The 65,428-nt window shown below is 38.8% G+C and overlaps 1 protein-coding gene and 1 long non-coding RNA gene across 2 annotated transcripts; both read right to left on the bottom strand.

The window, feature by feature from the left end:
• Positions 1 to 12,161: 12,161 nt before the first annotated feature.
• LOC148844526 (protein neprosin-like) lies at positions 12,162 to 15,306 on the bottom strand. Its single transcript, XM_088952843.1, has 7 exons — positions 14,694 to 15,306; positions 14,254 to 14,340; positions 13,871 to 14,128; positions 13,589 to 13,753; positions 13,405 to 13,458; positions 13,154 to 13,300; positions 12,162 to 12,897 (listed from the first exon to the last, which is right to left on the bottom strand). The coding sequence occupies exons 1-7, from the start codon at positions 14,871 to 14,873 to the stop codon at positions 12,520 to 12,522; spliced, it is 1,269 nt and encodes a 422-aa protein (XP_088808969.1). The 5' UTR covers positions 14,874 to 15,306; the 3' UTR covers positions 12,162 to 12,519.
• Positions 15,307 to 24,171: 8,865 nt separating this feature from the next.
• On the bottom strand, positions 24,172 to 64,322 carry LOC148844525 (uncharacterized). Its single transcript, XR_016102466.1, has 2 exons — positions 61,870 to 64,322; positions 24,172 to 24,471 (listed from the first exon to the last, which is right to left on the bottom strand). It is a non-coding gene; the product is annotated as an uncharacterized LOC148844525 (long non-coding RNA).
• Between the last annotated feature and the right edge of the window lie 1,106 nt (positions 64,323 to 65,428).

Here is a 65,428-nt window from a genome sequence, read left to right as displayed (position 1 = left end):
GAGATTTAAAATTGTAAGACCTAGGCTCATCACTTAACGCGCTCAGATGCATTTCAGACGTGGCTTGAAGTCAAAAATACCCCTACCCCACTCTCTCTCTCGTCTTCCCACCACCATGCCGTTCCAACTCTTAGCAGCGATGATTTTCTCTCTCTTAGCAGTGGTGATTCTCTCTCTTAGCAGCGACATTTGTTGTCAAGAGGGTGAGGGATCATTAATTAATAATAATTATTAATTATAACTTATTTTTACTAATTATTAATTATTTTTATTAATTAATAAATTGTAAAAAATATTGCAATTTTCATTTGTGTAAACTATTAATTATTAATTATTTTAATATTTTTATAGTCATTAATTATTTTATAATTTTAATCATTTCATTTATTAATTAGTAAGATGAAAGTTATTTTTTTATGAGATAATGCGAATTGAAATCAACATTTCCAAATAGTATGTTCTAGGGGTAAGATAGCAAAATCAATGAATTTCAGTTGGTAAAGGGTTGATCCAACACAAACAAATTTATGGATTCAGAGCCTCTAAAAAGTAGAAAAGCACGTATGCTTCTTTTCATATTCCACACACAAATAATATCTTTTTTAACTTTTCAGATTTCAAAATTTTCAAATGCCACCTAAGTCTTATTATTTTAGATCTGAAAATAATTTTTAAACCCAAATTCAGATAAATTTTCAAACACCTTTGAAAAGCAACATTTTCAAACTTCAAAGGTATGGAAAATATTATCAAATGCCACTTTAGTTTAATTTGCATATTTTGCATCTGAGAGGGTAAATGAGTTCTCCTCCCTACGTCAATACATGAAATAAATATTATTCACTTGGGCGATTATATATGCATCGTCTTTGATAGTACACAGATGACATGCTCCAAAGGGTGATTTCTCCCATTTTGCATTATAGATAGAGATATGTATTTTTTTTTCTTCTAACATTTCCAAATGAGCACTAGCTTGTCAAGTACCTAGTTGAGCATTAGAAATATGGCCTATTTATTACACGTAATTTCTACTACTTTCATTGATCGTGTATTAATAATTAGTCTTAATGCCTTATCACTATGTTAGAATCAATATTGGATCAGTATCATCCCATTTTAGCTTTCTTCCTTTTCATGGATCCAATAAAAGTATATTTAATAACTACTTGTAATCAATAATATATTTTGCAACATTGCTTGTGAATCCAAAAAAAAGTTGTACCTCTTGAATCGTTGATTTTAATTTTTACCCTTGAGTCATTGTTGTACACGATGTTTTACATTAGTTAGTAGTTAGTAATATTGTTTTACCTAAACATTATACGAATGGGCATACAACCATTATTTAAGGCTAGTCATGGTTGAAACAGGTATACTTTTTAAAATGCATGTATGGGAGTTTATTTGTTAAATCGTCAAATAAATGTTTCTTGCTGTGGGGGTGAAGTCTAATCATTTTAGTTGAAGTGATTTTATGTCACCAATTTGTATTGTCAACCCAAAACCTTCTAAGCATAAAGTATAAACAACAATGGTATCAAATACAACTAAAATGGCAAGGGTTATTTTACAATAAATGGGGTGGTATTAAAATAAATATTTTTACCTTATCATAAATTTATTATATCCTTGTATTGCATTAATAGTTTCCTAATCTTCCAGTCTATACAATGAATTATGGCCATCAAAATATAACCTCCAAATAACTAGGATCTTGGCAGTAAAATATCCTTAAATTTAATATTGTTTTTTAAAATATTTATAGTTTTTTTTCCAAATTCTTAAAATCTTAAGATCTCATAATTTTATTTTTAAAGTACCCCAAATTGTCATAATTCAATTTTTAAAATATTCCTAAATTCCCATAATCCTATTTGTAAAAATTAGGGGATTCCCTATCCACAATACGGGGCAGGACTGCCCTTCCCCATTGCCTTTCATGGTTAATAAGCGTTATTCTTTATAAAATGAGAAAATGAAAGAGACCAACGAAATGGAAGAGAGACTTAATGCCATCGCTTTTGCATGCTGTCATTGGCCTATATCATTCATTGAATACCAATAAGTGGTAAGTCTATAAGCCCTATTTTTATGTTGTCCTGAGTTGACAATTGGATGAGTTAAACTATCTTAAGTAGGTAAGTTGGAGGACCTATTCGCTTTTGGCGACATGCAAGCACAAGGATGGTTAGAGGCCCTGACATGGATTCCTGGGGAGAATTTCCGACGCGGAAGTCAATTACCACTAGGGGGGGTGGGTTAGACCGAGTTCTGGAAAGATGAGCTAGTTATGTGAGATGTGAGCTTATGAGTGCAGGAAGAGTTGAAGAACTAGAGAGCTTAAGAGGTGAGAGTGTCTCTAGGGAGTGTTACTTGGGGCGGTGTGCCCACTGTTGTACTTCTCGCTTGGAATGGGGTTGGAGCCGGGACCTCAATCCTCATTCCCGATCCATTGGGGTTGGGGGAAGTCGAGTCCTTGTGAGGGATGTGGAAAATTGTCATCTCTACTTCTCGCTCATGGGACATGTGTCATCATCTCAAGGAATCCCAAGGCTAAGCTGTTCATCAACATGGCCCACACCCCCCCCCCCCATTATGGATGCTATGGAGGGAATCTAAATCATTGCATGTGCAAATGAATTAGATCATGATTCGATCCAATTCTATTTGGTTGAATTCGAATCACCCTTGTTCGGATCTTTGAATCAGATTTGAATCACCACTATCCGATCTGAGAAGATCCAATATAATATGTAATATATATTTATAAATATAAATATATATAATACACATATATATATATATATTATTTATTTATTTATAAATATATATTTATATTTTATTTTTATAAATTTATTATATTATTTATATTTTTATAAAAAACATGTATATATATGATAAAAATAATTAAAAATTACTTCTATTTTAATTTTTAATTTATTTAAATAGTATATTTTAATTTTCTTTTAATAATTTATTATTAAAAAAAAAATCAAATCGGATCAGATTTGAAGACTCCACTGATTCGAATTCAAACCGAATCCTATTAGATTCGATCGCCGTTTGCATCCCTACTTCATCTCACGAGTCTCGTTGGTAGTGGGACACAAGTTTTCTCAACACTAGCTTGCCGGTCACGTACATAGCTCTAGGGGCGTACACATTGTTGTTCCTCAACTTGTCCAGGTGTCACTCTTTGGCTTATTTTCCTTGATCATTTTACTTCTACACCATGAATCTGAACTGGATGCAAACTTTGCACTTAATCCATATTTGTGTCTATTACACTTGCTTGCAATGTGAATTTTGGATCCAAAAAACTGATGCAAAATCGTTACCACTTTCCTCTTACCTTGGCTCTCTCGTATAAAGTGATTTTGCATCATTTTACTTCTAAGTTTTCTCCTCCCAAAAAAGATAACATTTCTCCTGCCCGTATTCGTTTTCATATATAGTGTGGACCACATCATTTTACTTCACACTTTATACCATAAGCTGTTTTTGATTGTGGTGCAAATCTAAATTAACCAGATACAAACTTTGCACCTGATCAGTTTTGAATCTATTTGTTTGCAACTATTCTATGATTTATGCTCATACCTGATGGAAAATTTATACTCTTTCTCATTTGCACTCACTATCAGTTTAATTTGGAATCTCAAAAAATTGATGCAAAATTTACACCACATTTCTTTATTTCAATTCTCTCTCTTGTAAAGTTTTTTCTTTGAGTAAAAGGATCCTCATGTAAAATGGGGACCACATTATCTTGCTTCCTACCTCACTTCCAAACAAATAACCCTCCTCTAACTCCATTCTCTTGCACATAAAGTGGGACCACACCATTTTACTTTTTACAAACAAACAAGACAAGGTAAAGTCTGAAGCAAAAGGAAATTACTGGAAATTTACACTTAACCTATTTGTGCATGCATTTACACCACTGCACTATAGCCAAAAGCATGCGTACAAACAAATAAGATAAAGTCAAACTTGAAGCAAAAGTAAACGAGAGTTTACACTCGGCCCATTTGTATTCCCATGCATTTACACCAATGGTGAAATTGAAGTTTGCACTTCAGACAAAGAGAGCCTAAAAGGTTTCAACACATTCACACTAGGACCTAGAGTGTAATACTCAATTGGATGTAGTAACATGTTCTTAGGCTCAATTTGTTTTTACCAACTAAGAGGTGATAAAATTTCAATAGCTACACACACATATATATATATGTCTGGATCTTTGTTTCTCATCCTTTTACATTGAAAGAAATGAAGACTCAGTTGAAAATTTGCCAGTCAAAACTCATGTTTATTAGGTGGACAGCCATCAAAAGGGTGTTTTTTTTTTCTTGAAGGTAAAGGCTAAGATCATTAATAAATTCAACTAAGTTAACTTATTTTTATTCCATTGATCTCTTAGAAAGTCAACTGAGAGGAATTAAGGCTGTGTTTGATTTGATAAAATAAGATAGAGCTGAGGGGAAGTTCTTAAGGGGTGCTCTTTTTTCTGATTTTAAGAGGGGGAAAGTTGGTCAATGGGATTTTGGTTCCCATTGACCAAGAATCACATGCTCTTTTTTCAGATTTATGTGAAGAGTAAAAAAAGTTTATTTTCGGTAAGTGATACCCACCTTTTAGGTGGGTAAATAACTTTCCCACCTAGGGGAAAAGTTGCCAACACTTTAATAGGACAAAAATGCCATTTTTAATGATGGATTTTTATGGCTAAAATGGCCATTGTCTTATTTACATGAGAAATAAAAGAGCATGAGTAAATGCACTTGCCCGGGTAAATGTTTCACAGGAAAAACTTCCCCAGGTAACTGCATTTACCTGAGTAACTTACAAAAAATCGAATGGGGCCTTAATGAAATGTAAAATCCCAAAATTCAACTTTCTGTTTCTCTCTTATTTTCTATCAAACCAAACACAACCTAATTAGTGAATCAAACAACAAATTATTGTTAGAAACACAGAGAAGTTTTTAGTTTACCATTTTGTACCTTCCCAAAGGAGAATTAACCCCTCCTGCAAATATACACAATGTTTTGCAGCAGTAGCTTGAATTGAAGTATACATATAGATATGCACTTTGCATGTTTCTCTTAGCATGACTTGTGAATCAAGCTGCAGATGCTAATCTTATTGCTTGTGTAAACTTAACAGCTGCAAAGCTACTCTCCCCACAGCTTCTCTTAATAAAAAGAGATATTACAATAAGATGAAAACATAATAAAGACCATTGATCCTTTCCTTTTTTCTGTTTCAACTTTTAAATTAACAATATAATTGATCAGGGAGACAGTTAACAGTGTATACGCAAAAAAAAATTATATTAATCATGCATACAACAAAACAACCTATTTAATCTGAAGCATAAATTAACAATGTGGCTAGTTACATACCAAGACCTTTTGTTTTGAATGCCCAAAGACTGAGGTTCCACTAATGATCATGAATATTTTCTGTGGGTGCATCTCTTTCTCAAGAACATGCTTGAGCAAGGAAATTCGCTACCAGTAACCACATGAAGGAGTACTCATATTGGTTTCTTTAGCTTTCTTTCCTAGACACTGAGTAGGTAGCGTGGTTACAAGAACGAGGTCCATACAGAACTAAAGTAATACATGAAGTGTTTTAGACAACTTCTGCATTCAACGATTAAATTCCTCCAATATAATTCGAAGTTTGGTAATATGGTTTGCATCATCTTGAATGTATCAGTAAATCCGAGGTCCAAAGCTTACAGAAAACCTTCTCTCAATGGCGAGGTCAAAACTTTTGAACGTCCAACTACAAATGCCACAGGATAATGTCGGTTGCAGTAAAGCGTGAGATTACTAGCAATCGCCCTAAGAAATCCTAGAGGATGCATTGTCTTCAAAGGTGGCTTCTCTGCGGAATGATTTTAAATATGGAAACCAGACAGTTTGGAAACCGAGGAACAAATTATTGATTTTCAATTCAAGAAAGAAGCTTTGGATCCTTAGAGAGGTCGCTATAAGATTATCAGCAACACCAAAGAAATTAAGTCTGGTGTGGCCTCACTCACTGTCCTCATCTATCACCCCACTTCTGCTAAGCCTTCTCACGCTTGCAAGTGGTGTCTCACTGTCTCCTACTCTTTGGCTGATCAAAATCACTACCGACTCAACAGTTCCAGAATTGGGTTTATGATGAGGCCTGATTTGGGTGTTCATCATCATCATCATCATAGATATTATGATCGATGTGGGTTGAACTTGACTGCATGCAGCTGGTAAAGCCTGTCACAGGCATGCGTGGTGTCCAGGAGCCAAGAGCAGAAGCTAGCAATCCGACTATGCTGCCTTCGAGTTCAAGCTATCTCGATCGGGAGGTTCTGGGGAAGTCTGTGTTAGAAGTACTGATCGATGCTGAGTATTCGTCAATGCTATCAACAAATAACAAGTAGGTTGAGTTTCTGGTTGCTCCCCGAGCGATTATTGAAGATGTTGGGAAACTTTTGGAGGTTTCATTATTCTCTATCTGATCTCTGTTTAATTTCTCTCTTTCATTTAAGAGAGGATTGTAATTCTTGTGTTCATTCAGTTGTAAGTAAATTAAAGCCTCTGTTGCAGGATGAGGTCTGCTGGACCTACTCCGTGTCCTTATCCATGACAAGGGTTGTCGTTTAGTAGTTTCTATCTTCTTGTTTATATTAAGCGAATCTGATCAGAATTCATATTTCATATTGGATTGGCTAAAGGTTTTGTTTTTTCGTGCAGGTCCCAACCAGCTGACACCCCACTTTACATGGACTTGGACAGAAGCTAATGCTGCCGTTTGGAAAATCTCAGGAATCCTGCATGTTTTTGAAACCAGGAATTCAACAAAGATTTCTGTTTCACCTCTGGAAATAAGATAGAAACACTAAACTCGGTCCAGTGGTTTGACAAGCTTCAATTGATCCCCTTCTGCTGCAAATGAAGCATCTTCCTGTATGTTGATCATTTTAGCTAGGGCTGCAGTTATGTGAAATTAGTGAGCAACCATGAATATAAAAGCCTCTCGAAAAGAATTCCAACCAATTAACAAAAAAGTTGATATTTGGTAAGCAATACCTCTCTCAAAACAATACCATTTTCTCTTAATGGGCGCAATGATCCATTATAATTAATTAAGCAGGTTTCAACAGTAGTGAATCCTGATCCTCCGTGTTCAGCAATTGGAGCCTAATTAATGAACATGATAAGTCCTGTAGTCTCAGAAAGTAGTTGATTGTGAAAGAACCCGAGGGAGACTAAATAAAAATCACTCTAGGTCAATGTTTTAAAAACTGACCCAAAACTGGAACTGCTTTGGCCACTGGTTTCCGGGTCAGTAGTTCAACCGTCTGATTTGAATGGATAGTTTGTTTTTATTTTAAAAATAAAAAAAAAATTAAAAAAATGGTTAAAAATCATTGTTTGGGTTGAATGGATTGACAATTCAATCGCCTAGGTCAACAAGTCATTGACCAAGTCAACATTTTTTGTTAAAGAATGGATTAGAGGTAAAACAAAACCGGCTGTATAAATAATTCTTGGGTCAAATGGTCTGACCATCCGGATCGACATGCAGTAATCAAATGGATTAAGTCCTTACTAAATGGCAAATCCCGACGGCAGGGACCTTATACATGACAAAATGCCACCTATCTATAAGCAACACTAGAGTTCAAATAAGGTACATTCAGTAATATTAACTCAACCTTAAATTCAGATCTCAGCCAATCAAAATTAAAATTTGCATATATTTCATTAATTTACACCTCACAAAATTAAATGTAATATTAGCATTTAACAAGATGTAGTTATCATCAGATCAACCAAATTATTGCACGGAGTAATAGATGCACCATAAATTTTGCCACAATATAAATATTCAAATTCAAGCAAATAAGGTTTTAAATATCATGCAATATAATATACATGACATATTATCTACCAAAAGATATAATATTTCTTAATATACATAACATATGTTATATATATCAGATAATATAAAATAGTTAAAGTCATAGGCCTGGCCTAGCCCAGTCAGGCCCGGCCCATGATTTTCCCTGCTTATAACCTCCTATCTTCTTCAGATGAAGACCCATAATAGAAAATGCTTAAAGATAGAAGTGCCCTGAATTCTAGTTGGCCAAGAGATTAATACTGAAAATGCCTTTTCCAATTGAGCTGACAGCCTGACACAACATAATTTAGATTGCCAAAGAATTAGCATGGTGTTTGCAAGCATGGAAGTTTTTTGGGACCAATTTTCAAGAAAAATGCCTATGTTTCTAAGACCTGTTTTTCACAAAAAAAAAAAAAAAAAAAAAATGCTTCTGCCACGTAGGCAATGAGCAACACTATGCTGTTTGGTAAGGTGATTTTCATCACCGTTTTTCATATATGTAATGACAGGTAAGCACCACATAGGATTCACATCAATCAATCGTTAGGGGAAACAATTCACCAATGCATGAAATGCCAAATTTTTTGAAAAACGGTTCACCAATTTGGCGTTTCATGCATCGGTGAAGTCCTGATTTTTTAGGCATGCCTGATTTTTTAATAATTGGCTAAACCAAACAATGAGATACATGGGCGTTTGTTGAAACACCTATGTGGATCTGGCGTGACACCGTTTTTTTTTGAAAAATGGCCATGGTTCCAAACATCCCCTAGGTTACGAAAAACTATTAATTCACTACCCCACCCTAAGCAAGGGTAAGTTAAATATAATATATGAAACACAACATCTACTTTATCTGGAAGCAGAGAAACCCCAAAAGAGAATGGGTAGGAAACTGACTGATTCAAATTGGTCCTTCTAACTCTAAACTTCTTAGTGTTTGTTTTAGGAATTGAGTTACGGTTCTGGCTTGAATCTTTTTCTTGTTCGTTTATTTTCGACAAAACTAATAAACACTGCCATTTGGGTGGATTTGGGGGTCTTAGTGGAATCTCTCGACATGTCCATTAGTCAAGGGTAGTACCGCTAATTTAGCTGTACCATGCACCTGCTAGCTTAGCAGATCCAACTTCCAAGCTTAAGCCAAAGGATCAAATGTAGGGCCTAGAACTAGTTGTAAGATTCGGACAGTAAACTTGAATGCTCAAGGGGTCACGGTTTTACTGGTTAATCGGATAGTTGGTCTATTCATCGTCTAAGTCTTGTCCCAACTAAATGGGTTCAGTTACATGAATCTTCTTTCTCATTCTTTTCTATTTAATGCCATATCAATTGTTTGCTTAGTAATTTCTTATTGCTTCCACGAAAGTCATTTAGGACATTGTTTAGCCAAGACCCAGAGGAATCACTGGCCACCAGGCCAGTTGAATCATCCGATCTGGTCCAAGACTTACAAAACTGTTCAAACGAGACCCAGGTAACAACCAAATATGTACAGTGCAAATACAAGATTTTGAAGACATGTTTATATGTTTGTGGTTCTACTCCTCCCAAACTAAGCCTTAACCAAAACCTAAGCATATGCAATGTTCCATCCTTTGCTTCAAAACATAAAGTACTAACACTTCTACTTATCAGTCCATGCTACTTATTCTCACTTGAAGATTTAGAGAGCGACAGGGTCTGTCTACAGTCTACCCATATTATTATTATTATTATCAGATTATCAACATCAGTGGTCTATACTGACGAGGTGTGTAAAATTAAACAAAATCCTGTGATCTGTGTGAGGCCAAACAAAAGGAATATGTAGGAGAATCTGGTATAGAAACTTGTCAAAAACAATCTTCAGAGTTCAGAGTGATGCATATTTCTTCAGTACTTCCCCCATCCACTTATTTATAATTTTTAAGCTTGGGAGTTGACTAATCTATCTATGGTTTTTAAGTTGAGATCACTGAAGCCAGCAAAAGTTGGGCCGAACTCGGCAGGTCCACACCTTTTTTTAATTTTATAGAGAGAATAATCCCATTCCCATCAACCTGCCAGAATAAGTTCAGCACTTACAGCTTTTTAGGTTCTCCCACCAGAATCTGTTTAACTTTCTAGATTACCCCGCCAGAATCTGTTTAGCTTAGCATTTATTTTTCCAAAAGCCACCTCCAACTCCAACTGGGTTCAATCTTCAGACTCGAGAATGCTAACCGGACCAGAGCTTTGTCTCCACCACCATCTCAGAATATACTTTCTTCAGTACATTACTGTGTTTATTTTCAAGGTACTGTGTCTGTGTGTAATTATTTATACCCAGTCCCATCCCCATAACCATGAAAGCGCTACTTTTCATGATAATCAATACTGATCAACCATCACACCATTGACTACTTCCTCAATCTGCTCACTGTGTGTTTGTAATTTTGTATTCTCCATTTTGACATTAATTAAAATCTTAGCTTTAAAACAGAAAACCATCTAATTTTAGACCAACTGTTGATCTCATCCTCAAACCATTCCCAGTCTCATTGACATCATATTTAGAAATTAGAACCTATATTTTCACCGCTAGACATCAGTTATAGAGAATATCTAATACAATGTTGGATGTTGGTCTACACCAAATCATGATACAATGACTTCTAACCTCAACTGTTTTGGTTTTTATTGCATGGTAAGGTTTTTAGAGCCTTGAGAGCTTCATCCCCAGAGAGCAATAATACAGAGAGTGTTTTTTCTGCCCATGGTATTTCGAAGGAGGGGAGCGTTGTTGGCATCTCTACCCAGTACCCACATCACATAGAGACATTGATGGACACCAGACAGCTTCTAAGGCACTGAATTCATATGCAATTGCTGTCATGGAGGTACAATTTTGACTTACTCTCAGTTCTAAATTTCTAATTACCTCATAAGCCAACAGATATTGCACACTGGCGAAGTGAACTGACATTGCAGATTCCTACTGTTTAGCCAATTGGGGGGACCCCCCAAAAATTTGCCATGTTTGTAATGGCTCTGTACGTGCCTTTCATGCTTTGATTCCATTTGGTGCTCATGAGAGAGAGGTAAATTTCTGTGGTGAATGGAATCAAAATGAAAGAAGAAAATAAATAATATTCTGGTGAGAATTATCATTTTATGATTTTAGGTTGTTGTAAAATGATTCCATTTGTTTCTCATTTTCCATAGAATATTCTCCTCTTGCAACACTTTCAAATTAAATGAAACGTCTGAAAATTTAGTAAGGATGGAATTTATGAGCCATTGTCCATTATACAATTGAGAGTTGGGCTAAAACTGATGGAAGAGGGTGACCGATCATCGCCATCATCGAGACCTTATCTCAAACCAAATGGGGTCAGTCATCCTTGGTCACCAGAGTTAGGCAAAAGTTTTAAATGCAGGCTATCAACCTGATGTAACCCTCCATTTTTATCTGGGCTTGGGACCAGTAGCATAAGATGAGTTCACATTGACAGTGTAAGATAAACTTATTATATGTATGGGAGAGGGCAACTGAAATGGAAAAACAAATTAAGGAAGCAACAAGATGCCAAGTGCAACCGGACAAAGGAAATGAGTGAGAATGCTGCTATCTTGGAGAATTACATTTTTCATACTTCTCCCAAACTTTTATAGTACATTTTCTAGTAAATTTTTCAAGCCCGAATATAAGTAAAAACTCTGCTCACAGATCATCCAACCACACAATAGGAATATCTCTTGTACAATCATGCTAAATTCATGGGGAGACGTTCCCATTGTACCAGTACATTCCCATGCTTTCAGAATGTGTGCAGTGTTCAAGCATTTCTAGTCACTTATGTGTTTTCCATTTCAGATTAAATGGGTTTTCTAAATTCTATCGTTACAACCATTTCGTTATCCAGAGAGAGAGAGAAAGAAGAATAATCGGAAGTTAGTTGATAAGGCAAATTCAATCTTGATAATCCTTTTTTATAAAGAAGAATCTGAGCATGAAACTACAAACTCTTGCAAATAATTGAATGGCCCATCAAAGTCTCGCAGGTCCACATGAGTCATCCCTTCACGTGTTCATGCTCTCCATGGTCCATACACATCTTATCAAACAGTTCATATTCTCCCACCATATACTTAAAAAATTCAAGATTTGGTGGACAGCTTAGTCTTTGAGAAAATAAATGGTAGACAGCTTGTAAAAGGCAGGAACCTTTCCAAATTCCAACCAATTGCACAAAGTTTTTTGTATTGTCTCATTTTTGCTCCAAAACTACTTGCTAGAAGACCCAACCATCAAAATCTCATTCATCCATTAACAAACCACTCCAAAGACAGGAGCAAACAAATACATATAAAAGGAGTGACAAGGGTCTGTTCCTTTTGGGCTTAAGAAACTTGACCCTCTCTCCAACTTCTTATGTGGAGAGTTTTAAGTGAAAAATACAGGGGTCAAAACTTCACAATACAGAGAATAAGAAACAAGATGCAAATGTTACTAACTCTAAACTCTAAACCTGAGTAAAAACAAAAAAAAAGGTTGTATAATAATAAACAAAAAAAAGAGGGGCATTAGCTTACATTGAATGTTACATAGAGGTAGTAGAAAGGGAAATTAGAAGAAAATTTTTTCCCTTATGGGCAATTAGGGTTCTTGCCAGGGCCACCATAGTAGAAGTAGTTGCCCCAATCACCATTATTGCCATTTTGGATATCATAGCAGTTGGATTGCTCAGTGAAGGTGCCTATTCCCTTAGGGGCCCTTAGATTGTTGGACCCATCAACAATCTGAACATTTCTGAAGTAACTTGCCTTGCCAAAACCCTCTTCAGGAAAATGACCACTACCCATAGCAGTTGAGGTGTGCTCACCATCCGGTTCTGAATTTACAACCTCTCCACCCCACTCAATCATGGATGCACTATCAGCTAAGTATGAGAATAGGAACGAAGGCCAGTACCCCAACACAAAGTCATTTCCAAATTGCATCCACCAGTTCCCCTCCTTCGGGTCCTACAAAAATGCCGCAATTAACCAAACACGATTAGTCAACAAGTCAAATTTTAATTAAACAAATTAATACAGGAAAAAATAATGCATGGACAGGTGTAAAACATGTCAGAGATTCTCTGCCTCTTCAGTCTTCTCTGTATTTTTTTTTTGTTTTACACTTTTTAATGTGTGAGAACAATTGCTTTTGATATAATTTTTTAATCATACGTATTTTCTTATGGGTTTTGCTGGGGCAGTTTGGTCGTTTGGATTTTACCTTCCAGACAAGTATACTGATATCATATTGGGAACCACGATAGCCAGATACAGGGAAGATGCTAGCACCCATTGCTATTTCACTGTTGATTTGAATGAAGCCCGAGCATAGAAGGTTGTAGCAACCTGTGGCTTGATATGCATCACTCTGCATTTTTTTTGAGAGATAAAAAGGAACCCATTAGATGACAAAGAGATAACAGTAGAAAGCAAAGAAGAACTCAAGAAAAGATGGAAAGTATGGTTACTTACAGTCCAGTAGGTGAAGAGTCTCGTGTTATTGTCTCCATAGAGATCTGGGCTAACCTGTATTTTCTTGCTGGGTTAATATTAAATAGAGAAGAAGATGAAGGAACAAAAAACAAATGGAAATGCGTTTTCTTTCTAGTATATGCTTTCCTTTTTCAATATTTATGTGGTTATTGAGTAATTATACCTGCCAACCAGCTTCAATGCTGTTGAGATCTTCGCCAAAAGAACCTCCTAAGATCCAGAGCTGGGACAGGCTGAACTCATTAGGCTGTTGGATTTTGGGTTCCCAAACGTTAATGGTTGCTTTTGCTCCATAGTACTTATCTCCTTGTACATAGGCTATTGCATGCTAATCACTCCAAAAATAATAAAAAAAGAGATGTTAAGAAAGGAGATAACAAAGCAGCAGAAAGTAAATGAAAAAAGTCCTTTTTTTTTTCTTTCATGTTTCTTCTTTTTTCCTTACCTGATGACCACTTTCATTAATCAGGTCAGGATCCGCAGAGGTTGGTTTTGGGATGGTTCTGTGTTTCTTCTTGCCGAATCTTTTGACTGAGCTAGCTCTTAGGATATCTTCTTTCTTTGTTCTACGAATGGGTATGGTTCCTTCTGGGCACCTACCATTCAAGTGCCATAGCTGAGTGATGGTCCTGGGTCTGTCTTTAGGCCTTGTAGACACCTTGCTTTCATCGTAGAGCCCTTCTGGATGAAAATTAGGCCTCAGCTGAAAAAAAAAAAAGCATAACAAAACACCATCAGAATCATGAAAAATAAAAAAAGGGGGGGGGGGGGGGGGGGGGGAGAGAGAGAGAGAGAGAGAGAGAGAGGAGAATGAGAATGAGATCAGACCTGAATTGTGTGATTTTTGAGGAAAGGATGGTCGAAAGCGGGTTGATGAGCCATATGGACACAGTCAATAATATCTCCATCTGGGCTCTGTTGTTCCGGCAAAATCATGAGAGGGATCATCAGAACACACATTATTAGCAATACCAACAAAATTATTCCTAACAAAAAAGCAATGAAAAAACATTGTATGAAAAAAAAAAGAAAACTATAAAACAAGAAAAGTAAAAAAAAAAAAAGAGTAATTGTGTTGAAATGGAGAAAGCCCAGAATAAAATACAGAAAAACCATTATAACAAGAATATAAGAATATAAGAAAATCCATACAGGAAAAGAAAAGGCAGAAGGAAGGAGGAGATGACAAAAACAAAGAACGCTTGACCAAGAAACTGGGATTACTCAGAAATCTAAAAGAGCCAGAATAGAAATGCTTAGAGAACAACCTTGATGCTTTGCACGGCCTGTTTGTTCAAACGCTTCAAGTGCTTCTGAACCTCCAACTTCTGCCTTGAAATGCGCATCCCAGATGCGGCCGACGATAACGGGATCAAAGTCATGAAGCAGAGGAGGAGCACCAACACTGTCCTCCTCCTCCTCCTCCCGCTGCTAAGCTGCGGCCCCATCGTGAAAACCAACTGAGAGCAGCAACTCTGACGAGCCGAGCCCAACCCAGATAAAAAACTTCAGACACAAAAACCAACTGAGTTTTGTTGTGGCTAACGAGCGTCTACCATGGGCATGAGGCGCTATTTTAACCCTCTCTTTCTCTCCCACAAAACAACACCACCAATGTCTGCTTATCCTACGCACCCCTCCATGGTGTTTTAAGGCAGGGTTTTATTCCCACAAGAATCCAACAAAACCGCCGACGCTCTGTTATTCCTTCTCTTTTTTAATTTTTTTTAAACTATACTGCACTCCATCTCAAAGTTCTAAATTTCAAATACCCCCCACCTATAATATCAATATCCGCCGGCATCTTCTGCCCACGTCTATCGCAGCCATACGGTGGAGTTCACGGAGGGTAATGTATTGTGGATAGAGTTGTCGTAAGCCGGAGATTCAGAGTTACTAGATTGCTTTCATAATGTCCTACAATACATTTCCTCCGTATATTAAAAATATCTCTGCATGATGACATCGTATTTCTGATATTATCATCATAGTGGGAGGTTATTTGAATTCTATCTATCATTATATTGGCGTCAATTCCAAATCAGTCTCCCAATTATACGGTGGAGATTGCACAATACATCCTGCCGTGTATTTTTGATGATAATTTAAAAAATGATAATATCATCAATGACAGATATTCTCAATACACAACGGGATGTATTGTGGGACGTTGTGGGGGCTGATTTGATCCCTATACGGTGGAATTAAGATTTATTGTGATGGACTGAACCATAAAATCTACGGAGAGAGTGGGTAATAAAAGGAAAAGAAATAAAAAAAAAAAGGGGAGGTGGAGAAATGTGTCGATTTGTGTAACACAGCGCAGAGTTTCTTGTCGTTTTGGGAAGACTGTTGTTTGGGTACCAAATCGATCCATTTTTTCCATTTCAAAATAATAGGCGTAATGAATTTACCTAAACGCCCCTGCCATGCTGCCGCCCAAAGGTCCCTAACCTTTACAAAAGGCGAGAGTTAAAAGGAGAAAATTTTGAATGATCAACTCCCCAACGGTAACATTCACAACCAGATGTCATGTAGATAGGTGAGGTACGGAGATGGGGCCAAGATTCTTGTTTCAAACCATTAAACCAGATTAATGGTTAGGGTTAATTGTGTATGGATGTAGGAAAACTTGAAAACTGGAGAGAGAAAGAAATGCAACCTTAATTAAATTTAGGGAGAGGATAGGTTGATTTAGGGTTTTGTTAAAAAATCAAGGTGAGTGTGATGGTGGTGCTAGGGCTAGGCTCGAAGCACTTAGACTTGGTTCACTGAATTTGTTCCTCTAATCAGTGTTGTTAATGGGTCCGGGTCAATCCCTCATAATCTGAACCTATCATCTACAATATATACCTACTTTTATTAAAATATCTTTGTACAGGAGATGAATAAGATATGTTGAGAAGAAAGATAACAAAGTTCTTACTTCTTACGTTCATTGATTATAATTAAAACCAGTCTTTATTTGGTATGAGATTGATCTTTTAGGGTTTGGCACTTTGACCTGGAATTGGGTCAAAATGTTTTCTTATGCTGTGTTTGGTATCGATGCTGTTTTTAATTTATATGAAGAGATTTGGTTTTTTCTTTCTTGTTTTTGATACAAAGGGTTTTGGCCTCTATTTGAGACTGTTTTTTAATTGATATAAAACATCAAATTGAAATTTCTTGCTTGATGAAAGTAAAGTATTGAAGTCTAATCATTCTAGCTAAAGTGACTGATAATATGTAATATGATAACTCACCAATTATGATCAACCTAGAAACAACAGTAATGCCAAATACAACTTAATTGGACTAGACATGATTTTTCCTCATATAATTCAAGTATTTTCCTCCATTTTTCATCTATGATTTATGAAAGCATCTCAAGAATTTTCCTACCTTTTTTTTTTTTTTAATTTGTCTATAAAGACTATTTATATTTATTTAAGGTTCAACTATGATATTGGAAAATTTTATGACGAATCAATCATGTCATAAAAAAATATGATAACTAATAAGGTGGTATTCATTAAAATTTACATGGGGGATTTGATTCCTCAAAGCTCTTTCAGTACTATTATATCTTTCGGGCATCCGAGATCTACCATATCTATATTATATAGAGGAAAGAAGCAGGTTAAGAGTCCTCACACCAAACACCCAATAGTCTCCTATCTCACACATGGTTTATTTATTTATAGAATTAAAACAATTAGAGTTATTTATACTGTACATGTTTGTATTTATACTCCTTCCAAACTGAGCTTAAAGTTATAATCTCTCCACTCTCTCATTAAATTCCTCTTTCTCTCTTCTTAAATCTTTTTAAAACCTTCTTAATTCCTTACAACAAGGTAAAAGTAGAAAATGGGGTTTACACAAATGATGGATACAACATTAGAGAGAAGACAGATTTGCAGAAAAAATTAGGCAGGAGCCCCATTTTATTTGAAAGGGAAAGAGTTGCATAAGCTCTTTCTTTGTATGGGCAGGAGTCATAGTTAATAATCTATTCTGGTTGACTGACATTATTCATGCCAGGTTTATTCTAACATCTTGTTGCATTGTGGTCTGGTCTTGGACTCTTGGTGTGATCAGAGGATCAAAAAAAAAAAAAAAAAAAAAGAAATCAGTGACATTCGTCTTGTGAGGCTCTGTAACCACATTGGGAAATTAATATATTATCCCTAAAACGCTAAATAGACAAATCAAACAGGTGATCGATCTACTTCTTCAATTATATTATCCCTAAATCCTCTCACCACGTTGTGAATTTTATTATATTAGGATTAATGCATTTAGATTATTCCCAAACACAGAATTTTAATATTTTCACTGCAATTTCTCGAGAATAAGATTCCCATTGGATGACGAGGGCATTTTGGTCATATAGGAGTTGGAAAGCGAAAAGGGAATAATATTCACTCTCCCAAGCGGAGAGGCACACCGCACACGGCAACATACACACCACACTGGACGTCGTTGTATTTTCATATTTTGGGTTTCGTAACTCCGTCCACGGTGGCCGCTAACATCCCACATTTATTTTTTTATTTATTTTTCACGAAAATAAAGAAAAGAGAGAGAAGACGACAGAAGAGGAAACGGCCGGCCTGCGCAGAAAGAATCCAAAGTTGAGACTGCATACGAGTCATCATTAGATTTTTGAATACGTAATGCTTTCTTTCTCTCTCCCACTCTACATTACTTTGTGAGATGGGGCACATGTGAGGTACACGAACCTATCCAATTCGGGGCTGCAAACGGATCGAATCGGATTGGATATTTCGATTTATTTATCTATGAACAATTCTATTTGGATAAATAAAATGATTTGAATATTACGTGGCATCATATTGAAAAACTGATGAGTTATTTTTTAAATAATTGTTGATCCAAATAGTCAGACTGTTCGGCCTGAAAATCAGATAGGGTACCGGTTTCTTTTTCAGCCCTGAACTGATATTTTTTCTCACAAATCATTGAATTGATCGATGATCTGCTGACTTGAACGACTGAATTTATGATCCAAATAATAAATTTAGGCCAATTTTGTTTTACTTATTTTAATTTTTTAAAATATCATAAATTGATCTATTCAGACCAAACAATCACACTGCTGATTCAGAAATCGATGGCTAAAACAATTCCAATTCCAAGTTAGATTTTTAAAACATTTATCCATATCACCAATTAAGTGGTATTCATCAAAATATACAGGGCGATTAGGGACGCCAATGGATAAGATTCAGTAGGGTTTGCCTCAACTCAAATCTGAACCGAATCAATCTCAACCCAATCCCTGGCCCAACCCAGCTAAACAAACAGGGGATGTACAAGTTGCCCTCCCTCCCATATATAGTACATTTACCCCAACCAAAGTTGTATTTTACGAGTATTTTAGTACTGGTTCAATACAGATTCATCACTTTATCTCAAATATAAACCAAAACCCAATCAAGAATGATCCAATCCTAACCCTATAGTGTCGTGCCAGACTGGTTTTTTATCATTTAACCTGATCCATTGTCACCCTTAATTTTATCGGTCAAAACTCTTTTAGTATTATACCTTTTCGGCATCGTGGATATTGCCTAAAATAAATCCAAGGGTAAAAAGAGTTTGGGCTTGAGATAGAGCGACCCCACATAATATAGTTAGGTAGGACTCAACTGAGTTGAGTTGGATAGAATTTGCGGTCTTAACTTAGGGCTGGCCATTGGTCAGGTCATCATAAGGGCTGCTGAAGTGGCTAAAAGCCTAAATAAATTGACTCGTTGCTTTCCCTTTTGGTGAACAAATTCTTAGGCAGGTTGTGGGCACTACTCTACAATGAAACCATGGCATGTTGGGTTGATTATTCTCCTCCTAAACATTTTATTTTATTCACAATAAAGTACTTTCATCACTTCATGCTGTAATTTCACTATTTTTTTTTTGAAATTAATTGAAGCTTGCCTTGATCATCCATCATTGAATTGGAATCTGCCCCCCGCAATATCAAAGTATAATAGTGGAAAAGAAAAGAAGGGGAGTAGCTAAACTTGCATATGATTGGATTGGAGTCTATTGTGTCCAAAATCAAATATGATTAAATAATTACAGCAATTTGTCTTTTCTTATGTAGCATTGGGTGTTCTTTTCTCAATAAATTGGACCAAGTTGAACGGCTGAGATCTCCGGATAGAGCATCTTCTGAGCGTTAGTACTCCACATAATGAACAATACGAGGTAGTTGGGACTTGGGACGGGGCTCAACATGTGGACTTGTTTCATTCACTTTCTACTATATACGTTACATACATACATACACATACTCCAAAAGCAACTTTATGGGTCTCAATAGTCCATTGAGCAATGATCTCATTCTCTAATCACAATTAAAATTAATTAAAAAGTTTTTCCTCAATTTTCTATTTTTCTTTTATTTTCTGTAAAATCAAACACTTTGGGCAAGTGCTTCCCAAATAAAAATTACTCAGATAAATGGGATTTCAACATTCTTATGTGATATAAGTCATCTGAGTAAAAAGAGAAACAGGAAGAGGAAAGTATCATAGGCACGCAAATAATTTCCTTATCAATTTACAAGAAAATATTAATTACTTGGATAATTGATAGTCTCTGATATCTTTGTAGACCCAATATAGCGGCAAATGAACACAAGAATCATGGTTAATTTATCGATTGATTTCCTCAATCACGCGGTGATTTCCTACCCGTCTTCCATATTCAATCATTTGTATAAGATTGGAGTCCATGGACATGGGTATTGTCCTGTGACCAGCATCTAGGGAAGCATGTGGTAGTTGCTCTGTTTCACCTAACAAGGCCCATTTAATTTGTTTCTAAGATAATATCAATGAGTGATCAATTCAACTCGGTTGGGTCCATTTGAACAGCTTACAGGTTGGTTTGGTACTTGAGTGGCCGCATGACCATGTGGGTTTGCTTGTTGTTCATTGACATGGAGCCAGATGTGGACTGACCGTCGTTATTGCTCATGCTGGCCCCATGCTTACCCCCTTTCACACATCATCAGATCCATACAAATTCAGTTAATAGTAGCCAAGGAAGCAACGACTACTGGTGCATGACAAGCCCTGGTTTGAATCATATTGGGACAAAGGAACCCTACCTAACCACTGGAACAAATATGGGTCTCTGGTTTCCCACAAAGGACCAACCCTACGAAGTGTCCGGAAAAGCAATGTAGGACCTGATCCAAAACCCCAAAAGAAAATTAATAAAAAAAGGGAGCCTTTGTCAAAGGTGAATTGGGCTGACTGTATAGTAAAATGGGTTGTGTTCAAAGCTGTAGAGAGTAGACAAAAGGTATCCCTACTTTATAAGGAGACAGAAATTGGATCCCTACTTGCTTATACTATGGAGAATTGGAGATGTGATCTTCTCTGCCTAACTTCCTTCCAGTAGAACTACCCAATTATCACCAAATGTTCAAAATTCAAATGCCCATAAGAAAAAAAGAAAAAAAAAACTCTGACCCACCTTAGACAATGATGTGCATTTGTTATTTTTCTTGACAGAAAAGAGAATGAGGATGTGGATGAAGAAACTTCATATTTTGGCAAAATCTAAGCTCCTAAAATTTTGATTTTCAGACTAAAATATCTGAACTTTCTGTGCAACTTTCTTCTGTTTCTTTACCCCTTGTAATTTGTGTTGATGTAATGGGTAAGGAAAACAATGTTTTCATCTTCAGAGGGGCAAAAAGTACATTACGTCTAGCTCAAATATCTCATATCGGAAAAAAAAAACTTAGGAGAAATTTATTTTGACAATAAAGCAAGATTTTCGGAAGAGCATTTAGATAATTAAAAAAAGTGGTTGTTTAGTTTCTCAAAAGACAAAAGAGGAAAAAGAAATTCCGCTATAAAAAGTCTCTAGCATTTGCTTTACTGTACTCCCGACATGCAATGAACCATACAATCATGTTAGTTATAATATAGTGGGTGGCCTTTTTGCCAATACAAAGAAGAGTCACCCCACCAAGTGAAAAGGGTTGAGAATGCTGGAGAAAGCCAATTGACCATCCATGATCTTTCATTCAACAACAACAGAAATAATAATAAAAAAAAAGTGGTATCTACCCACTTTAATTTTGATGGGGCTGAAAACAATCAAAGTGTCACAAATTGAGTGGAGCCTCTTGCCTTTTTTTCTGCTTTTAGTATCCATGATTGTGGCATCCAATTTCACAGTGTTCCTTAGATTAATGAAATGAACACCTCACAGTATCAGACATCTATTTTATATGAATTCAGCCATAAACTGATGAAAGATCTCAAGATCTCTGGAAAGTAATTCATCACTAGCTCCAGGAGCCCACTAATGTAATTTAGTGGTCTTTATTTAATAAATTATAATCGGGTATGTTAGTGGTCCATTAAATGGTTCTCCATCAGACATGTTATATCATAATATAGTAACACTGGTTACTGAATTCACTGGGACCATCCTGTGGTGGAAAACAGGGCCACGTAGTCCATGTCATCAATGTGAAGATTAAGATTCTCTCAAACATGGGAGAGTGGGCATTCTTCCTTTCTCTAATTATCCAACCTCGAAAGCAGCCTTTCTTTCCTTCCACGAAGGAGCAAAAGCTTCTCGTCGAGAGAATCAACCTCTCTCTCTCTCTTTCTCTCTCTCTCTCTCTCTCCAATCTCGATGAGCCTCAACATATTTATCAGCAATTCTTTTCTGAATTAATCCCATGTTTGAATTTTGATTTTTCTCATCCTCTCCACAGTTCTACTGCACAACAGCACAACCTACTCTTTTCTCCTGTTGAATCACAGGCAGGAAAAGGGATTTGGACAATTTTGATCCACGAAACAGGTGGAGGATGAAGCATTTCGGGATTGATGGATTCCTATACTGGATTTGGCCAATGTGGATGCTTGCGTGTTAGTTCCTGCTTCCCACATGACAATTGTTCCAATTGTTGGAATCAGTGGATAAAGATGCTGGTTTTGATAAGTATTATCAGGCAAAAATAAAAGAAATCCAAAGTAAATAATTAATTCTGTTTGGATCATAATTAATCAGAATATATAACTTGGATTTGATTTATGTTATATTTCATTAATTATTAAACTAGCTACTTACATCATTATTTATGTTATAATTATTATGACTATGTAACTCGACCTGATTCGTAAAATTTCAAATCCAAAATATCATATTTGGATTTAATCTGAATCGATTTTATTGTCTTTTTATAAAGCCATAAAGGTAAGATTCAATCATTAAATGCTTAGATTATAATAGCGTAGAATTCAAACAGCAAGAAAAGTGAAAAAATACAAATAATAAAAAATAGAGTAAACTTGTTGTTGAGCAAAAGAAGTATAACCATGAGCACCGGGAGAGGAAGATGTGAGAATCCTATGCAGGCAGCGTAAAAACCAGAAATGCAGTTGGGATCTTAATTGGATTGTTTCTAATTATTAAACGGATGTTAAGTTTAGGAGTATTTATTTGAAAAACAAGTCCTCATGAGTGTTTGGTGAAAACATATTTATTTAAAATAGAAGTAGTATGGGTATTTTCAAAATAATGTGGTGTGCCAATCCAAAATAAGTATTTATTCAAATAAACATTTATTTTTAATCACTCCCAAACGTAGCCTTATTAATGTAACAAGAGATTTTTTCGAAATCTATTGACCTCGATCCCGCATTGCAACGGGCCTCAAATTCAATCTCAAATGAATGGCAAATATAGAACCTGCGCCCTGTTAATTGGTCCAGGGTCTATTGAGTACCCACTGGCCACTGCCACACTTGTGTCAGGATAGACAGGCCTTTTTATGTGCCGAATCCTCCATGAGCCATGAGGTGTGTCATGCGTAGAAGCTTTAGACTTTGGAGGATTGAACAACCCGGACTTTTTATTGCCACGTGGCAAGGCCTGTTGGTGGTTGGGGGTGAAGTTGCCACATGGGAAGAGTTTTGAGTTTTGACCCAAAGAGTCACATTAGTCAAGACTCAAGACTGTTCACCTTTTCTCTGGACAGTGAAAAATAGTGTAAGAGAGCAGCATTAAACCTAGGCCTTTGGAAAAAAAGCAAACCCGGGTTTCCTGATCCTCCCTTCGTTTTCACGTGAACATGTTCGTCTTTTCCAAATATTTTCTCTCTTGAAAGTCATGTTGAACTTTGCAACGCTGTTATTACAATAGTCAATAAGAGATAGCTCGGACTCAGAATGAAGCTTCCGCTCCACCCCTCTTTGTTGTTCAACTTGCGGAGGAGGCTGACGGGCAACCGGCTGGAAAGGTTATTTTCTCATCAGGACACAGTAACTCGGATCCTCGGCACAAATGGAATGCAACCTGAACCTCTACCAAATAAATAATGCTGCCAAGGCTTACAAATAAGATTTCTATTTATTTATTCTTTCTTTGTTCTGATTAGGCTCCATTCACGGGCAAGACTGGCGCTAAAGAAGTAAAGATGACGTCGGTTTGAAAATCACAGCCTTCTCACACTGAATTCTGAAACAGTGCACATATCTAAGCGTGCACTGTGGAGACTGGAGAGCTGCAGTGCAGAGAGCAGAGAGAAGAGAGCTTCTTCATACCTTCCACGAGGTCAGATCAGATGTCGAGAGGTATGTGGTCTCTCGTGATAAAGATGGCGACAAAAATGGCCTCTGAATGGTAATGGTACTGGTTATGATCCATCACGTTTTCGCTACAAAACCAACCAAGAATTGAAACCCCTGAATCCACTTTATCTTTCACAATCCCTGATTTATTAATGAAGGGTGGTGATTTGATTTTCAGACATCAGATTAGAATCTTAGTCAACTCCGTATAATAAGGTTCAAAGTATTCATACAATATAAATATATCATATCATATCGAAACATAATTATACAATAAAACTTGGATGATGATGATGATAATGACATCAGATTTGAATCTACAATATCCCTAACCACCTTGTAATTGTATTATCATATCGTCCAATCCAATGGTAAAAAGGGAAACTGTGAAGGTCACCTTCATGTGGGGACATTTTATCAAATCGCCAACCTGTAATGAAAATGTTTTGTATATTAAAATTGGGTACTGATTAGTAGAGTCAGTGGAATGAGACCGTGAGAAATGATATCACAAAATGGTCAATTAGTAGCTTTAAGTATGATGGTGCCGTGACCATGACAATAGCAATTGTCGTGGATGAATTAACGTCTCAACTCTCAACGGAATTTGAATTGAATCCCAAGCCTCAACTCTCAAGTCTCAAGACAAGCATCTATGCCAGTCATTTTAGTCAATGGTGGGAGATGTGGTGAGGGTGGGCTAAGATGAGACCTGAGACCCACCAGCATACAGATTCCAATCTTAAGATGAGTCTTGCAGGACTCATGATCTTTTAATTTTTTTTTTCTGGTTAAAGAAAATTTCAATAAAAAATAATTAAGAATTCCAAGACCAGATCACACTACATTAACTAGGAGGCGACTCCAACCTAATCCTATCTAATAACCAGCTTGGAGGATAACTAACAACACTAATCCTATCTAATAACCACACAAACTTTATTCAATACAAAAAGGGAGTGTTTTTGGACAAGCAGCACCACAATACAAAATACAATCTACCAAGAAGGTGTTTGGTATACGGTCGTTTCTCTCAGGCATTTTTGCAATGTCGCATTTATTCTCTCCCTCATCCTTTTTGGGATTCTAGCTGATAAGGGCAACTTTTGGGCCCTAATATCAATAAAAATAAAACTTTAATATAATTTCTAAAATATATTAACTTTTTTTTGTAAAATATCAAAAGGGGTAAGAATACTGTTCATCTCATTTTTCTTCTAGACCACGGAACAAATCTCTCTCTCTCTCTCTCATTTTTCTTCTTCTTAAGTGATGCAGCGTGGAAGCAATGAAAAACCGGGCTGGCTATGCAAGCACCAGGTGATCGCTAGCTTCTAGCGAAGAACACCGAATTCTCCAGGAGAGAGAAAATGTGGCAAAAATTGGAAGAAGAGAAATTGAAGAAACTCTGAAATTATGAAGTATGAATTGATTCTTAATTTTGGGAAAATAGCATTATTTATAATACATTTGGAAATTGTAAAAGAACTAGGAAATAACAACTAGGATAGATCTAAATATCTAATATGATAGGACCGAACTCTCCTTGGTTTGATCTCCACCGTTTGATCTCCCTAGATGCATGAATCTTGGATTATCTTGCTAATCTTGATGCTTCTTGGAGTCTTTTTTGATAATCTTGGAAGAGTCTTGCTAATCTTGGATTCTTAGATCCCTTATCTTGAATTTTTGGATCTTAGTTGGACTTATCCTTATCCTAGGAGCTGTCGCACCTAGGGGTGAGATGGGCCTTGTGATGGGCCTCCATCATTAAGATACCTCTACCCTTTTGTTCTTGAATTTTGATTTGTTTTCTTTGTAATCCATTATGAGCGCATTCCTTTGCTTGATTTTCTAGAGAGACCAGCATTGAATTTGGCAAGTCCATTCCTCTGCTTTTCGATTTTCCATCTCCAAGCTTCCCGCCCCTTTGGTAAGAAAGTCGCATTGGTACTTCAATCTCTTCTTCCTATCCTTCACCCCGACAAACCTAACGTACATCACATCAAGGCAGGCGGAAGCCAACTGCATGGCTAGCTGGACTATCTCTTCTTCGTGTTGCACAACAACCTTGAATGTTCTTTTATAATTGGCCAGGTGACCCAACGCTCGAACGATGACTCTTTGCTTGACCCAACTGATCTTCCCTCAAAGAAGCTCTATAAGTGGTGATTACGCAAGATTTCACAACTATGAACCTTGTTCATAATTTAGGAATTGATGACGTGAGCGGCATAATAGGGGATGTAAATATTTTGGTCTCTCAAAAGCTCATTGGAGGTATCTAAAGCAGTTTTGGACACCATTAAAGCCTAGAAATCGGGATTGGGTGAGATTTATTTGGTGGCTTGAAGGAGGAAGAAGATGAATAGTGTTTCTGCCTCTATTTGATATTTTTTTAAAAAAGTTAATCTATTTTAATAATTATATTAAAAAGATTATTCTTATTGATATTAGGACCAAAAGTTACTTCGAATTCTGTGAGAGAATTTTTGGAGAAAACATCATTTTGATGTTTCTTGCAATGAAAACAACATTTTACCTTTTTGTCCGTGTGGTGTCTAAAATGGCATCAAATAACACATAATACGCACCAAAAAAAAAAAAACAGAATTACTATACCAATGATGACAAACATTCCCTAAGGTTGTGTTTGGTTTGAAGAAAAGGGTAGAGAACAGAAACAAAACTTATGCAAATTTCCCTACCTCCCCCTTCCTTTCCTTATCTTTTCCTTCAAACCAAAAACAGCCTAAGAGTTCACAATCACTTTCTAAGATGACGTTGTAATCACCCAACAAGCTTGCTAGATTTAAACCAAAAAGCACAACAAACGCCTCCGCTTGAAAGAGAGACGAACCACTGCTCTGATCAAAGTCAAAAAGAGAACCAACTCTGCAAGGCAATTCCTAATAAAGACACCGCAATAAGGACCAATGTTAAGCTTAACACTGGCATCAACACTAATTTTGAAGCTGCCTTTTGAAGGGGGCTCCCACCAGTGCCCATGATCTGATTTGGTCAATCTCATGGCCTCATGGCAGATCAACCCTTGTACCGAAGGCTCACTCTTAACAGGCCACCCATAAAATTTTGGTGCAATTGGATTTGGAGCTTGACACAAGCTCGGATCTGCTACCCACAAGACACTACAGCCATTCGTCTCAAATGCATTTTGTACTTCTAATATGCTGTCATTGATAGGGTAGTATTCAAGGTGTGCGGCTGTGAAGTAAACTTTGTTTTTTGGCTCAGGCCTGATGCAGGCCCAGGCCCAAACACAAAATTTAGGCCCAAGCCCAGAATTTCTGGGCTAGTTTGAAAATGATCACTCCTGTGAGCCCCCAAACTTACAGGGATCACATTCACACACCATCAGAAAACGTATAGAAGAAGGTTAACACGCATTCTTGACGAGTGTGTTGTCACTTGTCAATGAATCAGAACTCGTCATATCGATAACGTAAATAATTTTGTTGAAAGCTAATTTAAATATCATCTTATTTAGCTTTGGTCCTCGGTGAGTAAACTTCTTTGGGTGGGCACTGGGCTCTGGGCATTCATAAACGCCAACGAGCAATGGTTAGCAGTTAGTACAATGCAGATTTCATTAGCAGGCCTGGAGAAAATTTTGAACTTTTGAAGAGTAAACTGAGTCATAGTTGTCTATTGTCTAGCTTCCCAATCCTAGTATCGGGAGCAAGAGTGTAGGGCAGAGATCTCCTTTCAGGTTTCAGGTTTTGCTTTGTTTACACGTTTCCATGTCTGGTACGCTCCATCAATTCCATGTGAGAGGACGTTAGACGAAGACTCTAATGATCTAATCTATCATTTGGAAACAACCCATATCGACCGAAGGAATACTCCAGATGAGTTGTTTATGATGCACTGCACTGCACTCCCAAGAGGTACAAAGAAAACATTATATCCTTTCGGCATTGATCGTATAATTAACAATTACCCTTCCTCTCGTCTTGGTGGGTAAAGCTGTGGAGTCATTAGTTGTATGCGGACAATATATGCAGTCCATCAACGTACTAACTTTTAGACCGGCCATTGTCTTTATCCCATTCAAAATGTGGCAGAAGCTTTCAGATAGCCCCACCATTGTTATCAACTCACCTGTACAAAAATAGACTACCACAGTACCCACACTAACCCAATGACATGTCTCAAGGGAAAAGATTAAATTAAACTTACCAGAAAATGAAAAGACAGAGGAAAGGATCAAACTAATAGGGTGGCCCTGAACAACTATGGCAATCAGGCAATGGCACTATTTTCCTTGAGGAGGCGCGCATGGCACCACGCAGTCAGCTTGATTTTTAAGTCTTGCATCTATGATTGGTACCATCAACTCAATGCATTGCAAGGGACTTACAAGAATCTTCCAAACCAAGAAGGGGTCATTGAAAGATCAACTATTCCATTCAATCATAAAAATGAGGGAGTTGAAGGATAAAAAATTAGTTACTGCCACGGGATAGAATAAGATCTATTGGTATGCTACAAGAAAAAAAATCAATGCAAATTCATGAGGGAGTTGAAGGATAAAAATCCATCAGGTTTTTTAACTCCAACCATACTCAACTCAAACTAATCGATTACCAAAAGCTTCAAAGGTAAATCCCTACTTCTAAACTTTCTAAGCTTGCAGGACCTTTTTACTCCAGTCAATCCTTGTGCCTTGATCAAACACCAGAAAAATCCCCAACCAACTTAAATTCCCAGTTGGGGAAAAACAAAGAACCACCTGATGTATATCCAATAATGAAACCCCCTTTCCCAACATTCTGAACTATAAATCACATTGACTTGTTAATTCCATTTCTAGGTGGCTTCCATGAGCAGCTTCAAAGGCTCCAAAAAGCTCATACATTGTCTCTGTTGTCATACTCAGCTTCAGGAGTACATTAAGTACCCGAATGATAAGATAAGGTCCCCAGCCAACCATTCATGCAACTTCGATAGTAAAATCATAAGTTTTAAAAACGGGAATCATAGGACAAGCACTAAATGACATGTATGTATCAATCTTCCTATGGGAAAGGTTCGTAGTGAAACCTACTATAAGAATGGGATTTTCCAAAATGACAGAAGAGGGGATCTATAGAACATCGCTGAATATGCAAAACTAATGATCAATGGCCACTGGGTGGATATATTTTAAAGCAGGTTGAAGCAAGAAGTATGGAGTAGCTGGTTTCTGATAGCTGAAGTTCAAGATGCACAATTAATGGCCACTCTTTAACCAAAAATCAATAAATTTTAAAGGAGGTTGAAGCAAGAATTATGGACTAGTAGTTGGTTTCTGATAGCTCAAGTTCAAGATGCACAATTAATGGCTACTCTTTACCAAATGTCAATAAATTTTAAAGCAGGTAGAAGCAATACTAGAAAGAGAGTTCCCAGCTCAAGGAGGTCAAAGGTTACTGCATGACTGGAGGTTGGAAAACAGAGGTAGGCTATGAACAAGAGTTGAAGGTGTGAAATGGATACAATTTTCAAAGTCTTAAGGGAGCACAAAGCCAGTCTTATTAAAGGAAGTTAAAGGTTAGATGGTATGAAAGAAAGTAGGGCCATCATGGACACTGTATTATTGAAAGACTGCCTAAAGAATGCACGTGAGAAATCTGAGGAAAGATAAATCAGTTGGCTACAAAAGGAGGAAAAAAAACTACAGGTAACTGGGTCAACGAACAAAACAGTAACATGGAAGTCTTCTGCAATATTGCAACTGGAGATAAAAAATAAAAAAAAAAAAGAAGGGGAAAATTCTTCTCTAAACATGCCATTGAACAGGTAGAGGTGGAAAATTCTAGAGACAATGATTAGATTGAGCTGTATAATTCAAATTGACTAGGTACGTAATAAGGAAGATAACAGAAAACGGCTTGAAATGCACTTTCATAGAGAGGACATATGGGATATCTTCAACAGTTCAACCTTAATAAGGATATGCTCCCAAGTCTAGGTTTGCCTTGAATTCCTTTAATTGAAAAATTGATATTTTGAATGTTTTCACAGATCTAACAAAAATAACAGAAGGGATTCTGTTAAGAAATATTTGACTGGCATTTTCCCCCTTTTCTTTTACGAAGGAAATTAATATTGATTGCTGCATTTTTCACATTCACTCCTGGGAAATGTTATGTAAATATGTTCTACACTGAGGAAATTGAAGGTGAGTGCATGTTAAATCATATCTAAAATTAGGGGTGCAACTTGGGCCTAGTTATCCCGAACCCAACCCAAAAGAAAAAAAGGGTTGGATTGAAGGTCGGGTTAGGGTTTAGAAGGGGCCCAAATGGGTGATCCTGGCCAAATGGGGTCAATTGGAATATGGGATTTAGAAGGGGTCTCAGGGAAAATGAATGTGCCTCTTTAGTTCAGTTGCTGGATCTTTTAGGACAGGTTCATTTGGACCCATCCTTGGAAGATTCTAGAATATGGAAAGGTTCCTCAGATGGTCTCTTCTCTCGTTCCTCCCTTTTTAGTGTTCTTGCCACACCTAACAACCCGGATGGGGACTTTCTTTTTTTTTTTTTTTTGATCAATAACAACTTCAGCAATTTTATTAAAATATCACAAGAATAGTTACAGCAAGGAAGACAAACACTCTTATCTTGCAAAAACAACTTAAGTCCTCAAAGAAAGAAAAGGAAAAAAAAAGGCAATTTAGTTACAACTTAGCCCAAAACATTACATCCCTTTCTATCCCCTATTTAGCTAGCCCATCAGCTATAGAGTTGGCTGATCTTTAAACCCAACTCATCATGATTTCCATTTCCCGCACCAGCCACTTGAACTTTCTTCTCTCATTGCTGTACTTCCATAATCCACAGTTGTCTTTCCTCAGCCACCCTATTACCACCTCTGAGTCCCCTTCAATTATGAATTTTCTGACGTCCATCTCCTTAGCTTTCTGAACTCCTTCCATAACTGCCAAGATCTCAGCTCTAAGAGAATCCCCCACTCCAATTGGACTTGAGAACATGGCTGAAATAACCCCGTTCTCATCCCTAAAAACACCCCCAATCCCTATATGTCCAGGACTCCCCCTACAACTCCCACCAAAGTTCACTTTTAGGAATCCAGCAGGTGGGGGTGTCCAAGACACCTTCACAACTGATTTGGACTTCATACTGCAATCTCACCCCACTTCCTCAACATGTTATCCACTGTGTAGTTTGTGAATAGCTCTAGAGATTTCATCCACTGTACAGACCTGTTTTGGATCATAGCCCTCAATTCTTCAGCCCCTCTCTCTTCATCTGAGAAGATTCTAAGATTTCTTTCTTCCCATAAAGACCAGCATACTTTAGCCCTCGGTCCTCTCCACATAGTCCTTCCCCTTTTCACGCACCACATGAACAAAGGAGAAAAAAGGCTCTACAGATTTGAAGGAGGGTTCCACTTGTGCCCAAAGAGAGAAAAAACCCATTCCCAAATTGACTTTGCAAATTGGTATGACACCATTAAGTGAAAACTAGTCTCCCCATCCGCTTTGCATAGAACACACCAATGAGTTGATAAGCATGTATTGGGTTTCTTCTTTTGAAGCAAATCACCAGCATTGAATCTTTCCAGATAGGCTTCCCAACAAAAACTACCAACCCTAGGAGGAATTGGTCTGCACCAAACCTCATTAACTGGAAAAGGGGAGGTTGTAGGACTGGTGGATTGACATAAGATTTTGAAAAAGGAAGCACAGGAAAAAGAGCCCCGTGGGGGTCGGGGTCCAAGTTCTAGATTCCACCTTAGAGGGGTCAATGAAGACATTATCAAGAAGGTCAAGGAGGCTCAAGACACTGTGGAGGTCAGACTCCCTCACAGCCCTCCTCAATTTGGGAATGGGTGATGGAAAAAGAAATTGGCTTATTTTTAAATTAGAAAGGGCATACAAGGAAGGAAACTGGTCCTTAAGTGGAACATTCCCCACCCAAATTTGTTCCCAGGATTTTATGCAAGTGCCAGAATTCAAATCATACCTGACAAGTGAGGAGAAGACTGGAAGCAAATCATGAATGGATTTCCAAGGTGAATTGCTTGTGGACCTTACTCTGATTCCAGCATCCCATCCATTCTGCTCCATCCCATGTATGCTTGCCACTATTCTAGCCCATAGCTTCTCCTGCTCCAAAGGAAACCTCCAACCACTTTCCCAAGAGGGCCGAGTTCCTTTTCCCGATATTCCCGAGCCCCAAACCTCCACAAGCTTTACTCCTGGTCACCATTTTCTAGCTAACTCTATGGTCCATCTCCTCCTTTCCCGGCTCCCAAAGGAAATCTCTCATTAATCTCTCCAACCTACTAGAAACCTTCACTGGAATTTTGAACATTGAAAGGAAATAAATGGGTAAGTTTACTAGCGTGGCCTTGATCAGCGTAGTCCTTCCACCAAGGGAGAGATAATTCTTTTTCCAAGAAGCAAGCCCTTTTTTTAAATCTCTCCACCACTGGGCTCCAAAAACTCTCTCTCTTGGGAGTATCACCTAGGGGCAAACCTAAATAACTCAAAGGCCAATCTCAGACTTCACACCCAAGCACTTCTGCATTCTCCCTAACCTCTCCCTCCTCTATATTCACACTCACTACACAACTCTTCTTGAAGTTCACTTTTAGGTTTGACATTTGCTCAAAAAGTTGAATCACTAATTTCAAATTCTTGATGAATCTCATATTACCTCCATAAAACAAGATCGTATCATCAACAAATTGTAAGTGAGTGAGTGGGATGTCCTCCCTACCAAACCTCCATCCTCTAATGAGGCCCCTAGAGTTTGCTCTGTGAATCAAACTTCCCATCATCAGCAACAAGTAAGAACAGAAAAGGGGATAGGGGGTCACCCTGTCTTATACCCCTAGTGGCTAGGAAAATATCTACCATTGTCCCATTCACTAGTATTGAGTAATGACAGTTCCGAACACACCTCATGATCCATTTACACCATCTAGCCCCAAACCCCAATTTGGTCATGACTTTCCTAAAAAATTCTCAATTCACCATGTCATATGCCTTCTCCAACTCCACTTTACAAACCACCCCCTTCTTTTTATCTTTCTTAAAACTCTCCACACTCTCATTAGCAATGAGGATTTGATCTGTAATCTATCTTCCACTCACAAAGGCACCCTAATTTTGTTCAATTAAGTCTAGCAATACCTTCTTCAGTCTCAAAGATAACACTTTTGCAACGATCATGTATAGGCTGTTGACCAGACTAATTGGTCTAAAGTCCCTTGGGTGTGAGGCTTCTTTCTTTTTGGGAATCAGAGCAATGAAAGTGGAGTTCACCCCCGGATTAATAATTCCTCTCCTATGAAACTCCTCAAAAACCCGTATAAGGTCCTCTTTCAGAAAATCCTAACAATCCTGATAGAAAGCCATTGTAAAACCATCCAGCCCTAGAGCTTTTGTTCTATCCATAGAAAATACAACTTCCTTAATCTCTTCCAAGTCAAACCCCCTCTCCAAACTTCTCCTGTTATCCCTCCCTACATCTGGCCAGTCCAATCCTTCCACCCACACCCTTCCACTTACAGGCCTTCTTAGAATAGATTTAAAATGTTCTACACATGCCCCAGTTATCTCCTCTTGTTGAGTTAACTCAATTCCATCCACAACCAGTTTGGTAATGAAATTTCTCCTTCTTTGTCCATCTGCCAAAGAGTGAAAGTACCTAGTATTTCTGTCCTCCTCTTGCAACCATTTACACCTAGATTTCTACCTCCAGCTAACTTCCTCCTTATGTAGGTAGTCCTCTAGCTGTCTTCTCAAGTCTTTTCTTAGTTCATTGTCCCCCTCTCTAAATTCCCCCCTTTCTTCTTTGAAATCGAGGCTTTCAATTTTGTCCTTCAGAGTTCTCTTTCTTTCTTCTAGCCTCCCATACTCCAACATATTCCACTCCTTGATTTCAGGAATTGTAGCTTTTTATGAAATATCATCCCCTCCCATTCCACCACTCCCTTACCCTATTTGTAAACCTGGGATGGAGTAACCACATATTTTCAAATCTAAAAAGAGTAGGTCCTCCACTCCTCTCTTCCATGCAAATCACTATGGGCCAATGATCTGAGGTCAACCTAGGTAGGGCTCTAGATGCCAAGTTCCCCCAGTGTTCTTCCCAATCCAAAGAAAACAAGAACTTATCCAACTTAGAGCAAATGGGTCTAGATTGGAGATTTGACCAAGTAAAAATCTTCTAGGCTAGAGGTATCTCCCTAAGCTCAAAGGCATCCATAAACCTGTTAAACTTCCTCATGCTAGTTGTCACCCTCTGATTGGTCTTATTTGTTTCCTCTAAGTATCTGATCACATCAAAGTCCCCACCCACACACCAAGGCCCATCCCACAGTCCTCTTGTATCAGCCAATTCCTCCCACAATTCCTTTCTTTCTCTATAATAATTTGGCCCATAAACATTTGTGGGCACCCACACATATCCATCCTCTTGTTGTTTGAACTTCATGGAAACTGAGAATTTTCCAATCAGTTCCTCTAATCCCTCTACCACATCCCTCTTCCACATGGTCACTATCCCCCCCTGAAGCAACTCGGGAGGGAGCTACTACCCAACTGATCCCCCTCACTTTCCATACACTCCATGCCCATTTATCATTAAACTCCATCCTCTTGGACTCCTGTAACATTACGATGTCTAGGTCATACCTCTTTTATTGTTGCTCTTTTCCTCGCACTTCCTATTCCCCTCATATTCCAGCTTAGTATCTTCATTCTCACTCTTTCCTTAATTCCCTTCTACACCTACCCACTACTTTCCCCCTTTCCTCCTATCCCCTTTTGCCCCAAACTTCTTATCACCTTCCGCATCTCTTTTCAATATCTCAACTTCACTCAACTTTCTCTTTTTTGTTCTGAGCTCCCTCCTCTTCTGTAACCCCTCCTTCAGCGCATTCAGATCTTCTAATCTGCATCCCAACTTCCCCACAAAATCTGCTATTAACTCCTCTTGCCTAGGTTCCTCCCCCACTGACCTTCCTCCACATTCCTTTCGGCCCTATCCTCCTCTCCTCTGATCCCTCCCCTCCTCTCTCCTCTCCATCCCTCACCCTTATCACATTTCCTCCCTCCTCCAGTGTGCACTCTACATTATCCTTTCCTTCCCTACCCTCCTTTCCCTTCTCTCCAGTGGACCCACCCCTCTTCTCTCCTCTTCACCCCTTCTCCATATTACATTTCCTTCCACCTCTTTGAATACCCTCTCAATAATTGCTCACACTTTCTCTTTTCTATATCTCCCTTCCCGCTCCTCTTCGTTGTTCTTCACCTCCCTTTCCAACACCTCTGAAACCCCACCCTCTTGATTGACTGCACATACATGGGCATCAAGACATGGATTGGAAGCAGAATCTGGAACAAAGGACACAAAAAAAAGCATTAGTAACAAAATCCGAATTCACTTGATTATCCGGCCTCCCTTTCTAGATCCCGAGGTTGGTCAAATATCTGTCTCTCTGGGTTGGTGGGAGAGTCCTTCTGTCCTTTGGTCAACATGTTGATCTCTTCTCTGTACCCCTAATTCACCCCCGATTGGTATGTTATAGCTCTACTTCAGATTCTCCTGATTCGCCCTTTCATTTATGCCTTGCACAATCCAAGGTCTTGGGTATAGGTTTTCCCGCTTCAGACCTTTAGTCTTGCTTGTTTCATGGGGTCCCAAGCTTCTTGCTTCCTCTGTCTGACCTTCCTGGCCTCCTCTTACACACCTCCTGTCTTCCTCTGAGTCGTCCCGGAATATCTTCGCAATGTCCCACTCTCCCCTGTAAGTTCTGTAGCTACCTAGACTTTGAACCACACACCATCCGAACAAACCTCAAAAAACCTCGGCATATTCTCATGTTTGATGCCTCTCGATGGCGACCAAGTTCAGTTTATTAGCTTCCACCAAGACTCCTCCTAGACTCTGTACAATGTGTTCAAGAACAGAGTCACACCAAAGGTGGAATGGGAGACCTACAAGTTTCAACCTAACACACCCATCTTGGACTGCAACTTCATTGTAGATGGGGCTCCAGTTCTGGACCTGTATAAGGTCCCCGTCCACTGCTACAACTTCAAAGCTCAGTTCCTGATCGCCCACATCCAACACAACATTCGTATATGCAAATGGAACCAACGTTGCTTCATCTCCAACACCTATCTCACCAGCAACAACCTCCAGGACCTTCTTCCATTCTTTCACTTTTTTATCAGCCACCAGAACCATTCTTTTCTTCCAAGCATCCTTCCCTGCTCCCACCAGAATACGACGCTGTATAGATGAACAAGCCACCACCCACTTCGGACGTCTGAAGGTTTTGGACTTCTGCACTTCCAGTAGTTCCAAATGACACTGACTCCACTTGTCTTCGCCCATGGTCTTTGAAGTTTTGACCAGTTGCCTCCACTCCTTCCATCTTTCTAGTTTCCAATGCTTCAAGAAAGGACTGCAGCACCTTCACAAAGACCTTCCATCCTTTCTGCATTCTCCCTTTCGGTACACAGAGCATCTGTTTTCCAGATGTTCCAAAGAGCTCCTCCACTGTGATGAACCACCCCTTCCAATTTCTCTTCAATTCTATTACATACTTCTTGCCTGGAACTGACATTAAGTTCGTTTAGAACTCAAACTTGTCGAAGTTGATAGCCCCATCTACAAATCCTTTCATCCATATGATGACTTTGTTTAGAACAAGTATTGTCGCCCTGTTGTTCTCTCTTATCTTTAGTGCTTCCTTACCTCTTACCCGTTCCTCTTCAAACTTGAAGGTCTTAGCTTCAATCGACACCTCAGCTCTCCATCTTCCTACAGTTCTGAATCCTCTCTCCCCCTCCATCTACAGTTCTACTCCTACCCAAATTTCCCAATAGAAGGCTGTAGAGAAACTGATGTGGGCCCCACATCTGTGGGGCCACTCTGTCCGTAGGGTAGAATGTACCTAGTCTATTTGTTATGTTTTTTTGTTATTCTAGTTCTGTTATTCTAGTTGTTATTTACTTTTCAGTTTTATATTGTTAAGTGTAATGATGTAAACACCAAGGGCAGATGTGTCCTTTCCTGTAACTAGCATAACATATAAATATTAAGTTGAAGTGGCGGCGGCAGATGAGTTAGAATCTGTCCCTCCTTTCAGCAACTTGTGTTCTCTTGCTTCTCTTCTATTCTCTCCTTTTCTCTCATCTTCTCTTCTGTTTTACAAACCTAAAACCTTTTAGGATTCAAGACTGATTACAGTCTTGATCTTCTACATGGTATCAGAGCCTATCTAGGGCTTCTCATGTGTATCTAGTCCAGCCGACCACATGAGAACTAGCTAGGGCTGGAAGTCTTGAAGAAGTTTTTCGGCGGCTGAATCTTGGAGATTACCAGGAGAGGTTCGCAGCAGTTGAAGACTTGCCGCAGCCTGCAGAGAGTTGGTAATCAGGAAGAGGCAACGAAGGTTAGGGTTCAGGTAACCCTAGAAGACAGTACACCGAAGGCAGGTAATCAGTAAGTAAGTTTGTTTCTTTACTGACTTTTAGAGATTGCAATCAGCCGAGATAGGTTGGACCTATCTAGAAAGAGGGGCCGAACTGTGTTCAAGTTTGCTCTAGGGTTTGGCTTGCCGAACTGTGATTAAGTTTGTGTCTAGGGTTTGATTGTTGGGCTAAACCCTCCTCTTCAAAGGGGATTAGTTTTTAGGGTTTCACAGTGCCCTACGACAAGTCCCACTGGTGCGGACTGCTTGGAGAGTGCAGCTGAGCACTTTAGTGATTTCATATCACTAATTTTCCTCAAACCTACAGTTGAAACCCTATTTTTGCTCTCACAGTAGTGGGCCCCACAATAGTGATTTCAGAGAACGGCATCTCAGATTGATAGGCGGTTGATTTCAGATCAGTTTTGTGTTGGTATTCCTGATCGGATCAGACCAGTTTCAGATCACATCGATTTTGTGTTGGTATTTCTGATCGGATCAGATCAATTTCAGATCATATCAGTTTCGGATAAGCTTTCAGACTTACTTCCTTGACTCTGTTTGAAAAGTAACCGTCTTTTCAGATCAGATCAGTTTCGGATCAGCTTTCAGCTTTCAGATCAATTCTTTTCTTGTAAGTCATTTACTTTTCTAAGAAAAGATAGGTTGAAGTGATCTTGCGGCAAGCCCTAGTGCTAGACTGAACCTTGTGATCTACCTAGAGCTGTCCTCAGGTCTATTATTGGCATTGATCAGATTCTAGGGTTTCATATTAACCCTACTGCAAGTCTATCTATACAGTACTGATTAGATTATGCAACTGAATTGATCACTTTAAGGACTGATTAAAACCCTAATTCTGCAAAGGCAAATCAGACCTCCTTCTAAGCTGTTTTTCAGAGTTTTTTGGGGTTATGGAACTCTCTTAAAGGGGTTAGAGCTCTACGGACAGCCACTGTTGTGTTTGTTTGTTGGTTTCATATCAGAGTTATCCTAGTTGTGCACATACACTATGAATACAAATCAGGCCTATACTGTTTTTGGTTGTGATTGGTAGTCCAAGTGCTGTTTTAAGACTTGACCGAGGTGGAGTTTAAAAATCAGGCAGAAGGCGGCTTTGGGAGCATCAGTTATGGTAATGTTTCTGAGATGGGTTGTCAGCTTACAACCGTAAATTCAGGTACTCTAGCTCCAGCCTACCATGCCTCAGCAATAGATACTCTATCCGACCACATGACTAGCTTACCTTCATTGTTTACCTCTTTACCATTTGTCATCTGGTAGGGATAGAGTATCTATTGCTGATGGCTCCCTGGTTCCTATTTTTGGGAAGGGGGACATTAAGTTATCAGATACGATCTCCTTGTCTTCTGTCTTACATGTTCCTAAGCTTGATACTAACCTCCTTTCAGTCAGTAGTATTACCAAACACATGAACTGCTCAATAACTTTCTTCCCTGACCGGTGTGTTTTTCAGGACCTGGAGACGAAAAAGGTGATTGGGACTGGCCGTGAGACGAATGGAATCTATCTGCTCGGGGAGAGTTCTCGTCGGGAAGAGTCAGTGGGTAAGAGGTCACTTGTTTCCCAGAGTGTGAGTTCGGTTATGCTTTGGCATAACCGATTGGGTCATTTGTCTTTTCGATCCTTAAAGAGTTTGTTTCTTACTTTGTTTGAGTCTGTTGAGTTGTCCCAGTTGCAATGTGAAAGCTGTGAGTTTGCTAAACATTGTAGAAACTCTTATTCATTGAGTAATAAAAGGAGTAATCGTCCTTTTGATCTCGTGCATACGGATGTTTGGGGGCCATATCACATTCCTTCTATGGGTGGGTACAGATATTTTTTGTTATTTGTTGATGACCATACCTGGTTTTCTTGGGTTTATCTTATGCGTTCACGAGATGAGGTTCCCGCCCTGACCCAAAACTTTCACCAAATGATCCTAACCCAGTTTGATGCCAAGATTAAAGTTCTTAGATCTGATAATGCAAAGGAGTACTTTGCTAAGTCATTGGCATCTTACCTTCTTACTCATGGGGTTATCCATCAGAGCTCTTGCCCTCATACACCTCAGCAGAATGGGGTTGCAGAAAGGAAGAATAGGCACATCTTGGAGGTGGCTAGAAATCTTATGTTTACCTCCAATGTCCCTATTCGCTTCTGGGGTGATGCTATCCTCACGGCGGTCTATCTTATTAATCGGATTCCTTCCCGGGTTCTTGATTTGCGATCTCCTTTTTCCCTTCTATACCCACATGAGGAGTTGTTTTCTATTCCCCTTAAGACATTCGGTTGTACCTGCTTTGTTCAACTTCTCAGACCCCATCACTCCAAGTTTGAACCCAAGGCCTCCAAATGCATTTTCCTTGGTTATGCACGAACTCAAAAGGGGTATTGCTGCTATGATCCTGTCTCAGGGAGGAAGTTCGTCTCCATGGATGTCACTTTCTTTGAGGAGACACCCTATTATCCTCGGGTTTCTCCTCAGGGGGAGAGCAGTGAGAGTAGGGGTTTAGGTCCATGTCTTCAGGGGGAGAGCAGTGAGAGTGGGGTAGTTCCTTTACCTATTCCATTGGGTGATGGGAGCTGCAATGGTGAGGGTGGCCAGAGGGATCAGGAGTTGAGGGGGAGCTGCAATGGTGAGGGTGGTCAGAGGGATCAGGAGTTAGGGTCTATCACAGGCGGTGCAGGCAGGTTGATCCCGATCATCAGCAGTCCAGACCAGCTCCAATCTCATCTGCGGCTCCAGGTCCAGGCATTACAATCCCATGACCCATAGAGACTTCTTCTATTGTTGCCATTTCACCTCCTACAGATGACCTTGATCTTCCGATTGCAGTCCGTAAAGGGAAACAACGTTGTACCACATCTACAGCCCACTGTATTTCCCATTTTTTATCCTATGAGCGTCTATCACCTACCTACAGGTCCTACCTTAGTTCCATTTCCAATGTCCCTATTCCAAGAACAGTGCAAGAGGCTCTATCAGTCCCAGAGTGGAGAGGTGCAATGCAAGTTGAAATGGATGCCCTGTTGAAAAATAATACTTGGGAGCTAGTTGACTTACCCAAAGGAAAGAAACCAGTTGGATGCAGATGGGTATTTACTGTAAAGCACAATGCAGATGGTTCCATTGAGAGGTACAAAGCTCGACTAGTTGCAAAAGGGTTCACTCAAACTTATGGTATAGATTACTTAGATACGTTTGCCCCGGTAGCCAAGATGACCACCATTCGGGTTTTATTATCTCTTGCAGCAAGCCACACTTGGCCTTTGTACCAAATGGATGTTAAAAATGCCTTCCTGAATGGGGACTTGCAGGAAGAGGTTTACATGCAGTTGCCTCCTGGATACTATAATACAGAGACAGGTAAGAAGGTCTGCCGGCTCAATAAGGCATTGTATGGTTTGAAGCAGTCACCTAGAGCTTGGTTCGACAGATTCAGACTAGCTCTTGGGAAGTTCGGTTATGTACAGGCCCAGTCAGATCATACACTGTTCATCAAGAGGGTGGAGTCTTCACTGACACTAGTTGTAGTATATGTTGATGATATTGTGGTGACAGGAAATGACAGCCATGAGATTGAGTCCCTCAAACAACTCCTTCATCAAGAGTTTGAGGTGAAAGATCTGGGTCCACTACGGTATTTTTTGGGTATCGAGGTTGCTAGATCTAAATAGGGGATCTTTGTCTCATAGAGGAAATATGTTTTAAATCTGTTGGCTGAAACTGGAAAACTGGGTGTCAAACCTGCAAATACACCCATTGAACAGAACCACAGGATTAGTGCAGAGAGTGGAGAGCTGCTTGAAGACAAAGTTATGTTCCAGCGGTTAGTGGGAAAGCTCCTATATATGTGCCTCACTCGGCCAGATATCAGTTATGCAGTTAGTGTTGTCAGTCAGTACATGCATTCTCCTAGAACCACGCACCTTCTAGCAGCAGAAAGAATACTAGCATACTTGAAGAGATGCCCGGGTAGAGGTATACTGTTCAAGAACAATAACCACATGAAGGTGGAGGTCTATACGGATGCCGATTGGGCTGGGAGTTTTGATGACAGACGGTCTACCTCATGATATTGTGCCCTTGTGGGAGGAAACCTTGTCTCCTGGAGAAGTAAGAAGCAGAGTGTTGTCTCCCGGTCGAGTGTTGAAGCAGAATACAGGTCCATGGCCAACAAAGTGGCTGAAATCCTATGGCTAAGATCTCTACTTGAGGAGTTGGGTATTGAGTATGAGAAGCCTCTGATGTTGTATTGTGATAATCAAGCAGCTATTAATATAGCACATAATCCAGTGCAGCATGACAGAACCAAACACATTGAAGTTGACCGGCATTTTGTACGAGAGAGGGTCTCATCTCAAGAAGTATGCCTCCCTTACATCACTTCCAGTATGCAACTAGCAGATATCCTCACTAAAGTCGTATCAAGAAGGAAGCTAGAAGCGGATCTATCCAAGTTGGGAATGATAAACATTTACTCCCAACTTGAGGGGGAGTGTAGAGAAACTGATGAGCTGTGGGGCCACTGTCCGTAGGGTAGAATGTACCTAGTCTATTTGTTATGTTTTTTTGTTATTCTAGTTCTGTTATTTTAGTTGTTATTTACTTTTCAGTTTTATATTGTTAAGTGTTATGATGTAAACACCAAGGGCAGATGTGTCCTTTCCTATAACTAGCATAACATATAAATATTAAGTTGAAGTGGCGACGGCAAATGAGTTAGAATCTGTCCCTCCTTTCAGCAACTTGTGTTCTCTTGCTTCTCTTCTATTCTCTCATTTTCTCTCATCTTCTCTTCTGTTTTACAAACCTAAAACCTTTTAGGATTCAAGACTGATTACAGTCTTGATCTTCTACAATGGCGAAAGGAATGTTATAGATTTTCAGAATTCATGATTATCAATTTTCTAGCCCGGATGGGGACTTTCCCTGTAAAAGAAATTTGGAGTAAGCCTATCCCCCCCAAAAATTCAAGCCTTTTGTTGGGAAATTTTCCTTGGCAAAGTTAATACTTGTGATATGCTGCAAAGAAGAAGGCCTTTTGCTTGCCTTTCTCTTGACATGTGCTCCCTTTGTAAGGAAAGTGGTGAGACCTTGACACATCTGTTATTATCTTGTTCCTTTGTGTATCACATTTGGGAATTCTTTTGCTTTCTCTTTGGTTGCAGGTGGGTTTCCCCGCAAGATGTGGTAGGACTTTTCAACCTAGTTTTTTTGAGGCAACCAAAGAAAAGAGGGAAGGTTATGTGAAAAGCTACAAAAGCAGCTATTTGTTGGGTGATTTGGGAAGAAGGGAATAACAGAATATTCTTGGACAAGAATAGAACAATTGAGGAGGTAATCGATACAATTAAAGTTAAAGTAGCTCATTGGGTAAGATCTTTGCATATATTTCAAGAGTTCTCAGTCATAGACATTATAAGATCCTGGACAGAAGTAACACAATTTTCAAGAGTGAAAGAGAGAGTAAGGATGGAATGGAAACTTCCAGATGGTAACAAATTCAAACTGAATTTTGATGGAAGCTCTTTTGGAAATCTGGGATTGTCAAGTATTGGGGGAGTAATCAGAAATTCTGATAGGAGAATATTAGCATTATACTCTGGACCTATTGGCATGGGCAACTCCCTAAAAGCTGAGTTAATGGCAATGTTACAAGGACTGAAGATAACTAAGCAACTAGGAATGAGGCATATTGAGGTTGAAGGGGACTCCAAGGTGATCATCTCTTGGGCTAAAAACAATAGAATTTCTTCGTGGACTTTCAAACAAGTGATAAGGGAAATGGAAAAGGTCGCAAGGGAGGTAGAGGCTGAATTCAAATGGGTTAGAAGGAGTGCAAATGGGCTAGCTGATTATCTTGCTAAACAAGGGGCTTTGAGGCAACAATTGTTTTGGGCTGCAATGTAAAGAGGGACAGAAATATGTAATAGTGTGGGAGTTCGAATCCCATACACAAAGTTGTAAAATTTTAAAATTTTAAATCTAATATCAAATAAAATTCTTCTTTGCTGATAAAAAAAAGGTCGGGTTAGAGTTAGCGTTGAAAACTATAATCTTGAATTAACTTCAGGTTGGGTTTGGATTGAAGCCTTGGGCAACCTAAAACCTGAACCCAATATCTTCAGATTTGCATATATAAATATCATATCAGTATGCACGTATTCATGTATCCATGCATGGAAGTATGTATATGCATCAGTAATTATAAAGTAAAGGTAAAGAATTTTTAGTATGGTACTCCTAAAAGCACCATAACCTTGTTCCTACATATACCTTAACTGGCTAATCTTAAGTTTAAAAAAGTTTAAGTGAGAACATTTTTTTAAACAAAAAAGAACTGGGTTGAGGTTAGGGTTGACTTCAACTCAATCTAACCCAGTCCAAATTGCACCCCACCTATTTGAAATGGACTTGGGATTTTTGGTTGGACCTACGAGTGGACCTGCACCAGTAATCCTCTCTCTCATAGAACATCCTCAGTCTTCAAGGCTCTAGGAATGGTGATAAAAAGGACATCGGCAATTCAAAAAACTTTCCCATGGGTTGAAGTTCAGTCGAATTGAGACCACCCCATGGTGTGCAAATCTACAGAGGAAGGTGGTTTGTGTTTATTCTCATTTGCTTTTTCAGGTAAGGTTCTAGGAGGGATGAGAAGAGAAATATGGTTCTTACTACAAGCATTACTGAACATTCAATTGGAGCTTTTATGCATTGTGGAAAGAGAGGCATAAAGCTTCAAAAAAGCTGTCTTTTGACATTTTGAAGACCAGGGAAGAAAGAAACAAGCAGATTTTTCTTTTTTAGGATATATTTTATTCATCCCTAGCTATCATTGATAAGATGAAGATGATTAAAATCCTTAGAGATATTGGGTGATCATGATTAAAATCCTTATCTTGGATTGGATCCTTATAGGTTAGGCATTGGTAGCAGGCCCATATTTGATCTTGAATGCTTAACCCTATCCTGAATCTTACATCATTAAGCTGAACTATAAATGGTTACTCAACTGGAAACCCAGGGTAATGGTGTAATAGCAGATTTTTCAAGCCCCAAGCCTGCAAGTATTGTAGACTCTGAAAAATCTAAGTATGCTGCTCTCCTACAACTATAAAGTTATAGGTTTATCAGTCTCACCATCTTTGATAGGCTGGGGGTAAACAGAATCTAGCAAAAATATTGGCTTTTCTCTTTCTTAAAAGGGAGGCTATAGAGAATCATTTGCATTACAAAAGAGCCCCGCCCTCCAGCGAAAATCTATCTAGATTGGGAAGAAAGAAGGAAAAAAGAAGCATTTACCAGAAGATAAACCCTCCAACCAGTGGTGCATGAACATGGACATGGAAATCAGAACCCAGTATGTATCTAGGTGTCTGACTCAGTAGAACAAAAAAAAAAAGAACAAGGAATCACCAATACATCTATAAAAAGGTATAAACTCCTAAATAGTCCATGTATTCCACTTAATTCTTGTTAGCGTAGGGGTATTTCTGTCTTTATACCTTGATTGATGTTGCTGATCTATAATGTTGTGTTGAAACACGTGCTCTTAACTTAAGTAAGGGCACATAGGTCTTTTTAGTTATGTTTTAATAATAATATAAATTCTTACTGGCTGACTGGGAGAAGTCATGTTGACTCTTTCAGTTCAAACCAGAATTCTCTCTTCTCTCTTTCTCTCTTTCTCTCTTTCTCTATCACTCTTTCTTCTTCTACATAACTGAACTCAGTCAGGCCGAACTCTAAGGCAGGCCTGAATTCTAACATGGTATCAGAGCTAGGTTAAATCTGCCTAGATTTCTGCTTGCCTAGGGTTCATTCTCTGTGCACCCTATCTAGGGTTTTCCTCTTTTTTTTTGTGTTCGATTGGAGATAAGGGAAAGGGCTGAAAAGGAGTGATCGCCCTCTTCCCTTGGGGGTCTCTATGCCTCCAATCAGGTCGTATGTGGTCGTTTGCTGTGATTTTTGAGATCGCCCTCTCCTAGTAGAGGAAGAATAGAGGGCCGAACTGTGTGTGGCTGTTGTGTGTGAAGCGGCTGTTGTGTGTGGACTGCTCTCCTGCTCGCATGGGTGTTACTTCAGCGATAAGGTAAGAGATTTCAGTTCTTGATATCAGTTATGGATTAAATAGGAGGTGTGTTTCAGATCATTTGCTAGTATTTCGGCCAGTAAGTGCTAGGGTTTATGCTGGTTTCTTTGTGCATGTTGAAGGTAGAGATATGATCATATAGTGGTGAGATTTCAGGTAGTTGTAGGAGCAGGGTTTGTGGTGTAAAGAGAACACATTCCAGCAACAATTAGTGCTGCAATCAGTGTGACATGTGTGACCTAGTGGTGTGTAGTGTGCAGATCTCGGTGATAATAGAATTCAGCAAGTGTGCAGAATTGGTGATAACATAATGGGAGACAGTAATGATTATAAACCTAGTGTGACGGTGCCTACAGACTACCTGAATGTTCAGATGACCTCCATTAAGTTAAATGGAGGTGCCTTGGGCTAAATCCGTTGAAGTCTTTCTAAAGGCAAAGAAGAAAGTAAAACATATCAGAGAGGAGAAACCCTCCTCTGACTCTCACGAGTATGAAGATTGGGAGCAAGAGGACGCTCAGATCATCACATGGTTGTGGAACAGTATGGAACCCAGGATTAGTGTGAACTTCATGTTCCTTGATACTGCCAAAGACGTGTGGGACCATGCGAAAAAATTGTATTTGGGGCAGGACAATACAACCAGAGTTTATCAGCTTTATCAAGAGTACTTTAATCTGCAACAGGGCAATCAGAGTCTTGAGGAGTACTATGCCAACATGAGGAACATACGTAATGAGTTGAATGTCTATCATCCTCTCACTTCCGATGTCAAGATTTAGCAACAACAGAGAGAGCAGCTTGATGTGACTAGATTTTTGGTGGGACTAAAGTCTGAATATGAACCAGTACGGGCTCAGATATTAGGGGGATCAGCTCTTCCGTCCCTAGAAGAGGTATTTGCTCGACTTCGGAGGATTTCTATCGGATCTACTGAGAACTCTAATATCTCAGATAGATCTGCCTTTGCTACATCGAGAGGTCCTGGTGGTAGAGGTGGAGCTCGGGGAGTTCAATCTGGCCGTGGTGTTGGTAGTGGTTCTGCATATGGCCGAAGTGGCAATGGTGGATCTACTTATAATCGTGGTGGTGGTCGTACTGGGAGTAGAGATTCAGGGGGAGCCCGTGGTAGAGGACGTAGCTCAGGCCCGAGGAAGTGCACTCATTGTGGTATGGATGGACATACCATCAACTATTGTTATGATTTACATGGTCCTCCCTCAACCTGGGCCAATCATGCCGCGACCGGTGACAAGTTCCAGCTTTAGACAGGAGAATCATTCATCTGACCAGTTGCCTCCTACATCCACAGATGGTCCCATGAAAGAGATGGTGAGTGTTCCCCGTGATGAATATGAGAGGTTTACCCAATCACAGCAGAACACGACGACTTTTGCTCACTCAGGTATAGCTTGTCTGGCATTTACACCCAATCCCTGGATCATTGACTCTGGAGCCTTCGATCACATGACTGGAACTCCAGGTGTGTTTTCCTCCTTATCTCATTGCTCAACATCACAATCTGTCACCCTTGCTAATGGTTCCACATCCTCAATTTGTGGTGTTGGTAATGTTGACCTAGATCCTATATCCCTCTCATCAGTTCTGTATGTTCCTAAATTGCCTTTTAACCTTATGTCTGTTAGTAAGCTGACCAAATCACTTAACTGCTCCATTGCCTTTTATCCTTCTATGTGTGTCTTTCAGGATCTCAAGACGGGGATGAAGATTGGTGGAGGGCATGAAGCAGGTGGACTGTATTATCTTGACGGTGGTGGTGGTAGAACTTCAACAGCTCTCCAGTCATCTCTTTCTCCTCTCCAGTGGCACTGTCGATTTGGTCATCCGTCGCTCAAAGTCTTGAAGTCCTTGGTTCCGTCCTTGAGTCAACTTTCTGTTTTGGATTGTGAGTCGTGTCAGTTTGGGAAACACCATCGTGTTCCCTTTAGTTCTAGGGTTGATAACCGTGTGTCGAGTCCTTTTTTCTTTAGTTCATTCAGATGTTTGGGGTCCTTATAAAGTAATGTCATATAATGGATACAAATATTTTGTCATTTTTGTGGATAATTTTTCAAGGATGACGTGGCTCTATTTAATGAAAGAAAGAAGTGAATTGTTTACCATTTTCCAAAAATTTTATGCTGAAATTCGTAACCAATTTGGTACCCACATCAAAGTTTTTCGTTCTGATAATGGCCGCGAATATTTATCCTCATCATTTCAGGAATACTTGGACCAGCACGGCATTATACATCAGACCTCGTGTACCTACACCCCACAACAAAACAGGGCGGCTGAGAGAAAGAATCGCCATCTCCTTGAAACAGCAAGATTCCTAATGCATCACATGCATGTTCCCAAACCTTTTTGGAGTGATGCAGTGCTTACCTCTTGTTTTCTGATTAATCGGATGCCCACATTCATCCTTGATGGTCAGTCTCCGTTTCAGGTCTTGTTTCCCTCTTTGTCTCTGTTCCCTCTTACGCCGAGAGTTTTTGGGTGTGTCTGTTTTGTCCATAATTTGGGTCCTGGGAACGACAAGTTTGATGCCCGTTCTCTCAAGTGCATCTTCCTTGGCTATTCTCGGACCCAGAAAGGGTATAGGTGTTACCATCCTGGTTCTCGACGATCCTTTGTGTGTGCTGATGTCAGTTTCTTTGAGTCTACTCCGTTCTTTTTGGGGTCTGGTGATGCTTCTTCCTCCTCATCACCTCCTCCCCTTCCACTTCCCGTTGTCGATCCTCAGTTTGTTCTAGTTGTGATCAAATCCTTGCCTCCGGTGCCACCACCTGTTGAACGCCCACCTATCCGTCATGTGTATACACATCACCCACGTGCACCGGCTACTACTCCTCCGGCTACATCTCTATCGACGGATCTGGCACCAAAACCCCACTTGGCATATGAGATTGATCTACCCATTGCTTTGCGGAAAGGTAAACGTACTTGCACCCTTCATCCCATTTCTAATTATGTTTCTCTTACTCACCTTTCCGCTTCCCATCACCAGTTTGTTACCTTGTTATCATTAGTTAATGTTCCTAAAGATGTCCAGGAAGCCCTTGCCTCTCCAGGGTGGTGCCGTGCCATGAAAGAAGAACTCTCAGCCCTTCATCATAATCATACTTGGGACCTTGCTGCTCTTCCTCCTGGGAAACAAGTTGTTGGTTGTAAGTGGGTTTATACGGTTAAGTATCTGCCTGATGGTAGTGTTGAACGCCTGAAAGCGCGATTAGTTGCAAAAGGGTACTCCCAAACCTATGGCATTGACTACACAAAGACCTTCTCACCAGTTGCTAAGATAGGGTCAGTTCGTGTTGTGATCTCTCTTGCAGCCATGTATGAGTGGCCACTATATCAGCTTGATATCAAGAATGCCTTTTTGCATGGTGACTTACTCGAGGAGGTCTACATGGAGCAACCTCCAGGGTTTGTTGCTCAGGGGGAGGATGGTAAGGTGTGCAGACTAAGGAAGGCTATATATGGGCTTAAACAGTCTCCTCGAGCATGGTTTGGTAGGTTCAGTGAGGTGGTAAAGAAGTTTGGCATGAAACAGTGCAAGGTTGACCATTCTGTATTTAGTCATGACTCTCCGGGAGGAAAAATACTGTTGGTGGTGTATGTAGATGATATTGTTATTACTGGGAATGATAACATTGGTATTGATAGGCTGAAGACTTATTTGCAGGATCACTTTCAGACAAAGGATCTGGGTAAACTGAAATACTTCTTGGGGATAGAGGTAGCGAGATCCAAGTATGGGATTAACCTGTGCCAAAGGAAGTATGTGCTTGATTTGCTGGAAGAAACAGGCTTGTTGGGTGCCAAACCAGCTGAAACACCCATGGACACAAATACCAAGCTAAGCAGTGATATGGGTGAAGTGTTTGAAGACCCTGGCAGATACCGACGACTTGTAGGCAAACTGAACTACCTAACCATTACCAGACCAGACATCTCATTTGCAGTTAGTGTGGTAAGCCAGTTCATGCAAAAACCTCTGAATCCTCATTGGAATGCGGTTCTGAGAATTGTGAAGTATCTAAAAGGGGCCCCGGGTCGCAGTCTGATATACAAGAGTGGGGGAAAACTTGAAATAGAAGGGTATTCTGATGCTGATTGGGCCGGTTCTATGTCTGATAGGCGGTCTACTACAGGCTATTGCACGTTTCTGGGAGGTAACCTGGTGACATGGAAAAGTAAGAAGCAGACAGTTGTGGCAAGAAGCAGTGCAAAGGCAGAATATAGGGCTATGGCGCATACCGCTTGTGAATTAGTGTGGCTAAGGAACCTTCTACAGGAAGTAGGGTACAACATTAACACTCCAATGAAGCTCTATTGTGATAATCAGGCTGCAGTTCATATCTCCTCTAATCCAGTGTTTCATGAAAGAACCAAGCACATTGAGGTTGATTGTCACTTTGTGAGGGAGAAGGTGCTAAATGGAGAGCTAGACACTACACATGTTAATACAGGAAATCAGTGGGCTGACTTATTTACAAAAGGCTTGAGTCGGGGAAGAGTGGACTACATATGTAACAAGCTGGGAGTATATGATATATACTCACCAGCTTGAGGGGGAGTGTTAGCGTAGGGGTATTTCTGTCTTTATACCTTGATTGATGTTGTCGATCTGTAATGTTGTGTTGAAACATGTGCTCTTAACTTAAGTAAGGGCAAATAGGTCTTTTCAGTTATGTTTTAATAATAATATAAATACTTACAGGCTGACTGGGAGAAGTCATGTTGACTCTTTCAGTTCGAACCAGAATTCTCTCTTCTCTCTTTCTCTCTTTCTCTCTTTCTCTATCACTCTTTCTTCTTCTACATAACTGAACTCAGTCAGGCCGAACTCTAAGGCAGACCTGAATTCTAAAAGTTCTAACATTATATACCTAGTAAAAAAAGGTTTAAAATTTATCTTTGTTACTGAATAATGCTTTTATAGGAAAAATGTCATTAGCTATTTTTGATCATTTTGCATAAATTAGCCATTCTATGTTAGTAAGCAAGGAGAAAATGGAAAATATTACATAGAGGTGTCCCTTATGAACCCATGGTCAGAACCCAAAATGCATCCAACATGAGCACTTTATCCATTTAGAAGAGTCCATGCAACCTAGCCCCCTCTCTGATGGTGGGATTATTCAGAAGAGTGGTTGAAATATATTGATGGGATATTTCATGGCAGAATGGTTCTGGTAGATAAAATTTGTTGATCGCTCAGATCATGACTTCACATGTTAAGAATAAGACCTTTGAAGATTTTTTGGGTGTGGGTATGCAGTTTCTGCCACCATAGGGGTGAGATGCTATATGCTAGATCTAGTTAGAGGATTAGAGCAGCAGGGTGTATGTGGCACCCACTGGCATAACATGGAGAGTTTGCCATTCCATAGGTTTGAACCTGTTCTTCCACAATGCAAGGGATGGCAAGCGACCAAATCAACCAAGGATTAGCAAATTCTGGAGCTTACCACATTATTCTTTTTAAATAATCAATTGAGCATGAATTTATAAACCTTATGTGGATTCAGATGGGCTTTGCTAAAAGACTATGTTTGGCCAAGATGAAAGTGGATGTTTTGAGGCATAGTCACATGGAAGCAGGTTTACCTTCTCATCTGTGTTTCTTGCTTCATTTTTCTCATGTCAAAAATAGTTGTGGTTTACAAAATGTTGGAATTCCATAATGTTCCTGACATGAGGTTTAATGAGGGACTAGAGTAAGTTCAACTGATCTGGGCAAGATCATGAAAAAAATGTAATTTGGCCAAACAACTGATAAAATCTTCTGATGTCATATCTGAAATCACTACTTGCCAGTTTTTTTTTCCCAAAAGAAGATAAATGAGATTATACTAAATTAGATAGCCCTATAAAAAAGAGCAGATAGCCCTCCTCAAAAACTAATACTGAGGTAGGAGCTATGACAATAAAAAGAGACCCTGCCCAACACTGCTCCTTTGTACAAAAAAAAGAAAAAAAGAAAAAGAAAAAGTTAACCCTCCTCAAAAACTCAAAAGCTAATATTAAGGTAGGGACTAGGGAGCTATGACTATACAACTTAGACCCTGCCTACCCCTGCTCCTTTACACTAAAAAACATATGGCTGTCCTCAAAATCGTCAGTCAGATAAGTCCTTTCCAATGGGGCAGGTTGTCCAAGATGAAGTCCAGGTGGCACAGACCCTTGGGCTATTCTTTCTTGGTGGTGAAGAGTTTTTGTGATCTGTATTTAGAGATCTACAAGAAAAAAGAGAAAGAAAAGAGAAAACAACAGAGAAGAAAATACAGAGAAAATGTCTTCTCCTAGAAGCCACACCTCTATATATCTATTATATATGATAAGATCTTTAGAACTAATTTGATCGTTATAATGTTGGGATGTAATCCTCCATTAGAAAATTTGAGTGATTCTCATTGGATGACTCCCCATCGGTTGGATTGAATCAACCCTCACGTAACCTATCCTTGTTTATCTTTATCATATTTGTAAATTGAGTTTTCATTATCAGCAAAGTTCTTTGTTTCATCTCCACATCTATTTTGCCCTACGATATTGATAACCACTTCTGTACCTCTTTTGGCATCATTCTCTCCATGCATCAAAGGTTTCCAATGGGAAGTAAATGAAAAGTACACTAATATCATAGAGCCAAGAAAAAAAATCATGATGACCACCAAATGAAAGTGATGCCTAGAAGCAATAGAAAATTTGAGTGACTCTCATTGAATGACTCCCCATCTGTTGGCTTGAATCAACCCTCATGTAGCCTATCATTGTATATCTTTATCATATTTGTAAATTGAGTTTTCATTATCAACAAAGTTCTTTGTTTCATCTTTGCCTACAATATTGATATGACTGCTGTACCTCTTTTGGCATCATCAGCTCCATGCATCAAAGGTTTCCAATGGGAAGCAAATGAAAGGTACACTAATATCAATAGAGCCAAGAAAAAAAAAAATCATGATGACCACCAAAATGAAAGTGATGACTAGAAGAAATAAGGAGCTTCTGTAGACTTGAAGCTACCATGTCCATGCATGAGATTGGTCCAAGTCATCATCCATTTTCTCAAAACATACAAAAGATTCACTGCATAATCCAATAAGGAATCTATTTTTTGAAATAATGAATTTTCTACTTTTCCCTAATAGATAAATAGATTTCACCAGGAAATATGGTTTGGGTCCTAGGAGTGGTGAGAATGTCAACAAGATTTTGACAATTTGTTGTGCACAAATGGTTATATTGCTTCAATTACAACCCCAAAGCTCATGAAACAATTATGACTGGTATGAAACAAAGATTATGGGTTGGGACATGAAAAAGATGTGTTTTCTGGTAAACATAGTCTTTGAAGAGGCACTAAGAAAGCATATTCTTATGTGATCGAAGGAATTACCTAGGATTGGTTGAGGCTAAGATTCTGACAATATCAATGGTGTGATGTCCAACTTCTTACAGAGCCTTATCCATCCTTCTCTGAAGTGTATGAAGATAGGAAAACTTTTGATTCAAAATTACTATGAAATCCCCAAGTAGGAACCTACATAGAGTTGATGCAAGTTTATTTGCTGCTGAAAGTTGATTACCCCACCCCCACCAAACCAAACCAATTTGTAGAGAGGATGGGCCGAATGGCCCATAGCCCACAGCTGTTCTTTATTTCTTTTTGTTTCTATTCTTTTTGTTAATGGGGCTTTACAGTAATGGGCCTGTTAAACTTTTTTATTCTTGTTTAATTAGTTGACTGCCCAATTAAGGGCCTACTTGTAATTACAGAAAATTTGTAATTATTTTTTTAATGAAAAGATTGAGGAGGGAGGAGCTGCTCGGACTACTCTTCTCCTAAACCCTATTACAGCCGAACTCTTCTTCTTCTTCTTCTTCTTCTCTCTTTTGCTGCTGATATCTACCTAGTTCTCACATCTTTTAAATCAGTCCTCTCATTCTTTTGGACTGTTTTCTTCTTGGTATCAGAGCGAGCTCCTTTCTTCTTTTTTTTTTCGTTTTTTCCCATACATAGTGTGCATGGAGAGCTGAATTGAATGAGTGATTGAAGAAAGTATTCAGCTCAGTTGGTAGTGGTCTTTTGGAGAAAAGGAAGATGTCTTGTTCATTGTTTTGGTAGTCCTTGGAGTTTTTGCCCAAAACCCTAATCAACTGGAGAATTCTGATTGTGGGTCTCATAGGGAGCTTCACCTTGGCGCTCAGTGACTAAAAGGGTTCCTTTTCTTTATCTTGAAGATCAATCCAAGTCTTGTGCAGTTTTGTGAAGCCTACAGGTAGCGGCTGCAATTTTCTTATTTCTCTCGGGTTCTGGGTGAAACGTAACTGGCAGATAAGACTTCATAAAGGTTGGCAGTTGGTGTCTACCTTTTCCTGTCTTCCTTATTTATCATTTGAAGTAGTTTTTGGAGTTGTTGAGGAAGATGGATGTCTCTGGAGTTGAGAATAAGTTTGGCTTGGAGTACGGGCAGGTTCTGGGAGCACTCATAGACTCTTTATTGGTTGTGACCACAGTCAAGCTTGATGGGACTAACTATCTAGCATGGTCACAATCAGTAAAGATATATGTTTGTAGTAGAGGCAAGTGGGGTATATCTCCGGGAGCAAGAAAGCACCATCGGCAGATGACCCATCTTATGAGAAATGGTTGCAAAAGAATTACACTGTTATTGGATGGTTAGCGAATTCGATGCAACGACAAATTAGTCAGCACTATTTATGGATGAATTCAGCTAAGGAAATATGGGATAGTGTTGCTGAAAACCTCTTCACAAAAACTGAATGTGGCCAGGGCATATAAGTTAAGAAATGATGTGAATAATCTAAGGCAGGGAGGTAGAGGCAAAATTCAAATGGGTTAGAAGGAGGGCAAATGGGCTAGCTGATTATCTTGCTAAACAAGGGGCTTTGAGGCAACAATTGTTTTGGGCTGCATTGTAAAAGGGACAGAAATATGTATTCGTGTGGAACTTCTAGTTCCATACACAACATTGTAAAACTTCTTAAATCTAATTTCAAATAAAAGTTTCCTTTGATGATCAAAAAATAATATAAGGCATGGAGAGAGACCTTTAACAGTTTACTTCTCAATGCTAAAATCCGTGTGGCAAGAGATAGATCTAATGGAAACAGTTTTTTGGGAAAGCACAAATGATGCTAAGACATATAGAAAATTAGTTGAGAGGAATAGGGTTTTTGAATTCTTGACAGGGCTGAATCCAGAGTTTGATATTACTAGACATAATATCCTAGCTAAGGATATTGTATCTTTGTCTCAGGCTTATGCCATGGTGAGTAGTGAAGAGAGCAGGAGGTTGGTCCAGGTTCAAGGGACTATCCTAGGTGACCATTTTGCTAATATGGGGTTGAAACCTAAGATGACTACAGGTAGTTCAGGTTGTTCAGGGAAGAAGGAGGTTATATATGAGTACTGTAAGAAACTCAGACATACAAAAGATAAATGTTGGAAACTGCATCCAGACCTTCTTCCACCTCGTTTTCAAAAGAAGGTTGATAATGGGAAGTTACGAAGTGACAACACAAACACAGTTTGACCATACCCTTTTTGTGAAGAGTAGAGGTTCATTGGTGGTATATCTTATAGTCTATGTTGATGATATTATAGTGACTGACACTGATGTGACAGGGGTTAATGATTTTAAATCCTTCATATAAAGTTTGAGATCAAAGACTTGGGGGAGTTGAGGTGTTTCCTTGGTATTGAAAGGGCTCGGTCTAAGGATGGAATCTTAATCTCACAGAGCAAGTATGCTAGACTTGCTCACTGAAATAGGCAAAATGGGTGCAAGACCAGTGGCTACCCCTATAGATATGAGTCACAAACTTTCTGCCTCTGTTGGAGAACTGTTAAAGGATAAGGGTGTGCTTCAAAGGTTACTAGGGAACTGCTATACCTTTGTATGACTCGCCCTGACATTGCATATGCTATTAGCTGCATTAACCAATTCATGCATGCTCCCAGAGATACTCATATGGTTGTAGCAGAGCGAATTTTATGTTACTTGAAGAGTACTCCTAGCCCTAAGGAGGGGATTCTTTTTGCTAAGCATGGTCATATGAAACTGGAGGCTTATACAGATGCTGATTGGGCAGGAAACATTGATGATAGGAGGTTAACTTCGGGATACTGTAGTATGGTGGTAGGTAATATTGTTTCTTGGAGAAGCAAGAAACAATCTGTTTTTGCTAGATCTTCAGCTGAGACCGAGTATAGGGCTATGGCTCATGGAGTTTCTGAGTTACTTTGGCTCCAATCCCTGATGAAGGAACTAGGTGTTGAGTATGATAGACCACTGATGCTATATTGTGATAATTAGGACACCATTAACATTGACTACAATCCAGTGCAACATGATAGAACTAAACATATTGAAGTTGACAGGCATTTCATTAGAGAAAGAGTGGCTTCTAGAGAAGTTTGTGTACCATTCATTACATTTGAAGAATAGTTAGATGGCATTCTTACCAAGGGAATCTCCAAGGCCAAACTACAACATGACACTGGCAAGTTGGGCATGATTGACATCTATGCTTAGCTTGGGGGGGTGTAAAGAGGATGGGCTGAATGGCCCATAGCCCAGAACTGTTCTTTATTTCTTTTTGTTTCTATTCTTTTCTTTTTTAATAGTAAACAGTAACTTTCATTAGATAATTGAAAAGATTATAGGCTTACCACCCACAAAATGGATGGAAAAAGAAAATAAAAAACTTACAAACAGGCCCAAAACAAAGCCTCCCTATTAACTCCTTGCTTAGCTACAGTGCCAGCCATTCCATTTGCTGACCTTCTTACCTAATTAAAGTGCACCCCAATCAAACTTGCTAAGCCAATAATCTCTCTTAGAGGCTGTCTAAGAGACCACACTCCCAAGTTTCCAGTTTGCACACACCCTATTACCAGCTTGTAGTCTCCTTCCACTTCTAATTGTTGCATGCCCCATTGTTTCGCCAGTTTCAAACCTTGAAGTAATGCCATTACTTCTGCCCTTAATGAATCTCCCACCCCAATTGGACCCAAGTAAAGGGCTAAGACTTTTCCTTCCTCGTTTCTGTATACACCCCCAACTCCTGATTGACCTGGATTACCCAAGGAGCTTCCATCAAAGTTTAGCTTCACTTTGAACTAATGCAGTGGTACCCAACAATCTTGTACCACAGGGGAGGAAGGTGAGGATATAGCTATAACACTCCAATTTCTAATTAAGTCTACTGAGGAGAAATCCTTGAAGAGATGATGTACTTTCAGCCAGTGCATAACCTTGATGGTGACAACCTCCACAAGTGCTTCCTTGGATTTTTCTTGCCCTAGGAAGATCCTATTGTTTCTCTCTTCCCAAATTGACCATAGGATGGCAGCTCTTGTTATTCTCCACATTACCCTGCCCCTTTTCCTTGGTTGTCAGAAGAAGCTAGAGTCAAAAAGGTTCAGCATACCTAAGGGGCGGTTCCATCTATAACCAAACAAAGAAAAGAACCAATTCCACAAATAATAAGCAAAAGGACAAGAAATCAAAAGATGAGTCGCCGTCTCACCATTTCTTAAGCAAAGGTAATAGACATGTGGGGAAAGGCTCCAGTTTGGCCTTGTTAATGGGCCTGTTAAACATTTTTATTCTTGTTTAATTAGTTGACCACCCAATTAAGGGCCTACTTGTAATTACAGAAAAATTGTAATTATTTTTTAATGAAAAGATTAGGGAGGGAGGAGCAGTTCGAACTACTCTTCTCCTAAACCCTATTACAATTGAGCTCTTCTTCTTCTTCTCTCTTTTGCTGTTGATATCTACCTAGTTCTCACATCTTTTAAATCAGTCCTCTCATTCTTTTGGATTGTTTTTCTTCTCAATTCTAGATTGTGGTTATGGGACTCATCATGTAAGTTTTCTATTTGGCCTTTCTTCAGCTTTAGACAGCTATACCAAGGGTTTAGGAAGACAGAAGGCATCTTGAGGGAAATTAAGGAGTTGGTTTTCCATAAATAGCAATTTATGAGATGTTCAAGGATCTTCATTTTTGAGATGGATTTTTTTAAAGCTCAAAACGTATATTATACTTATTGCTTTTATTTTATGGGACCTAAAAGTATATTGTATAAAAGGTTGTGGGCCAGTCTTGTTCCTAACTACCCAGGATCTTCAGAGGGATGAACTGGATACAGACCTAGCCTCCAACATTTAGCACGAAGTGGTTGCTCTCAGACTCCAATCCAAATTCTCATGCTTGTCAGCCTTTGGTTTACCATCATAGCACATTTATCAGTCTTGTTATCTTGTACTGCATCAATAGATATTTTATCGTCAAAATAAATAATTAAGTTTCACAAACAGAGAAATTAAATATAAGAAAACGGTTCTTTTGATTGAAAAGACTGTTAACATTTGCTATAAACAAAACTGAGCAGTTCTATAAAATTGTAAATTTCGGGGAAAGTGAAATTTAAATTGAGAAGGTGGTGAAAGGGGAATTGATTAAGGATGAAGAGGGCTAAAACACAATCTTTTTTTCCTACTATTCCTTGTACCAAGTCTTATCCCAACTATATGGGGTTGGGTAGGGGTGGCCATGAGAGGAGCTTTTCATGAGCTATTCAAGCTCAGCTTGTGAAATGCTCAATTCGGCTCGATTTAAATTGAGCTTTAAGCCAAGCTCGAGCCCAATAAAGCTCGGCTTGTGAGGCTCGCGAGCCTAATCAAGCTTTTACATATAAAAAAATATTATACATAACAATAACCAATTTTTTATATTCCAAATAAAAATAATTTTTATATGCACCTTTTATTTTTATAAAATGTTTGGTTCACAGTCGAACTTGAGCCGAGCCAAGCTCAAACTTACGAGTTTTTGACTCGAGCCAATTCGAACAAGTCTCTAGCTCGAATCGAGCTCGTGCTTGAGCCCGAATGGTTTATTGGCGAGCTGAGCTCAAATAGCTAGACATTTGGCTTGGCTTGGCTTGGCTTGGCTTGAATCCACACCTAGGGTTGGGTAAAAAGGATATTGATACTACATGATCTCGAGTACAGCCTTATTTTAGATGCTTGATCCAAATATATTGAAAAAACTATTTGAAGAGGAAGAAATCAAAGCAGTAGTTGTGGAAATAAGAAAGTTCATAATGACTTTCTGTGGAAGTTGGACAATCGTTAGAGAGTATCAATAAAAAGTTTGCAAATAATTTCATGCAAAATCTTCCTTGAAAGAAGCTTAAATACAACATGCATAGCTCTCATCACAAAGAGAAGGGATGCCTTAGAATTAAGGAGTACAAATCCATAAGCCCCATAGGTAATGTCTACAAGATCATTTAAAAAATTTTGGTTTTGTGAATGGACAATCGTTAGAGAGTATCAATAAAAAGTTTGCAAATAATTTCATGCAAAATCTTCCTTGAAAGAAGCTTAAATACAACATGCATAGCTCTCATCACAAAGAGAAGGGATGCCTTAGAATTAAGGAGTACAAATCCATAAGCCCCATAGGTAATGTCTACAAGATCATTTAAAAAATTTTGGTTTTGTGAATGGAAAAGGTCCTAAACTCTACCATATAAGGGATTTTTGTGGAAGATAGGCAACTCTTGAACAATGTTTTCATCACTAAAGAGCTGATTGACACCAAGAAAACGAGTAGACTCATTAACTTGAAACTTGAAAGAAAAAGATCTCCACCAAGCAATGGGTGTTTGGATCTACAACACCTACAAATGGTCAGTATCTATCATAGGGATATGGTGGTGGCAATTCAGCAATGAATGAAAATAGTTTTGGAGAATGGTAGTTGCTGAAAAATATGTCTTAAGAAATCGAGGGATAGAACCCAGGGGTGGTGAACCCATTCCAATGGTACTTCCAGTCCAATACAGGGATTGAAGAAAACATCTTTTACCAAAGGAATAAAATACAGTTTGGGTTATGTACTTAAACCTGCCTCTTGTATGAACCTTGGTGTAATGAGAGAATACTCACGTGGTTGTTCCCAGATTTATGCATGGTAGCGAAGACAGGGAAATGGATATGGCATTAAACAGAACGGAATGGTGAAACAGGATTCATGTAGCTGGCCCTATATAGTTGGGATAAGGTTTGGATGGTGATGACGATGAGCTGAAGACAGGGAAACACTCATTATAAGTTGCAATGAGCATCACCTAATTGACTAGGAAATGAACATCTTAACATTTTTGTTACCAAAGTTGCATCCAAAACCTATTGAGCCCAGAAAGTCAACACTCTAGAGTCTAGCTTTAGGATTTCTTAGGCATTTTCTTAGTTCAGACATTACATACAGCTCTGTATTTCCCACACTATCAAGTCTAGGATCCAACTACTACCACCAAGATTGCTTTTCTATTTTGAACTGCTTCCCTTTCCAAATGCTTGATGTTGTATCAGCTGAGTAGGCAAGGTGTGACATCTTCAACCTCTCTTGTATTCTTTGTTCAGAAATTGACAAGAGGACAAACTGCCCATTTTCAGCACAGCAAGTACAACACCTTTCTATGGTCCTATTTCTTTCAAACCATTTCGGGCCAGTTCATCTTTTTCTGTTCTATCTTGGAAGTTTTTATTTTGTGGCACAAGAAAGAGATGAGCAAGAAGGGGAAATTCTTTGGCAATATTTATCCTTTGCATATTTTGGCTTATATGGTTAGAATAGAACACTAGAATATTTGAGAAATGGCGATCACCCAAAGAATCAGGCCAAAGTAAGGCCATTGGCATTACCATAAGTGGGTTGCCTTTTGCAAACAATTCAGGGAGGAAGAGATGGGAAAGAAGGGGAAATTCTTTGGCAATATTTATCCTTTGCATATTTTGGCTTATATGGTCAGAATGGAACACTAGAATATTTGAGAAATGGCGATCACCCAAAGAATCAGGCCAAAGTAAGGCCATTGGCATTACCATAAGTGGGTGGCCTTTTGCAAACAATTCAGGGAGGAATTGACACTAGAATATTTGAGAACTGGCTATCACAAAATGTTTACTTTTTTGGGTGCTTTGTTGTTTCCTAATGTAATACCAACTAGTTTTACAATGGGCCATTCTTGTACATGAATCCCGTTTTGATCAATTACAATATAAATTACCTTAAAAAAAGAATGTTTGATATTTCTGCCAGATGTTTTTTCATTAGGAACACACAGGGATTTTAAAAAAAAAAAAAACATCATCACCAGCATTGATAGAAAAGTGCATGACATACAATCTTAATTAACCTAGGTAAATCATAACTTAAACAAACAGAAAAGAGAATTAAGGATATGGACAAATACAAGAATTAATTGACCTGAAGCTGCATGGATCCTAATTACAAGAATCCAAATGGTTAGGTCTCAAGAAAATGAACTTGCTTGAATATCAAAAAGTGGTGATTTGGAACTTCTAGATGAACTAAGATAAAGGAGACTTAAAAAAATATAACCTTACAGTATATATTGTTTTTCTTCTGCTTACCTAAGATAGTATATTAATCATATTGCAATGGTTGCTATCATTATATCATAAACTTAGATATTTAAGTAGCATTTGACTTAAATGATAATTAACAAGTCTTAAAGCTCCTATAGAAAGTTGAAAACCTAATAGTAATTTGATGATAAAAGGTAGAGCTTATAAACCTGGAGAACACAAGCAAGATATTAGTGTGGGAATGGCATATAAAATTCGTATAATATTTGTCAGGTATTTGCATTACTTGCGGTTTTATCAGAAGTGGGTGGAACTCTATGACCTTTAGACCTGATAGCTCAACTTTGATGTTCAATGCTTATCCAAATTCCTATCATATTGATGTATTATCATTCAAAATAAATAAAAACCTCTTTTTGGCACCAGACTAAAATTCATAATATATTCTCAATTAGTCCCTTCATTCATCTCTATCAATCTGCACTTTCATTTTCTAACTTGTCTTCATGTCATCTCCAAATCCAAATCCTATAACTTCCTCATTTTCCAATGAACTAAAAGTTAAGCTTACACCTGTAACTACATCTCAAGTCTCAACAATATCAACCACCTAAAAAAAGATGCAAATAGCAAATCACATGGAAGTGATTACAGATCCAAACTTGTCATCTTTACCAAAATTCATAAGGAAAAAAAATTAAACAACAAAGTCAACATAACAAATCCAATAAATACTTAAATACATCAATCAAACAGAAAAATATCAGTTTAACAATTATTACTACTACTATTACTACTACTAATACTTGTATGACTTACCAAGTTACCATTGAGCAAGAATAAAAGCTCTATATCTCTAATCTTCAAAGTTGCATAACATCAACATTATGTCTCCACAACGGCCAAATCATAGAACAAGAAATGAGAACCATCCAGAGATGTAATCGATCTAAAAGTGAGCCCTCAATAGAGATAACCAGCCTAAAGTCACTATTTCTACATCGATTGAAGCAATACAATCAACACGAAAAATCCTAGAATCATCTAGACACCTCGATGAAAAAAAAATCGTTTCAATCCTTTCTTCATTCGAAACTACATAACAACATTAATATATCAACATTAGGTTTACAAATTACAATGAAAGCAAATCAAAGATAAAGAAAATAATACTATACAGAGAGGCCGAACCGATCCAAGTGGAATCAATCGGAATGCAAGTCATCAATCTCGTAATCAGAAGCCGAGGAGGAATCGGAGTCATCGGATGAGTAACTGTGGTACGGTTGGGGTGGAGGGAAGCAAAAAAAAGTCCACAAGCAGAGAGCCAGACGCCCTAACTGCTGCAACGGAAAACAGCATACAAGCTCCAACACTTGTTGGCTGCTTAGTCTCTCTGGATTGCAAGCTATGTATTGACACAGGTTTGCAGAGAGGTTGGCTACAGTCACCACCAAATGACTGTTGAAAACCATCTCTTCTGCTCTCTCTCTTCCCCCTCCTCTCTCTCTCTCTCTCTCTCTCTCTCGTTTCAAAATCAAAATTGAATTCTCGAAGAGTCACGACAACAGAGGAAATCAGGGATGTATTGTCTGGGTCTTTGGGAAAGATCTGAGATGGGCTGGTTTTTTATCCATTTGGGAAAGGTTTTCTGTTGCTTTTTTCAGTTTTGACTTGATTAACGCGGTTAATCACGCGGTTAATCTATCAATCGTTCATTGTTCATTTGCTATGTGCATTTGTAACGGCCAAAGCGTGTAATGACTCATGTAGGAAAAGTCTCTGGCTACGGCTCGTTGGTTGTAGACTTGTAGCGGATTTAGGGCGTTTTCGCCTTTTCGGTTTCGGTCGAGTGTCATTTTGGTTTCCGAGTCAATTCGATACCTAAACTTTCAAAATGCATAAATTTAAATCGGCCGTTAAATAATATATGAAGAGATATAAATACCTTTCGTATGTCATCTAATTTTCTTTTTATCAATATTCAATAGTCTGCTCAAATCTTTTAGAATAAAAAGACGGAGGAGAACCAATAACGAGCTCTTCTTCGATGAATCGAGAGAAAGAACTGGTTCTGTTTCGAACTAAGAGGCAATAGAAGAATTGTTGGATCAGATTAACCATTTAACCAAACCCGATAAGTTTCAATTAGATGATAAACAGAGAACTCCTCCCGGACTCAAAAGAATGGAGATTTGCAGAGCCAAATCTGTCAACCATACCAATCAGATCAACTACCGAATTCTAGTTGGGCATCATCATTGAATCCTTAGGTGGGTTAGGTCGGAGGCAACTCGTATAAACTCAAATCTTCTCTGGGTCTGTTGCTGCAATTCATTCATGTAGACCAGTAAACAGAAAAGGTAAACTTGAATTTGTCGTAAGTTGTGACAACGAAGCCTGCCGAAAATCAACTCTAGCGTACGTTTCTCTGTATCTAGGTTCTCAATGGATCACATCCAGGGGCAAAACAAAACAGAAGGTCAATTTTTCTCACGGACACAGCCAGAGCAACGAAAGAAATTAAACATTGGGTCCCTTAAATACTATTCCTTCAAACCCCTGAAGAGAAATAAGTTCCTCCTTTCCGGCCTTCACAGTCATGGATGGATGGTTTCCGGAACCGACCTTCCTTCTCCGAGACCACTTTTCACTGGCAACCACAATCATTTGGCATAGGCAGTGTCTGCCAGAACCCACCTTCTTCTTCTTCTCGATTTGGCTCTTCGTCATCTTCTCACTATTTTTGCACAGAGGCATATCAAAATTCAAAACCTCCCTCCTCAAATCCTCTCTTCTTCGAGTCAACATTATTTATCATGGAGTAGTAACAAAGCTCATCTTCTTCAAATACCCCCTGCATCATCCATTCAGATTCGGTTGAGCTCTTCTTATCAGTCGTGGAGAATAAAGTCCATCTCTCGTCTCAATCCATTATCTCTTCTTCACATGGTCGATTGGTGGAGGTGAAAGATGATGGAGAGAGAGAAGAGGTCGGAGAAGGGTTGCCGCTGCTGGTTCAAAAGTTTTATTTTGATGGACAATTTTGATATTTTCATAAGTTTAAGTTGCTATTAATCGAGTTTTTTTTTAAATAAAGTAAATTGTAGATTAGGGTTTGGGCATTGTCTCATTATAATACCCGAATTTTAAAACGTGTCAGTACCTAAACTCCTAAAGCATCTTAGTTTAGTCCAAAATCATTAATCATTGTTAAGTGGCATGTAAAAAGACACAAATGCCATTATCATCTTATTTTCTTTATCAATCATCCAAATGCCCAAATCCAAATGTCCTTTGGGTTGACTTCAGTTCAATCTTGATTTTTGAGGAAGAAGATGATCAATAATGTTTTATTTTGAAGGGTATTTTTGATTTAGATAACTCACGAAATGCTAACAATAGGGATTAAATTGGGATGTTTTGGAAGTTCAAGTACCAGATTGGTAAGTTTTGAAATTCGGGTACCAAAGTGGGACTAGGCCCAAAGAACAGGGTACTAATTTGCAATTTACCCAAAAATAGTTATAATAAAGAAAAGGGTAAATTTCTTAAACTACTCTTATAGTTTAGCTAATTGAGTAAGTGCAACCTTACTATTTGAAAATTGACTAATGCTACCCTTTCTGTTTCTAACAATTGACTAATATTTCCCTTATCGTTAGCATTGGTTAATGGAAAGACAAAAATGACTATTTTACCCTTTTCTCTTCTTTAAAATTTCAAAATAAAATGGAAAAGAAACGTATAGTTGTCATCTTCAACAAAGATGAATAGGGATGAACTATACAATTCCACTACACACTACCAACAGAGTTTCGTAGTTCTCTGTTCATCGTCAAGAAGATGGTGAACAGAGATGAAGATGGAGGAAGGAGAAGAAGAGGAAAAAGGAGAAAGAGAAGAAGAAGAGTTGGAAAGAGCAACCCAAATTGAATCTTAGTGGTATTAACAACAAGAGCAACCCAAATTGAACCTTAGTGGAAGAATTAGCACAATGCATAACAAAGAGCAACCCAAACTAACTTCGTTGAGGCATCTTAGGGGAGGTTTTAGACATCTCTAGCTCTGGTTCTCCCTAGGTCTCTCTATCTTTCTCATCGGAAATAACAGACTGACTTCGTTGAGGAAGCTTTGGCGCAACTGAGTTTCATATCTAGAGCGAATGAACCAATGAGAGAGCTCTACTTCTCCCTTAGTGTCTCTCTCTTTCTCGCCGGAAACAGAGCAAAACGAGAGATGGCTAGTCTAGCTTTGCTTGCAATAGCCCTGAGAATTGAGAAATCAGGCCATCTTTCCCTATTTGGTGCCTGTGCTACTGAATATCCAAGCACAAATGCAAAAGGTATTACCGTTTTTTCCTTTCTATTTCATTTCT

This window comes from Nelumbo lutea, chromosome 7 (assembly GCF_056320005.1).
Source record: "Nelumbo lutea isolate HS-2025 chromosome 7, American lotus-T2T, whole genome shotgun sequence".
In the NCBI taxonomy this organism is placed as follows: Eukaryota; Viridiplantae; Streptophyta; class Magnoliopsida; order Proteales; family Nelumbonaceae; genus Nelumbo; species Nelumbo lutea.
The sequence above is the reverse complement of the archived record's forward strand: the minus strand, read 5'-3'. Positions and strand labels throughout refer to the sequence as shown.

Coding starts and splice junctions, on each gene's coding strand:
- LOC148844526 (XM_088952843.1), bottom strand. CDS start 14,873: ATGGGGCCGCAGCTTAGCAGCGGGAGGAGGAGGAGGAGGACAGTGTTG. Junction 14,129..14,253: donor TCAAAAATCACACAATTCAG/GTCTGATCTCAT, acceptor TTTTTTTTTCAG/CTGAGGCCTAATTTTCATCC. Junction 13,301..13,404: donor GACTCTTCACCTACTGGACT/GTAAGTAACCAT, acceptor AAAAAAATGCAG/AGTGATGCATATCAAGCCAC.